General features: G+C 48.4%; 2 protein-coding genes across 2 annotated transcripts in view; one reads left to right on the forward strand and one right to left on the reverse strand.

Annotated features, from left to right (window-relative positions):
- Positions 1-8,955, forward strand: part of MEAK7 (MTOR associated protein, eak-7 homolog) — a 17,080-nt gene extending 8,125 nt beyond the window's left edge. Inside the window, exons 5-8 of the mRNA XM_063111722.1 lie at positions 845-1,273; positions 5,511-5,629; positions 6,527-6,706; positions 7,220-8,955. Of these exons, the coding sequence (XP_062967792.1) occupies positions 845-1,273; positions 5,511-5,629; positions 6,527-6,706; positions 7,220-7,336 (845 nt within the window). The 3' untranslated portion in view covers positions 7,337-8,955. The remainder of the gene's footprint in view (positions 1-844; positions 1,274-5,510; positions 5,630-6,526; positions 6,707-7,219) is intronic.
- Positions 8,956-15,224: 6,269 nt separating this feature from the next.
- ATP2C2 (ATPase secretory pathway Ca2+ transporting 2) lies at positions 15,225-57,618 on the reverse strand. The gene is made up of 23 exons (XM_063110312.1): positions 57,565-57,618; positions 56,487-56,522; positions 52,991-53,099; positions 46,970-47,119; positions 46,813-46,881; positions 46,391-46,466; positions 41,973-42,039; positions 33,556-33,680; positions 33,316-33,413; positions 32,344-32,445; positions 31,210-31,299; positions 28,481-28,582; positions 25,983-26,139; positions 23,423-23,593; positions 22,582-22,679; positions 22,440-22,490; positions 21,122-21,288; positions 19,441-19,509; positions 19,229-19,345; positions 17,670-17,817; positions 16,910-17,008; positions 16,579-16,720; positions 15,225-15,567 (listed from the first exon to the last, which is right to left on the reverse strand). Exons 1-23 carry the CDS (start codon positions 57,582-57,584, stop codon positions 15,449-15,451), a joined length of 2,382 nt encoding a protein of 793 aa, XP_062966382.1. The 5' UTR covers positions 57,585-57,618; the 3' UTR covers positions 15,225-15,448.
- Between the last annotated feature and the right edge of the window lie 13,630 nt (positions 57,619-71,248).

Below are 71,248 nucleotides of genomic sequence, written 5' to 3' on the forward strand. Positions count from 1 at the left end.
AACCAAGTGGGGTAGGTTCTAGCATTACCTCCATTTTACACATGAGGAAACTGAGTCACAAAGGGAAGACCTTGCCAAGGTCATGGAGGTAGTGGGCCAAGGGTTGGAGCTGGGCTGCGTGAGTCGCAGGTGTGCGCTCCTGCAGTGTTACCGCATCACCTCCACGCTTGGGAGGAAAGAGAGGGAAAGCGGGACCACAGATGTCACTTGAAAATGAAAATAATTTATAACTAATGACACCCATTCTCCCCAGATCAACTGGGGGGGGGGGGTGGCAGCAATAAGTTACCAAGCGCCACCCTGACTTGCCTGGAGAACACACTTCTAAGGACTTTCTAGATGACTTTGTCAGGGCAGAAGCCCCCAGAGTGGCAGCTTTGGTGTAGCTCTCTCTGGGACTGATTGCTGAGCAGTTTTGGGGCCGGGCTGTCTCCCGGGCTTCTGAAATGCAGCTTGGAGAGGAGAGAAAGGATAAGTGTTGATGTTGAATTCTTCAGATCAGCGCTGGCCAACAGAAATAAAGCAAGCCCCATGTGGAGTTTTTAACTTTTCTAGTAGCCACATTAAAATAGTAAAAAGAAACAAGTGAAATTAATTATAAGAATATGTCCAAAGTTAAATTTTAACATGTAATCAATGTAAAAAAATTATTGAGATATTTTACATTTTTTTTAATACCAGGTCTTTCAAACCAGGTGCATATTTTACTTAACAGCATATCTCAACACAGATGAGCCACATTGCAAGTGCTCAATGGCCATGGTTGGCTCGTGGCTCTTATACTGGCAAGTGCAGGTTTAGATGGTAGCTATAAGGTGACGATATTGACTGTCCCCTCCCCCAGGTGGCGAGAGGCTTCTGGGGCCTCAATGGCTGGACTGTGACTGTGACCGAGCCACGATCGAGGACTGGGTGTTCAGGTCCCCCCACGTGGCCACATTTCTGAGTGTGATCATCCATAAAGGTTTGCTTGTCCTGTGCTCGTCCCTTGACCTGGCCAGCCTGGTCCCAGAGCGCCAGGTGGACCAGGGGAGGGAGTTTGAGAGCCTCCTGGATGTCCTGTCGGTCATCTACCTGGACTCCCACCTGCCCAGGGAGTGGCAGCACCGCTGGCGTCTTCTCTTCTCATCCGAGCTCCATGGGCACAGCTTCTCCCAGCTCTGTGGACGCATCACCCATCGGGGGCCCTGCGTGGCCCTCCTTGAGGACCACGATGGCCATGTGTTCGGGGGGTTTGCCTCCAGCTCCTGGGAGGTCAAGCCTCAGTTTCAAGGTAGGACTCGGTGACCCAAACCCCCAGGGTAGCACAGCGCTGGTGAGACAGAGGACAGAGGAATTAGAAATGTCCTGTCATCTCCTCCAGGTGTTTTCTGGACATGATCAGGGTGATAGTCACATGTGATGCTGCTTTATGGAGGCTTAACACATCACGGATGTCTTTTTTGATCCTGGCAACAGGGAACAGTAGCAGACAGGCCTGGTCATGCCCAGCCTTTGGGTCAGGCCCAGCGTTATTAAGTGGCGCCAGGTGTACAGGTCATGGGAGAAGTTGGCTGTGGATGCCTTGGAGGGAACAGGAGGCGCCGCTGCTTCCAGATTGGACCTCTCCCCTACCATGAGCAGCTGCCCTCCTTCCTGACCCGCTCCATGCATGCTTGCTTTTCTGCCTTTGCCTTTCTTTTCTGCTGTAGTTTTCCTGTTTTGTGATTTCTCTGATAAAAATGGTCCTTTAAAAATGTTTACAAAGCTCATTTCCCGGGTGGTGGACTGCTCTCTGTACTCAGAGGTGAGCCTGCTGTCACCATGATTTGAATCGTCATGTTTTCCCTGGTGCATCCCCATGCTCTTAGTAGGGCTCCTCGGGGGCCAGTGGCTGTGACGTGGAGGGCTGTCACGGCTCTAACAGAGACCAGATGCGCCTCAGCTTCATGGCTGTGAGCTGAACAGAGCAGCCTGGCTGTTGGTGTTCTGGGGAGGGGTCCTCCCAGTGATCCCTTCCTTAGGCCGGCTCAGTGGAACGGGAGGATCCGGGGTCCTCCCATGATCCTGAGATGAGAGAGACAGGGGAGAAAGGCCTCGTGGCCCTGTGGGACACCAGCTCCCTGGATTCTGCATGCGGCCCTCCTGTCTCTCTCCTCCGTCTCTCTCTCTCTCACTGGACTTACCATTGCCACCTTCTGCCTGGCCTCTGCCGTCAGCCTCACCCTGGCAAATCTGACGTGCTGCTCACCTCCTGGGTGAGAGCAGACCCCCCTGCCCTCAGGGCAGTGCACCTTATGTCATGGTATGAGGGTCCGGGGCTCTGGCCTCACTACCCGCTCCTGTCCCTTTGTGCTCTGAGCTCAGTGTTACTGAACTACTTGCAGTTTCCAAAACAGGCCCAACTCTCTCATTGACGGGGCTTGGCACACACTGCTCTTTCTTCTCTCCCACCTGTCTGCACACTCAGCTCCTTGTTGGGACTTAGCCCAGGGTCACCTCCTCCAGGAAGCCTCCTTAACCATGCAAAGGCCGTGTACTTCCATGTGTCCTCTGTCTGACCACATGTCACTGGAATTGCTGCTCTCTTCCCTCCAGTAGGCAGAGCTTCTGGAGGCCAGGGGGGAACTGTCCGGTGGAGAGCTGCCATTCCTGGAGGGCTTTTAGCAGAGGCTGGGTGGCCATTTGCCTTGGATGGTTGGAAGAAATCATTAGGTGAAGGGTTGGGTACCTCTATTCCTGAGATCCTCTTGTTTCTAGGATTTGATTTATTTCTAGGTTTCAGAATGTTCCAGATCTTTAAAACAGTTGCTGCTCCCAAGGCCTTCCCCACTGTGATGGGGGTCCCCAAGACTACCCACACATCAGTGATTCACTAGAAGGACTCATGAACTCAGCATATAGTTGCCCTCATAGCTATGATTTATTATGATTTGTTAGCTATGATTTATTATTATTAGGAAAAGGACGCAGAGTCAGCCCAGGGAAAAGGTGCGTGGGTGAAGTCCAGGGAAACCAGGCACAAGCATCCATGGGTCTTCTCGCAGTGGAGTCACAGACGATGCACTTAATTCCTCCAGCAATGAGCTGTGACAACACATGTGAGATATTCTCTACCAGGGAAGCCCACGAGAGACTCAGTGCCCAGGGTTTTTATTAGAGGCTGGTCAGAGAGGCCCCTCTGAGTTATGTACCAGAATTTCTGACTCCCAGGAGGAAAGTGGGTGCTCGGCACAAGCCATGCCTTTTTGCACAGTGTAGATGTAGTGAGCTGTTCTAACCAGCTAGAGAGTGGTGGGAACCTCCCAAATCCAAGTTCCCAGACACCAGCCAAGAGCCGACCTTGCAAGCAGCCTTTCAGGGATACTGGCCCCAAGTCTGCTGCATGAGCTCTTTTCTGCACCCCCATGTCTCCCTGCCACAGTGTCACCAGAATGGGGCACCTTCCCCTGACAGCCTGGCCTCGAGGCTGTGGGGAAATTACCGGTAGCCCTGTCTCGCTGTGCAGCTGGAGGCTCTCTCTGCTTTGGGATATGAAAAAATCCTAAGAATTATTATAGGTAAAACTTCTACTTCCTCCAGCTCCTTTAATATTAACTTCAAGTTGACTCTGCTGAGTCTTCATGTTTTATTAACAAGCAGATTTAATCTTCCTGAAGGATGGTGGAAAGGTACAATGCCCAAGCTTTCGAACTTGAGCTCCTTCTGTTCTGAGACATGAGGAGGAAATTCCAGCAGAGGGCAGCCTTGCACCATGGTGGCGCAGATCCCTGGGCTTTGGGTCAGGTTCAGAGTGTTCTGTCTGTCGGTCCTGGAGATGATAACTCTAAGCTCTGAGGCACTAAGCGATGTAACAGCCATGGGCATCACTTCACTTTTTCTTGTTTTCTGTGCTGTGGCTGAAAAGATCTGAGGCTTCAGATTGAGCAGTAGGATTTCAAGTCCCAGCACTGGCCCTTGGCCTGGTGCTTACCTCCCACAATGACATGAACTGCACTGTATGGGCAGACAGCTCGTCAGCTGTTTAGTGCTGGGTGGCGGTCACTGAATGGCTGGGTGTCGCTATTGTGAGAATTAGATAAGGAGCCCCCGCTGTTGGCTTGACATTTTTTTGCAGGTAACCTTGCCCCTGTATCCTAGCGAGTAATGTTTCCCCTCCATGGCCTTCCCCACTGAGAGCAGACACCAGGCTGACCAGAATGTGAGCGCATCACAGCTGAGGGGTTTGCTCTCTGTGTCTCTGTCACCTTGCTTGGCATCTGGGCCAGGATTGCACAGCACAGTGATGCTTCTCCAAAGGCCAGCGCAGGGGTGGGGTGCAGTAGGGTGCGTCCTGGCAGTTCTTGTCTAAACCTGCCCAAACCAATGAAGCAGACCAGGGACTCTTGTTGGGAGTAAAGCCCCTCCAGTGTGCAGTTCTAGTTGACCTTCTGGCCTAATCGCCCTTCTTCCCCCTCCTGACACTCACAAACCCTCCGGTGGGACTAGAGGGCCCCTGCTGTCCTTGCACAGGGTCTGTCTTCCATGAGTGGCTCTCATCCCAGCCAGCTCTGTCTCAGGATGTCCCTCCTGACCTGGGAGTCTGGCTGATGTGCCGCCTCCAGGAGCCTCCCCGACCCTGGCCACAGAGGCCCCCCCACCAGGCCTGTGAGGCCTGGAGGCCACGGGTGTGCTTCAGCTGTTCTCTGCAGAGCATCCTCCTTCCCCTGAGGCCCTCAGCCCTCGGATCCCCTTCACGTCTGTCCTCCATGTTCGTGCTCCCAGTCTGCTTCTCATGACTTCCTTCCCACCTAACAGAAGCCCCCCAAAAAGCTCCTCTGCAGGCCTCCAGGGCTTCTTTTGACAGTCACGTGACCTTCACGACATCAGTATTGAGGCGGGCAGACGCTGTGGGGAGCGCCTCTCCTGTGACTCCCTCACTGGGGCTCCCTGAGGGTGAGGCAGGGGCTCATCTCCACCCACCCCCAAGTGCTGAGTGTGCTTATGGAATGAGGGGCTCGGAGACTTGGGACGCTGCCCATTTCCAGAGTTTTGACCAGTAGTTTTCTTTTAGCGGCACGTGTGCCCAGCCCTCTTCCCTTCCCAGCAGTTCGTGCCCTGTGGCCAGCTCTGCACCCTCAGGTTTTCTCTCTCTTGCATGGTGCATTCTTTTAGGTGGGAACTGTCCCCTTCCTCATGAGTTAAAGGGAGACCTGCTCTTTCCAATTTTGATGTGCTTTTCCTGGCCAGAGCTAAAAGATGTCCCGAAACAGAGGTCAATTCCTTACCAGCTGTCATCCTAATCCCAAACCTCCAGCTCATCCACCCAGGCCCCTGGGCAGCTGTCAGGCTTGTCCTGCATGGGGTCTGGGACCTGTCCTGATCCCCAGGCTGCTGACTTCCAGGTGTCATGAATTCAGGGCATACCTGGAGATGGCAGGAAGGTCTTGCTGCGCTGCCGTCTCAGACAAAGCTCCCTCACGTTTCCTGCTGTCTTTGTGCCCAGCTCTGACATGGTGACCCTGTTTATTTTGCTCTCTGGCCACTTTCAGGGGATGACAGATGTTTCCTGTTCTCCATCTCCCCCAGCATGGCGGTGTACACGCACACAGGCTACAACGACCACTACATGTACTTGAACCATGGACAGCAGACGATCCCAAATGGACTGGTAAGGGCCTGGAGAGGATTCCGCGCTGGAGTAGGTCCTAATGCTCGGCCCCTCCACAATGGGGGAGCTGTGGGGCATCTAGCTGCATGCATGTGCCACGTCCAGTTCCTTCTGCCCCCTTCTCAGTGCTGGGAGCAGCGGCAGCTAGGACAGGATTTCCCTTAGGGAAGGACGAAGCCTCCCTGTGGCTTTTCAATGGTGCGCATGCATGCGGTGAATGCAGCCCACTTTCCTGCCTCTCAGGTGATCTGTTTGTGGCCTTTGTGGCTTGAGATGGTGTTGGTGCCAGACCTGTCCCTAGGCATCACTGCCTGCCTCACACCTGGCATGGGGGGTGGGGGGTGGGCAGCAATGTGGCGGGCGGCGAGAGAAGGTTGTCAGGGAATGAGGTTGAGAAGCTGTCCCGTTCTCATCGGCCACCAGCTTAGAGCTAAGCAGTGAGACCATGTGCTGGAAAGAACGAGGGTTTGAGTTGCCCTGAGCTCAGTTTCCTTTCTGTGTATGGATGAGGGTCCCTGCCTGGAAGCGGGTGGGGGCACGAGGCCCAGACCCAGGGGTTTGCAGCATCAGCTTCTGTGCTCAACTCTCTGTTTCCACAGTCAGGTGTCTGCACCCGGTGGTCTGTGTTTTATTTTATTCTCTGCTGTCACTTGTGCTTGTGGCCAGCACAGCCTCTTGAGAAAGCTGGGGGTGTGCACTGGGGACATCAGGGACTGTTCTAGCAACTTGGAACTGGACAAGTGAGTTGCAGCATCTGCATTTCACAGTCAAGGAGGAAAGGAAATCGCACTCACCACTCATCTGCCCCTGCCTTGGGCGGACAAGGGGCAGCCTGGCATGTGGGATGTTGTGGGCTGGGAGCGGCTATGATGCCAACCTCTGCTGCCTCCTTCGCAGGGCATGGGAGGCCAGTACGAGTACTTTGGGCTCTGGGTGGATGTCGATTTTGGGAAAGGACACAGCAAAGCCAAGCCCACGTGCACCACGTACAACAGTCCGCAGCTGTCCGCCCAGGAGAACTTCCAGTTTGACAGGATGGAGGTGTGGGCGGTCGGGGACGTCCCCGAGGCGCAGCTGGTGAGTGGAACGTGGCTTCTGTGACCTGGTGGGGACCTTGAGTGCAGAGGCCTCTCTCTGTTTACTTGGCTTTACCCCTCTTACTCCTCTGGTTGGAGAGAGTTTATTCCAGATTTGTTTCTGGCAGCTGCTGCTGGCCTTGGGGGATACGGGTAGGTGCACAGCTGGAAGTCTTGTCTGGGATTCATGGTGGTTGAGAAGAATGGCCCTGGGAAGCGGGGACCCGCCCAAGCTGTGAACTTGGCCGAGGTGGGGGACCCTTGGCTCTCCCTGTCTGTCTGCAGGGGGAGCAGGGGCTGGGCTTCCTTCCAGTTCCTGGGTTCTGGGTCTGTGAGTCATCTTTGGGCCTCCCACAACACCCCATAAGCTCCCAGTGGTTGAATCCCAGGGTGGGAGGGGCCTCAGAGGGGACTGGAGCCCACCCTGTTTTCTGCTTGTTCTTGGTTATTGGGAGCCACTCATCTCTCTGTGCATGCCATCGATCACACCTATCCTTCTGCGGTTCTCCCCAAGGCCAAGAGCAGCAAGAGCATCCTCGACACGGACCCCGAGGCCCAGGCCCTGCTGGAAATCAGTGGGCGAACTCGCCACAGCCAAGGGCTCCGGGAAATCCCAGATGACAATGAGTAAAGAGCCCCCTGAAGTGAGGAGGAGTTCCCCGACCTGCGGGTCTTCCTGGGCTGTAACACGCACCCCCTGGACAGATGCGTAGTCTGTGGACCCTCAGTCCTGGGAAGAGCGTGAGGTCCTTGACCCTCTCCCCTCCCACATTGGCTGAACTTTAATACAGAGCTGCACGGATCACGTCCACGTGGTCCTGCACGTGCTTAACCACGACACAGAGCTGGTGCCAAGAAAAATGCCTCTCCTGCCATATATTGATTGGTGGGTATATCTCTCAGAAATCTTATGTGTCCAATTAGACACTTAATCTTATACTTGGTTCATTTCATATCAATGAAATCCAAAGACGCTGAGACATTTGAAACCTCTGTAGGAGTTAGTGTTTGTTTGGAATGTGAGCTCTTGCCATGGAGGAGGGGGTTCCACCCCGAGGGTCACTTGGCCTCTGCTCTGGCCATCCCGGTTAGAAAGCATGCCTTGAGGGTCCATTTTGACTGGTAAAGCACAGAGGATGAGAATCTTGATGCTTTTGGGGAACAGGTTCCAATGGTGTGGAATTTCTTGTATGTATTAAAAATATTAATGGGGGGAATAGCCAAAGACTTTGAAGTTAACATGGTCTCACAGTGGTATGGATCCTCAATAGGTGTTTGTAATTACGGTTCAGCATGTAGCTTTCTCAGCTTTTAAAAAATGAACCTTTGCTATGAACAAACAGGAAAATTGGGAGATCTATGTACAGAGAAGCAAGGCTGTGCTGACTTAAATGTGGGGCATGTCCAGGGGCCGTAAGTCTGGGAGCTTGGTTGGTATAAATGTATGGTCCATCCCATAAATCAGTGGTGAATTCCAACCCAGTGCTGGCCTGAGTTCTAGACCCCTGGGCACCAACATGATTGGTATTGCCACTTGCCCAGGGCTGCTTCTGAAGGGAATAATGGGGAATTCGACAGTGTAGACTCACTTTGAACAAACTCCAGTGATCCTGAAATAGCGAAGGTTACTTAGGGTTGGGCCTCCGAGCAGAGCTGTGCTCTCCCCATCTGAGACAGGCCTGAAAAACTAACACACTGTGAGTCACCAGTTGACACACCATTGAGAATTCCCCTCTTAAAGGAGCAGTGAGCTCGTCTCTAAGATACATACCTCTTCCTTTTGTCTTTGCTGTAGATGTTGACCTTTTGCATATCTGATGAAAATGCAGCCATTTATTATATACTTTGCCTTGAGTACAAGCCATGGTAAATTGAGCTATTTGCATTATGCGGGTTCTGCATTTTCTACCAGAAGGCTCAGCAAACCTTCTACTTGGCAATATTCCTGACTAAGGCAGAAGGCCTCATAAATTAGCCTGCAAAAGAAAAGTGCATGCTCAGACAGTATGTGGAGGGGCAGGAGTGTGACACAGGACAGAATTTAGTTGTGATTGATTCTCCTTATAAGAAGCCAGTTTTTAATAGCTTCTGAGTACATTATGTGATCTTCCTGATGGGATAGCAGGTACAGAATATTAGGATCCTCAAATATCCCTACTATCAATCCAAAGAATTAGGTTCCCAATTGTCACTTTGTTTTAGAATGTTTTTTGTAAAAATGCAATTAAATACCTCACTAATAAAAGGTCTATCAGTGTCTGTACCTTGAGTTCCATGTGTTGCTGCCTCTGTTTGTGGCTGTCAGAGGAGGTTATGCATTCTACCTAGTGCTCGCTCCTATGAGGGGATCTGTTTCCCAAGAAGCTTTGCCTTACACAACGCAAGGAGGGCGCCTGGTCCAGGCACTTGGTAACCTGGGAGTAGGGGTGGACGGTGGCAACAGCCGTGGATATCTTTTGGTGTGAGATTCTGCTTCTTAGCATGTGAACCTTTTGTCAGAAACCTCTCAGCACGCAGACCTTTTGCTCTAAGCACACAAACCTGTTCAGGGTGTCAGCCGACGCCTTGGACCTGACAGACTGCTTTACCTGAGTCTGAGAAACTTGTGACGATAGCTTTAGCAAACGGGGAGTGTGTTCTTTTGTGAAACTGTAATAAGAATTTGGCTGGTAGGGACTAGAGAGGTCTCCCTCCAAGTGAAGACTGATCAGGGCCCTGGAAATGTGGGAAGGAAGAGGTAAAAAAAAATTACAGTCCATGTTGCAGACATGATGATTGTTATTTTCCCCCACCATATTTTATTTTAGAAATTAACATGTGTCCGTGGTAAAAAAAGATTGAAATACAAGAGGCTATGACTTGAAAGGAGCCATCTCCTGCACCTCTGTAGCTGTTTTCCCTCCCACGAGGCAACACTGCTGAAGATAAAACCACTCGGGTCTCCCTCCAGGGGTGACTCATCGCACATGGAAGCATAGCTGTATTACACACTAGTGTGTCCCTCACTTTTTGTGTGGGGATTGTGCCATGCCCATCTATCTCCATCTCACTCTGTTCCTGGGCTGCGTGACGTCCCCTGATACGGTGCTCCATTGAGCCTAGCCTTCAGTGTCCCTAGCGGGGGAGGAGCTTGTTGTCTGCAGCTGATCATTGCTGTAGAGAACGGCCTTTACATGTGTCTCAGTGTGATTATGTCTGCAGGATGAACTCTTAGAAGCTGAATTGTTGAATTGAAAGGTATATGATTTTAAGCTTATTTAGATATTGAAAAATTAATAAACCTCTCAAGCACAATTTATACTCCTAATATGCCAGAGTGACTGCCATGTTTTCAGCAACACTATATTAAAATTTAGTTTCTGCCATCAAGTCATGTGTTGGTGCATATTCAGGCCCATTAGATTTGCAGTGGCAATGATGTCTTGTTAAATTCCCCTTTGCTTCACTTAATGCTTTTGGCCTTGATTTTAATCTTGTCTGACGTTAATAGTGCCACCCCTGTTGTGTGTGGTTTGCATTTGCCTGGTATATTTTTGCTAAATTTTGGGGTTTTTTTCTTATCAACTTTATGTTGAAATAATTTTAGATTCGCATAGAAGCTGCAAAAATAGTAGAGTCCCTGTGTACCCATCACCCAGCTTCCCCCAATGAAAACATCTCACAGAATCATACCACAATTAATAAAACCAGGAAATTGACCTTGGTACGATACTACTAACTAAACAGCAGACCTTATTTGAATTTCACCAGTTTTCTACATAGTACCTGATTTTAGACAAACCTAAGGTTAAGGGCAAAGTCTGCTCGAGACTTCTGACATCAACTACAAGTTTGGGGGCTTCCCAAAACCACCTTCAGGTTTGATAGTTCATTAATAAGACCCACAGAACTCATGGAAAACTTTGGTACTGATGGTCATGTTCGTCACAGGGGAAGGATACAGAGCAGAAGCAGCCAGGAGCAGAATCCGGGGGGACTCTAGAGGCAGAGCTTTGCTCTTCCTCTCCCTGAGTCCTTCTAGTGAGTCACTGAGCCTGATGGTGGTCTTGAGGACCCTCAACACAAGTTCCACGAAATTTTATGACATGTATCAGTTCATGTCACCACCACCACAACAGGATACAGAAATAGTCTGTCATGCCCAAACATTCCCTGTGTTACCCCTTTGTAGTCACTTCCTCCTAATCTGTTCTCCATCACTATCATGTTGTCACTTTGAGAACATAATGTACATAAATGGAATCATAGTACGTAACCTTTTAAGACTGGCTTTTGTCTCTCAGCATAATATCCCTGAGACTCATCAAGCTATTCTGTGAGTGTCCCTTTTGCAGACAGCTAGTGTCCCACTGCATGGATATGTGACATTCTTTCGTTTCCATTTGTTTGTTCACCCACTTGACATTTGGGTTGTTTCTAGGATTTGGCTCTTACAAATAAAGCCACCGTGAATACTCTTGTACAGGTTTTTGTGGGAACCTAAGTCTTCTCTAGGAACAATACTTAGGAATCAGATGTCTGGGTCCTATGCTAAGTGTACAATTAACTTTGTAGGACACTGCCAGACTGTTCTCCAGAGTGGCTGTAGCAGTTATGTCCCCACCAGCAATATATTTGAGTTCCAGATGCTTGGTTTCCTTGCCAGCACTTAGTACTGTCAGTGTCTTTCTTTCACTTTAGCCATTTTAATAGGCGTGAATGGTACCTCATTGTGGTTTTAGGTTGCATTTCTTTACTGGCTAATGACACTGAACATATTTTCATGTGTTTATTTACCATCTGCATGTTTTCTTTGGTGAAGACTCCTGCCCATTTCTCAATTCTAAGTTTTGAGTTTAAAATATTCTGAATCCAAGTCTGTTGTTGGATATGTGATTTGAAAATACTTATCCAGTCTGTGGTTTATATTTTTATTCTCTTAATAGTGTCTTTCATGAGTAAAACATTAATTTTGATGAGATTAAGTTCATCAGTTTCTTTTATGGATAGTACTTTCAGTGTCTTGTGCAAGAACTCTGCCTAATCCCAGGTGTCAAGGATTTTCTAGAATCTTTTCTTCTGTGTTGGTCTATGGCCCATTTTCAGTTAATTTTTATAGAAGGTGTGAAGTTAGTTCAAGGGATTCTGTTTTAATTATGGGTGTTCACTTGTTCCAACACCATTTGTTGAAGGGACTGTCTTTTCTCCATTGAATTGCTTGCTCAGTTGGCCTGTGTGGGGGCTATTTCTGGACTCTATTCTGTTCCATTGGTCTGTGTGTCCACTGCTCTACCAATATTACACTGTCTTTATTATCGTAACTATACAGCATATCCAAAATTGGGAAGTATGTTTCTTCCAATTTTATTCCTCTTTTTCAAAATTGGTTTAGGTGTTTTAGTTTGTCTTTTCATATAAATTTTAGAACAAGTTTATCTAGGACTACAAAAAAAAAAAAAAATCCTGCTGGGATTTTGATAGTATTTATGTTAAACATATAGACCAATTTAGGGGAGAATTGATATCTTTACTATGTTGAGTCTTTCAATCCTTGAACACAGTATGTCTCTCTATTTATTTAGGTTTCCTTCAGTTTCTCTCATTGGCATTTTGTACTTTTCAGCACATAGATCCTATATATGTTTTGTTGGTTTATACCTAAATTTTTTTGGTTTTTTTGGTTATTGTAAATGGCATTCAATTTTTAATTTCAATTTCTGATTGTTTATTGCTACTATATAGAAATACAATTGATTTTTGACTGTTAACTTTGTATCTTGTGGCCTTACTAAACTCACTAGTTCTAGGAGGGTTTTTCTTCCTTTTTTTCTAAAAAGATTACTTGGGAACTCTGATGTAGATAATTATGTCATCTGTGAACAGGGTCAGTTTTGTTTTCTCCTTTCCAATCTCTTTTACAGTGACTTTTTTTTCCCTTGCCATATTGCACTGGCTGTGATTTCCAATACTATGCTGAATGGAAGTTGTGAGGTCAGATATCCTTGTACCACATCTTAAAGCATTCAGTCTTTCATTAAGTATGACATTATAGGGTTTTTTTTGTAGATACTCTTTATCAGGTTGAGGAAGTTTCCTTCTATTCCTAGTTTGCTGAGAGCTTTTCTTATAAATGGGAATTGAATTTTGTCAAATGCTTTTTCTGCATCAATATAACTATGTGGTTTTTCCTTCTTAAGACTATTAACATGGTGAGTTATATTAATTTTTGAATACTGAACCAGCCTTCCACTCTTGGGTTAACCCCACTTGGTCATGCTGTCTTGACTCTTTATATATGAGCAGATCTGGTTTACTAATATTTTGTCGATGATTTTTGTGTGTATGTTCACGAAGGATATTGTCCGTAGTACTGTTTTTGTCTAGTTTTGGTATCAGAGTAATGCTGGCCTCAAAATGAGTTGAGAAGTGTTCTTTCCATTTTATTTTCTGAAAGAGATTGTATGGAATTCTTATTTTTAAAAACGATTAGCATAACTCACAAGTGAAACCACCTGGAATTGGAGATTTTCTTTTCTGGAAGGGTTTTAGCCACAATTTCAGTATCCTCACTAGTTACAGGACTACTTAGATTATTTCATCTCCAATGAGTTTTGGTAGTTAGTGGTTTTCAAGAAATCTTAAAATTTCATTTAAATTATTGAATATAGGTGCATAAAGTTGTTCATAGTATCATTGCTTTATTATTACTGGAATATCTTGAGGGGTCTGTGGAGATATACTCTCCTTCATTTCTGACATTGGCAATTTGTCTTTTTTTTCTTTTGATAAACTTCTAGTAAGACTGACAACTATATTCGTCTTTTCAAAGAATTTTTGATTGATCTCTATTTGAGATTATTGATTTCTGCTATTTTTATTTTGGTGAATGTTTCTCTGCTGTTGATGGAGTGTTCTATGAATATAAATCAAACTAAGCTGCTTAATGGTGTTCAAGTCTACTATATCCTTGATGAAAAGGTCTTCATTTTAATATAATCCAATTTATCCATTACGCTTTGTTAGTATTTTGTATCTTGTTAAGTTTTATCCTATTTTTGTTCCCCAAAGCTTTATTGTTTTGTCATTTACATTTACGATCTATCTTGTTTGTATATTAAAGTGAGGGTTAAGAGTATTTTTTGTTGTGATTGCAAATATCAATCAACCCTGATTCTTTTTGATTATTTACGTATTTTTGAATGAGAAACATATTTCTTGTGCCAGCAATTTGCCAAAAGGAGAGCAGGGAGTGTCCCTGACTCAGGGAAGTCCTGTAGCAGGCTGTATGTGTGATATTGCAATTGACACAGGTTGGTGGTTTCTGGGCCAATGCCAGCCCCCTGGGTCTGCCACTTGCTGGGGTGGCACATGTGTGCATCTCCTGCCTTAAGCCCTGGTGTCATGGGTGGGGGTGCAGAGGGGCTCCTCCCCCAGGCTGTGAATCACACTTAGGAGGACTCTGCACTCTGCCTGGGAACTGCAGGGGTCCCCTCTGACCTTTCTCATCCTGGTCTGGCTCAGGTGTTACCACTCTAGGCAGCCTTTCTCACGGCAACTATGGCTGGGTATGATGGTCACTCTCGTGTGTCAACTTGGCCAGGCCATGGTGCCAACTGTTTGGTCAACACCAGTCTAGACGTTGTTGTGAGGTATTTTGTAGATGGGATTTACGTTTAAACCAGTAGACTTTGAGGGAAGCAGATTATCCTTCATAATGTGGATGGGCCTCATCTAATCAGTCGAAGGCTTTAAGAGAAAGGACCCAGGTCCCCTGAGAAGAAAGGAATCCTGCCTCTGGACTCAAGACTGTCACATCAGCTCTCCCTGGGTCTCCAGCCTGCCCTAAAGATGTTGGACTTGCCAGCCCCAACAGTCACGTGAGCCAGTTTCTTAAAACAAATCTCTCTCTCTCTCTCTCTCCATCCTGTTGGTTCTGTTTCTCTGGAAAATCTGACTAGTCTCTGGGGGGTTATTTCATGAGACATGGAGTCACATTCTGGTTCTCCCTGGTTTTGTCTGCTGCCAGCAGAATGCGGGCATGGAGACCTGTCCTGCCATGTTTTGAGTGGAAGGACAGATATGTTTTGAGAACAGTCTTGGGGGCAGTGGGAAATAAAGCCCATCCTCTATGGCCTGGTGGGCAGGCAGGCAGGATTGCTGTTCCTGGCTGTGGGGGCAAAGGCCACTCACTGTTGGTTTTCTCCAGAAGCCAGGGCCTTCATTAGGTCGTTCGGTGTGTGGTTGCTTCTCACCCTGTGTGTCCAAAATGGCATAAGGTTTCCAGCCTGGCCACTTGCAGGAAAAACACTAATCATTAGGCCCTGGCACAGCACTTTACAAAAATACCCAAAGCCCTCATTTTGTGATGAGGAAATAGGGTCTCAAGGGGAACAACGGGGGCAGAGAAGCGACCCTGCCACCTCCATCACCGGTGGGCCACATCGCCTCGAGCTATGGCATAAACACGTAATAGGCGTGGTTAATAAAAATCATTGTGATTTAATAAATAGTGGGACGTTTCTGTACCGGCTCCTCCCTGCATGTCCCGGAGCCCGGCGGGGGAGAGGGGTGAATGGACCCGGGCTGGGCCTCCAGAGCGCAGCCGCGAGGTTTCTGCAGGCTTCCCGAGAGGAAGCATCAAGTGGGTGACCTCATGCCACAGTGTTCTAAACATCTCCCTCTGAAGAGTGTACACCACAGCAAGGGGAAGGCCACAGTCACATAAGAATATAGATGTCTTAGGGAAAGGACACGGGTGGGTCCACTATTCATCATTGTGGTGCGTCTGGACCTCCTTGGCTCTGGAGCAGTATTTTTCACATAGTTTGAGGAACTCTGACAAAATGAACACTGATGAGGCCAATCCAGTTAAAAACAGCAAATCTGCCAATAGGTGAGAAGAGAAAAGAGTCAGCACACGCCGTGCCACGCAGGGACGATCCGTTACCCACAGGCTGCCCGTGCACTTGAGACTAGGTCAGCCAACTTGCTTCCAGCCGATGGAAACATCTGTCAAAAGAAATTTACTTTGGGGGGTTCATTTTCTTTTGTCTCCTCATACAGGACATTCACCAGCGACCCATGTGGACACTGCTTATTAGGTTACAGGGAAGAGCCCACTGTTCCATTTTGCCCGAGGGTTTTAAGTGTACTTATCTGCATGGCCGCAGACCTTACTGACCATCGTGTGACCCTCACGAGCCAGGCTGGCACCACAGCCCACCCTGTGTGCTGTCTCGGGGGGCCGCCTACCGGCCTCCCTCCCAGGAGGGACAGAGGAGCATGGGACAGGGGGGCCCTGCTCCCTCCCTGGAAGCTGCTGAGGTCACAGCTGCTCTGCTGGTGACCTCCTCTGTACAACCCACCTCCCATCTCTGCTGCTGCACCAGCCTGGGCAAGGACGCAGGGGAGTCCATGCCAGGGTATGGGCGCTTGGAGCCTTCAGAGAGCCCAGCGAGAACTACAAGATGTCCTGGCTCCCTGTCTTCAGGTAAGCAGGCGTCTGAGTCACACTGGCACCAAGGTCTAGTCCACTCTCCCCAGCGGGGGCACATCATGGCCCAAGCCCAGCCTGCTTTAACCCTGGGGCCCCACAGGCTGATTCTCCTCCTCCCTGCTTTGTGCTCTGAGCCCCAAGGCCTGCGAGGCCAATTCCCCTTCCACTCAGGCCCCTCCTGGGGTGCCTTTGTGTTCTCTGCGTTCACATTGCTCTCCTGCCTGCACCAACGCAGAGCAGATGCTCACACAGGAGCCTACTCCTCTGAGGATGGAAGGTGTTGGGATTCAGCACCTCGGGAAGCTCTGCAGCTAACTCCCCAGGTGGCCCGGGTGGCCCGGGCAGCCTACGATGGCCCTGGTCTTGGGTGACCTCTTGCTCCCATCCCCTCCACTTACCAAGCGCACCCAGGTTCTCCGTCATGAAGACCTTCTGCAGGGGCGGGATGTAAATGACGGCCAGCTGCCCCAGAATCGAGCCAAGGATCGAATAGAGGAACATGCGGTTACTGAGAAAGCCAATATCAAATATCAACTTGGTCTGCGGGGAGGAGAAGGTTACATGTTGGCTTGTAGACACCCACTGCTCAGGTAAAGGCAGCAGTGCCCACAACCGCCTGCGTGGAGCCAGAGTCCCTAAGTGACACAGGCAGTGACTGAGTGTTTCTGAGAACACCCTGTGGTTCTACGGGGAGCCTGAGAGGTGGCCCAGGGGTCAGCCCAGCCTCACCTGAGAGCGGCAGGTCAAAGCGTTGAAGAGATCAAAGAGTACAAAGCACGTGAAGGTCATCGTGGTGCTGCGTGGACTGCTCGCCTTGTCTTCAGGCATCTAGAACACAAAGGTGCAAGCGGGAGGGTTGGACGGGCAGGAGTTCTGCAACACGGGCCTCTGCAGGCCCACTGAGAGGAGTCGAGCAGGCAGCCTCCTGCGGTCTGGAGGTCGGATAGGAGCACACCAGAAGTGAGGCTCCCAAGCATACGCTCATCTGCCACCAGCAAGGACCCGGCTCTGGGAGGGGCCCCTCTACCAGGGGGCTCAGCTGCTGGAATGATGAGGCTTAAAATTCTGGATAGATCACCTGTTTAATTTCCTACCTAGGTCACTGTGTATCTCAGCACAGAGGCTCCCTGAACCTACAGGCCATGAGAAGTGACCCGCAAACAATCATCTCCAGATAAAAGATGGGAGTTTGATTTAGGAGATTTCAAATTGTTTCCTGGAGACAATAAAAGCAGTGTGTGTGGGGGGTCCTGTCCCATGTAGAAGGAAGTCTGAATTCTCTTCCTCTCCAGGTGTTCATGCCACCATCTCCTGCCTCGCTAAGTCATTCCCTAGCCCCCCGGCACTCTGCCTCACGCTCCCCAGTCCCTCCAAGGGCACCAAGTCCTGTCTGTGTTTGTCGTGAGCCCCATGGTCCAGTCCCCAGCATCTGCACCCACAGGTGCTCAGTGCATGTTCGCTGAACAAGCCAGCAAAGCACTTCATGTACCTCCTTCCAGAAGATGAACAGGGTCCCACTGATGATGATGGCCGCGGACATGAGGACTTTCAGGATGAGGGTTCTGCTGAGGATCGTGTCCTTGATGCTCCGTGGTGGCTGCCTGAGGACGTCTTTGTCAACTGGCTCTACCCCCAAGCTGCTCAGAACAAGACACAAGACACTTTGAAATAAACCGTAAGTAAAAAAGGACACTTGAAACAGAGATGCACTCAAGCCTCCCAGGCCATCCCTCCAGTCAGCATCGAAGGCACAGCCAGGACAGGCATCTGCTAAATGCTCCAAGTCGTCCCACGGGAGCCGGGGCTTTCCCATCCTTGCTGGAACGCCCGCCTGGCAGGAGCTCCAGTGTGAAGCCTGCCCTCTGTCCTCTCCTCAACCTCCCAGCCCCTTGGCTCCCCCATAGCCTGGACCTTGCAGGCAGTTATACCCTCCTCCCCAAGATAGTGAAGGAAGACCATCCAACAAGGCCAACCATAATGGGCTTGCGCCTTCTAAGACACCATGGTCTTTGACCCATGCTCAGTTCCTTAACTCAGGCAATTTCCATCACCACGTGGGGATCCCCTGCCCCCCAGGTCATGCCTGGCCTCATTCCAGCTGGTGAGGAGAAACAGGCTCCAGCGTCTGCCCTCTGCACAGCCCCTCACTGACTGAGGGAGACCCACATTCAGCCAACCTTGAAACAACAGGGTCAAGGCTAGACCAGCAGTGGAGGGGTGGTGGGGAGCAGCGTGGGCTGAGGCCCCTCATCCCTCACGGCCCCTGTCCCAGGAAGAGCTTGTAGAAGAGGGAACCCTCACGCTTGGCCTTGGGGGAACGGACTAGGACTCTTTCCCTAAGTAGCTGGTATTAGTGATGATTAATATAATAGTAGCAATAAATAAGCTATATTTGAAACAACACCTACTATTTGCTCAAACACAGGTGAGCATGCTTGGTCCTTCAGGTCTCCCCAACTCCAAAGCCCATTCTTTCCCCTGCATCACTATTCCTTCCTCATTCATTCACATAGACAAAAATTTCCTGAGCACCTACTGTGTGCCAAGCACCGTTCTAGAAGCTAGGAATAAAGCAGGAAACAAAACAAAACCCTGCCTCCATGAAGCTGACATTTTAAAAGGGAGATAGATTATAATCAGATGAGGAAATATATACATATGTTCCCCTCTAGGGAAAAATACAGCAGGTTGAGGAGATGAGTGGGAGGAGACTAATAGAGTAATCTGGGAGGACTTCTTGGAGGCAGTCACCTAATGAAGTGTGGAAACGAGACATGCACGTGGCCCAGGGCGAGTATTCCAGGAAGAGGGGGCAGAAGGTCCATCCTCAAGATTCTGCCTGCCCCGCTGCTGCTTCCTCTGCCTTCCACTCCCCGTGTTCCCCCCCAGGGCAGCACACTTTGGTTTTCTGCAAACTCCTTATAGTGATGCTGTTGGTTTGTCTCTGTAGCTCTACCCCCCTGTACAGAGTAGGGGTGCAGCCAGTGGGCCCTGGCAGAAGCCCTGCAGGTGGGAGGGAGATGCAGGGCTGCCAGCTGCCGGCCTCACCTCTGTGCCGGTGGCCCGTCCATGATGATGTTGATCCACAGGATCTGCATGGCATTGAGGGGGCTGGGCAGGTTGAGCATGGTGGACAGAGTGATGAGGCTCAAGGCCGAGATGCTCCTGAGGGCACAAGTGCAGATACGGCCTGTCAAGGGCGCTGGCCAGACTACGGACGCAGCACTTAGCCCTGCTGAGACACGCTGGCCTCTACTTACGTGCTCAGCTGAAAGCGGACAAAGTTTTTGATGTTATAAAAAATCCCCTTGCCTTCTTCCACTGCATTCCTGCAGGAGAGAAGAGACGTTTATTCATAGGCCCTGGCAGAAAGGCCCCGTGGCTGCCGGTCACTGAACAAAGTGGGGGTGACCAGCCTGGATGTGACATTGCACATGACCTCCATGCCGACATTCTTGGGGACACATTGGTGGGACACGATATTGCCCTAATAGGTGCCTGACAGCCATGGGAGGGCTGGTCTCCGAGCCATATTAGCCCTTCTGTGCAAAGCATATGCTTGATGCCTCCAATTTGGCTGTAAATTACTCTCTCGTCCCGAGCCCAGGGACCCCCTCCCCTTGCCCAGAGCTCCTGAAGTGCTTAATGCATCTCAGCTATTTACCAAAGAGACACAGTAAAATCAATTAAACCTGACACTTAGATCCTGAGGACAGCCACAAGGGAGGGAAGCGGGAGGCTGAAGAATGTCGTCTACTGGTATCTTTAGAAGACTCTCTGCAAAAGCCCTTTAAAACTTGACCTGGGGGTCACTAATTTAGGAGAAAACTGTCGAACACCACCCAATTTTTACTAAAAAATTTTGCAAAAGAACTAAAATTGTAGAGCTATATATTGACTGCAATTTTTTTTTTTAAAGATGACCAGTAAGGGGATCTTAACCCTTGACTTGGTGTTGTCAGCACCACGCTCTCCCAAGTGAGCTAACGGGCCATCCCTATATAGGGATCTGAACTCGTGGCCTTGGTGTTATCAGCACCACACTCTCCCAAGTGAGCCACGGGCCAGCCCTTATCACTGCATTTTTTAAAACTAAGGGCAACACATTTAGAATTCCTATGGTAAATTCATTATAAAGCAAAGGACTCCCTTGTGAAGTCCATAATCACACCAGACTTTAGTATTTGCTCTGATTTTTGACATCAGGCTCAAAAATTTTTTCTTCACCCCCAATTACTGTGATTCACTTATGAGTAAAATCTTAATTAGAACTAATTTTATTAAGAGGAACATACAGAAAAGTAAAACAGAATAAAACATAGGTGGTTTTTTTTTTATAATCCCAGAGCCTAGAGATCTCATCAGTGTGAATGATTTGGGCCACTACTGGCCAATCTCTTTTCAATGCAGGAGATGAATGTGTCAATACAGACGTGACGCTAGACAAGCCGAGTATCTTCATTTTCATCTTTTCTCAGCACTACCCTGTGAGATTTCTTTGTGCCACTAAAATATTCTTCCAAACATGATTCGTAACGGCCATACAGCATTCCTGTCTCTTGCTGTTGGCCATTCAGGCTCTAGGTTCTCCTTACATGTAGCGCTGCGGCCGCAGGCTGACCCCAGCTCTCCTCGAGGCAGCTGGGCGGGCCTGCCTGGCAGTAACTGAAGTGCAGGCTGCAGATTTGAGTTCAGTTGCAGGCTCCCTAACATCCACCCAGCTGCTGCTGCATGTAGCTAGTACCAGGGTTAAGAGGCTCTTGGTGTTTGGGGTGGAGGGGACACCTGCCACAGTGGCCAGTCTAGAGATCCAGCTTTCCCTGTGGCCTCCTGGGGACCCTCGGCAGGAGCCTCCTGTATCTCCACTGCAGCAGATCCCAGGGGGAAGCTGGTTACCACAGGCATTTTTACAACTAAAAAACTACCTAAAGAGCAGCTTACATGATGGCCGAGAAGTCATCATCCACCAGAATCATGTTGGCGGCCTCTTTACTGACATCTGTCCCCATCTGTCCCATGGCGATCCCTATGTCTGCAGACTTCAGGGCAACTGCGTCGTTCACCCCATCCCCCGTCATGGCCACGATCGCCCCTGACTCCTGTAAAGCCTGTGGAAAGAGGAGGCGGTGGAGTCCTGCTGCCTGAGGACCCTCTAGATCCTTCCCTCTGGTCCGGCACTGCTTTGGACACTGTGTAGCCAGCAGTGTGGACCCCTTTCTGGAGGGCACTGGAGTTAACTGGCCCGAGTCTGAACCCCAGCTCCACCTGCACTAGCTACTGGAACCATGCAAGCCCATGAACCTCTTGACCTCAGTCTCCTCCTCTGCAAAGTGGGATCAACAATCCCTGATTTACATGGCTATTGTGACAATGTCCAGCACTGTTGACAAAGGCTTGTAAAGGTTATCCATTCCCATTAATAAACAATAATCAACGTGTTCTCCAAAAACATGAGGTGCCCATTAAGTATTAAACTTTAACGACTAAACCGCATAGAGATTTATTTTGTTGAACTAAGAAAAATAAAACCTGAAAGAAAAAAGCACAACTACCAAAAGAGTTCAAGAGCAAATTTTCAAAGTACATACATGTAAGAAAACCAAACTCATTTCCTGGACTCTCTTTTTTTTGAGGCACGATCAGAAAATCATACCAGCTCTCTATTGGGCACTAGCTGCACAGGCCTGGCTTGCTTTAACCTTGTGAGTTACCTGAAGTCATTAAGACTGATCTTACAGATGAGGAAACTAAGACACCAAGTTAAATAACAAGAACAATGCTGAGGAGACCCAGCCAACAAGGGACAGCCTCTGGTTTCTTTCCTTGCGCTGTCCAATTCCAGCATTCTGATTTCGGTGTATGTGGCAAACGGTCCCCAGTTCTCCCCTCCTAGCAGGCCCCCAGGTTTTAGCCGGGCATGTGCCTGCCCAGCTAGAGATGATGTTCCCAGCATCCCCTGCAGCCACAGGACTATGTTCTGGCCAGCGGGCTGTGACCACAATGACACGGGCAGCTTCTGGGCCGCCCCCTCAGGGAGGGTGCTGCCTGCTGCCCCTGCTCGCTGGCCTCCCCACTGGCTGTGAAAAGGCAACCCCTGGGCAGCTGCCTTGGATGTGGAGGAGGAAGCCACAGTTTGAGCATGGCTGAGCCTCGTGCCAGCTTGGGCCCTGGACTGTCACCCAAGGGGCAAAGGAGGTCCCCGGGCCACCTCGTCAGGCCTGTCAGGGTGGCACAGGCTGTGCCTGCCTCGCCCGCATACCTTTATGATTTTGAGCTTGTGCTTTGGGCTGGTCCTGAAGAACACAGACACCTGGAAACAGGGAAGCCAAAAAGCAGAGAGTCAAAGAATTTGGAGCTGGTGACACAACCGCCCCCCAGCCAAGCCTCCAGGAGAACTCTACCTGCCCGACGCGGCCAGCCAGCTGGCCCGGCTCCGCACACTCCACCTCTTCCCCCGACATGGCGCTGAGTTTCCCGCTGCACAGGCTGATGCTTCTGCCTTTGGAGAGAATCAGCTCTGAGGGCTTGCTCCCCGGCCTGAGATGGTGGTCCCCCACCCCTCACTCCACATACAGCACATCACTCCCTGTCTTGGCCACAGAGAATAATCAGAACGAACCACGAAGGGTACCGTTTACTGAGTACCTACTACGTAACACGATCTCAATTCTGTCCATGGAATTAACTTACAACGAAGACCTTACTATCCCCACTTTAAAGATGAGTAAACAGAAAGAAAGGACTTCCCCAAGGACATACAGCTGGTAAGTGGTTAATACTGGAAGCTGTCATGGTTCTGTCTGATTCCAAAGCTTATGATCTTTTTACAGCACCAGGCTGCCTCACGGCACAGGGGTAAAAAACCAACGTGCGACAACCCTCCTGACAGCAATAATTACAGTAGTAGGAGGAGGACTGGTAGCCCTTTGCTGATGAAGAGACTGAGGGTCAGAGTGGTTCAATGATTTGCCAAGGGTACACAGCTAGTGGCAGAAGCCAGATTGAAACTGTACACTGGGCATGATGCTGCCTGTGAAGATGAGTGAGATCACGGTTGAAAAGCCCGGACACACAGTATGTCCTCAATATACATGAGGTCTTTTCCCCTTGTGGAGAACCTGCCAACAATTTAGAAACAAACACCATGGAAGGCAGAACGCTGGTCTGCAAATCTCAGTCTTTTCTAAGCACGTAGAGCTAGGCAGATCCTTTCTTCCTTACCCCTACCCTTTGCCCGCTTACCTATCGCCAAGGCCGTCTCCAGGGCATCTCCTGTTATCATCTTCACGGACACGCCTGACTCAGAGAGAACCAGTATCGCTTCCTTCACGCCAGCCCTCGGTGGGTCGATGATGCCCACGAGACCCAGAAATGTCAGCCTCCCCAGCTCAGGCCCAGAAGCCAGGGCCAGCACTGAGGAGAGACCAAGACCCAAGGAAGGATCATGGGGGGTCTAGGAGACTGTTTCTAGTCCCCAGTCAGACCCCATGGTGGCGCAGATCCTCCTCTGTCTGCCAGGGGCACGGGGGCCAAGTTCCTGGACTACAGAAGGAAGGCAGAGCTCTCTTGGGGGTCCTCAGGCATGTGCAGGTACAGCCCAAAGTAGAGAAGAATGTAGAAACAACCTGCCTAGCAGAAAGTACGACTTCTGTGCACCCATGGTTCAAAATCCTGACCCCCACCCAGCAAGAGAGGCCACCAGAGAAACCATAAGATGGGGAACGAGGGGATGCCTCTGTGGTACTTGCTCCTGGTGTGCTCTGTGCTCACTTGTCTGCACCTCCAGCAGACTGGGGGAGTGCTACCACAGCTTAAGAAAAGTTCATGGGAAAGCAACACCATTGAGAGGAGTCTAGCTTTTGGCTTGCCCTTGAACTTGACCCTCATGCAGTGGCACAGAAGCCAAGCCCAGCTCCTGTAGGCTGAGTGATGTGAGAGGGGGAGGTGTAAGAACTGACCTTACTTTGTCACCTTACTGACACCAGAGGGGGAGCCGTGACCACGAAGCCTCTAGAAGCACCTCCCTCCTGCACAGTCATAACATTGTGCCAGTTGTGCTGGTGCCACGTGCCAGTTGTGCTGGTGCCACATGCTAAGTGTGCTGGCTTCTTATGCCAATCATGCTGGCTCCATGTGCTAATCGTGCTGGCTCCGTGTGCCAGTCCTGCTGGCACTCTTCCTTCCCTTCCCCGGTGCTCCCCTCCCCACCCTGCCCCTGGGTTCTACAAACCCACAGTGCCCCCCACTTGTGGGAAGCATCTGCAAACACTCTATCCCCGGGGGGCCTCGCTCTGCCTCTGTGCTTCTGTCGTCTGACTCTCCATACCACTGCATGGGGCTTCTCATCTCTCTCTGGGTGTGTGTTGGGGGTGGGAGTGTCTCAAAGCTCAGACCACTCTAGGGGCTGCAGCCAGTTAGGGGCTTCTCTAGGTCACTCAGGCGCTGCTCTGTGCCTCGCACACAGTGGGCACTCAGTTCACACTCCCTGGTGACAAACAACATTCCCTCTGATTCCTGCCCCAGCTGTGGGCAAGGGCAGAGGTGCAGGCCTGCTCTAACGCCAGGCCTGAAGATGTACTTTTTCAGGCTACGGTTTGGAGACAAGTCCATTTATAAATATGAGAGAACCTGCATGTGTACTGTTGGTGACAGTAGTCTTGCCCCACCTTTATGACTGACCAGCCCTCGTGATGTTCTCCCCTGAGGCCCTGCATGTCATTAATGCCGCTAAGTGGACGTCTGGGCTGAGGCCCTGGTGCCACCATGGATGGACTAGCTGTGGGACCTGTGCCAGTTCCTCAACCTTTTGGAGCCTCAAAGCGGCTGGTGGGGGTCCTGGGCGGGCACTTAATATGGCACCTGGCACATAGGCGAGGCCCAAGCGCCAGGAGTAAATTTAGAGGCCAGTAGCACGTAGGAGATTTATTTACTAATTTGTCCACTCTTGAGTGACACTGTTTCAAGGTTAGGAGATGCACAGCATGACCAGAACATGCAGCTACTTAACAGCTTGATCGTATCATTCGTACCAGCAGCAGTGACACCCACTTACATGCCAGGTTCTCATCTAAGGCCTTCTCACGTCACCTGCACTCCCCACAGCAACCCCAGAGTAACTGCCTTCATGTCCTCCTTTTACAGAGGAGGAAACCGAGGCACAGTGTTTACCCATGTGCCTATTGTGGACCTAGTGTTGCACAAACCATTTTGGGGGACATTGAGACGTGTGAAGCACTTGCTTTGGGGACACTGCCTCACTGAGGAAGAGGCAGAGATGCCCAGTGCCGGATGCGCTCTGGTCTGCAGGCTGGCCAGCAGTGACAGGTGCTGTCCCCTGAAGGGAAAACCAAGGCAACTGGAACCTACAGGGCAAGCCCAATGCCTCTCACCTCCTCCTGAAGGAATATAAGTGTCCTGGTGAGTTTTTAAACGCTTCCTTTAGAAACGGACATGGTGACAAATGACACCACAGGAAATGTGAGAGTTAATGTGCAGCCCACCAGGGAAGGCGGTGGCTCTGGTGCAGAAAATTGGAAATGGCCGAGTAAGGAAATGTCTTCCTTGATTTAGGAGAGCTTTGGGTTTTCCTGACAAGAGACAGTAAACAAAAAGACCTATCTGGAAAATCAGTGTTTGTGGTATGTCCCGTTCTCCTGTCTTAGAAAACTCAGCAGAGGAGGGCCCACCTCTTCTCAGACCTGTGAGCCACATCTGGATTAACATCGGGCCACTGGGATGGGGCACTCCAAAAGCCCACGTCACATGCAAACTTAACGTTCTGGGCAGGGGCCCCAGCACTGACCCCGCAGACCAAGAGACCCCATCCTCTTCTCCTCCTGCAGCCAGAAGGCCTTCTGTTGGGGCGTCAGCGGCAGGGCGATGCCCCCGTTATTGTACATGGTGCAGTAACAAATCACCTGTTCAAAGGCCCCCTTCATGAAGTAAACATCTTCCTGATCCTTGGAAAAGACAAAAGGGAAAAATAAACTGTCACTGGACGCCTCTGTCTGTAGTGACCATCACCTCATTCTGCACAAGGGTACGAAGACACGCACAGGAGTTATTCATTGCGGACTGCTGCTGTTCATGGATACAGGACAGTTAAGCGAGTTGAGTTTGTACAACGGGATACTATACTACACAGGCCATAAAGAGAATGAGGTCCACCTTTAACCTGTACCATCTCCATTCTACATTAAGTTCCCCTGTTAATGTCACTCACAGCATCCTGGTTGTTTCACTAATCGGAGGTATCCCAGGTGCTGCACCTGTAGGTGTGTGGCTGCCTGCAGAACGTCTGTCTCAGTTAGACTGTTGCCTCCCGCAGGAAGGTATGCACCATGTCTATTTCTTTCCTCTTGCACCTGGCTCATGAGAATGAGCCCAAATGAATAGCTGATCATTCTTCCTGTGTGTTTGTTAAAATCTATCTTAACAATTATGCAGACCACACGTGTCGTGTGGGCAGGCTCTGGGTCTGTTTAATTCATGCTGTATCCCCAGCATAGGTGCAATGCCTGCCCTGCTCATGGTGGGTGCATAGAAAATACGGTGAATGTGCTTATATTCACCGACACAGGTAGCTAAGACAAAACATTAAGGGAAAATTTTATAGGAAAAAAAGCAAGTTACAAACACTATGTACAGTGTGACCTCGTTTTGAAAACTGCCACCCCAGGTGTAGCTACGTGCACAGGTAGAATCTAGGATGCTCTAACCCAGACTCTAAAGGGGAGTTATCTCGGGTTTGTAGAGAGCGAGGAAGGGCAGAAGTATAAAGAGCTTTCATTTTTAAAGTCATATTTTTACCTCTTTCAATGAGAATATATTACTACTACCTCAGGGAAAAAAGATTTGAAGGTATAAGAAAAATTTTAAATCCGCAACCCCTTTTAAGCACCCCAAATTTACACATCTATCTATGCATGGCCAGGGCTGGGATGAGCTGGCTAAGCTGCCCACAGCCCTGAATGGGAGATGAGAAGTCTCTGCCTAGGCACAGACACGACAAATTCCAGAAAGAGCAGGAGAGAAGGGGAGGGCGGGAGGAACAGGTAGATGCCACAGAACTTTTTTAGAAATAGCTTTGCATTAAAGAAATCTGAAAAGGCACAGAAAACTCAAAAGGAAAACAGAAGAAACAAATCAGCGGTAATCCCCATCCAGGGGCAGCCATGAACAGTTTGGTTTATGATCCTCTAGGCACTTACGACATGCATATACACACGTGTGTCTGTGCATACACGTGTACGTGTGAGCTCGCTGTCCTCACCGCTTGGGGCAGATGCTGCCATGTGCCTCCCAGATGCCCCTACAGTAATGAAGGATTTTGTTCCCCCCATTAAATGAGCTAATACATGTAAAGAATTGAGCGTAGGGATGTAAAGAGAGGACGCACAAGTTAGCTGTGGGGGTCCACATTACCAGTAGGGGCTCACGGTTGCTCAGTGGTAATTACTCAGTAATTATGTTATAGGCCAGTGAGTCTCACCCTTGAGCCTACAGCAGAATCCCCAGAAAACACAGGCTGCTGTGTCTGATAAAATAAAAATATCTGCTCTGACCAGGTCAGCTAGGTTATAGTGACTTGGGAGATCTGGAATATCAATAGTCATGTCCCATGTCCTGGAAAACATTACCATAAGACCATTTTAACTTAGAAGCAGATGTACCGGCACCAGAAAAGTAATAAAATAACCTAGAATGCTTTTTGTAACCCTTACCTTAGATCATTGCATGTAGGATCTAACCTAGTAACAATCCCAGATCTATATACATCATGTACAACCCATAGAAACACTGATGTAATGAGTACGGAGGCTGGCCTCTTCTCTCCTCTTCAATTCTCCCCCTTTCTTGTGATTATAAAATGCTAAGCTCTGCTGGTCTCCTTCACAGAGTGCATTTCTCAGGGTGACCTGACCTATGCATTTCCCAACTTGCAATTGTCATCTTGGCTCAATAAATCCTGTGCTTTATATGTTTAGCCTCAGTTTCTTTTAGGTCAACAGGTCCTATCCCTGGACTTTCCGACTCAGAAGGTCTGGGGTGGAACCTGAGAATCTGCATTTCTAACAAATTCCCAGGTGATGCGGAAGCTGTTGGTCCACGGATCCCACTTTGAGAACTGCTGTTTTAGATGAAAAGCCCAGAAGAGAGCCCAAGAGCATTAGTGATTGCTACTGATTATAATTTCATGTATTTGGAACCTCATAGAAGTAGCTAGAAACTTTAAATTCGTCTTTGCATTTTGCTTTATTTGGTTGGGAGAGGGTGGGCTGGGCAGACAGGTGATCTCACCTCATTCTTCGGGCTGCATTTTACTGCCATCCACTTCTGCTCTGAGCTGAATGGAATCTCTTTTGTCCTCACGTATGAATCTTTAATATCACTTAAGTCCATCTAGGATAATAAAATGGGACATTTTTAGTGAGTCATCATCTGAAGCCAATCTCTACGCAAAGCTCAGTCCATTTAAATGATTCATTATTCAAACCATCTCCAGCAGATGAGAAATCCAAGCATTTTAGCTCATAGAGAAAGGTCATTGTCTTTAAATATCCCACCCAGGAAAAAAAAGTCTCTTTTGTCTTATCCTAGGGGCAGAACCAATGGCCTTTGCAGCGGCTTCTACCTGAAACCTGCTTGGAAACAAAAACCCGTGGGTTTCTGCTGGGAGGAATGTTTTAGACTTGAAGGTAAAGCAATTTCCCAAAAAGAAACCCTGAGTTAGTGAGTTGGCCCTCCTGTCCATGGCCTGGAGTCCCACCAGCCTTGAGGCTTATTTGCTCTTTGACAGATTTTGGGCCAGTTACTTGACAGACCAGCTAAGAACCTCAGTTTCCCCAACTGTAAACTAGTCCTAAGCCATGCATCCCTTCGCTCCCCAGGGGTGAAAATGGGTGGGGGGGGGGCAGAAAAATGACTCCCTTAAAGCACAGTATGCAACAGCACGCAATCAGATACTCAGACTATCTGTGGTGTTAAAATTTCTTGGGGGATGGGATGACTAGGGAAAAAATGTCTAAAATGTCTTAGAGGGGTGTAATAGGTTGAACTGTGTTCCTCCAAACCTATGCTGAAATCCTAACCCTGGAACCTGCAAATGTGACCTTATTTGGACATAGGGTCTTTGCAGATATCATCAAGTTCACCTGAGGTCATTAGGGTGGGCCTCATCCAGCACAGCTGGCTGTAAGAACAAGATGCCACGTGAAGGCAGACACACAGGGAGACCACCAAGTGACATGGAGGCAGACTGGAGAGATGCAGCAACATGCCAAGGGGCACCTGGGACCGCCTGTGACAGCCAGAGCCTGGCCCTGCCTACCCCTCGATTTTGACTTCTGGCTCACAGGACTGCAGTTCAGTAAGTTTCTGTTGTTTGAATCCACCCAGTTGGTGGTGCTTTATTTCGGCAAACCTCAGAAACTAACACAGGCAACAGTGGAAAAAAAGGCAGAGAACCCCTGGCCTCACTTTTAGTGCCGTCCAGCATAGACGAGGTAAACACAAGGTGCTCCGCACAGGTTGGTATACAGGAAGCGCTTTACCCACACCAGCCATTATTCACAGTGTTTTGTGCTTAACAGTAAACTCTAGCATCCTAAGCCAGGCCCCTTCAAAGAGGAAAATCCTAACATGTAATGGAAAGAAGGTTCTGGAACCCATGTCCTCTCTAGGCTGCATGGGGGGGTGGTGGTGGCAGGAACGGAGTGGGGACTGGACGTCAGGGCGTCCCTCCTCCTGGACAGTCAGGCCAAGCTGTCCCTTCCCCTCTGGCAGTGGGGTTTGCTGAGTGGGTTAATCAGCACTATTTTAAGGGGGAAATTAGTTCCGCCCAGTATTGCTGACTTTACAGAGAACTTTCTCCTGGGGTCGGAAAGAAAAGGATACAGTGTCATAACTTCGTCACGTTCTCGTGCTGGGAAACCCACCTCATTTGCCCTTATGGGGACTTGTTAAAGAGTCGGTAACCCTTCTCCCCACCCACCCGCCCAGCACTGGCTTCCAGAAGGCAGAGGGGGTGGAGGTCCAGGTCCTGTGCTGGAGGGAGAGACAGGTGAACAGAGGGACATGGGATGGTGCAGAGAGCCCAGGATGAGTGCCAGCGAGAGCACAGACAGACAGAAGCGGGCACAGGTCAGGGGGATGGCACAGGGCAGGGGACAGGCTGGGAGGTAGTGAGGGGTCAGATCACGTGGGACAAGTGCAATTTGTGCTTTAATCAAGCTGAGTTGGGTTTTATCTTGACCTTGATGGAGAGGAATCTGATCAGACCCATGCCAGAGATAAATCACCTGGGCAGCAGGCAGTGTGGACAGTGCACCGGGGCAGGGGGGAGCCATGGCTCTGGCTGTAGAGGGGTCAGGCCAGGCTGGTCACGGGAGTGGATGCAGGTGCTGACAGGGACACCTTTGGTCCCGCCTCTTAACCTCGCCTACCACGCTCGTCTTCTCACTTTCTGTGTCCTCTCTCTCCTTCCTCCCTTCCCTGGAGCCTGCATTCCCGGCCCGTGTTTCTCTGCCTGTCCTTCTGTGAATCTGTCCCCGAAGCACAGACAGAGCGTAGCAGGCCCACCCACCGACCCCTGTGCCCCCTCCACTCCTGTGAGCTCAGGGTCTCTTGGCTGAGCCCTGGAACCGATCGCGTGTGTTAAAAGGAACAAGACCCTCCTGCCCGGGGCCTCGGTGAGAATAGGAAGTGCGTTGGAGACCCAGAACTGAGTCTTGTTCCTCTGGCTGTCTCCCCAACTTTGACCTGTGAGGGGTCTCAACCAGGGGTGGCTCAGAGGATTCTTGTGAAATCGCTGGTAGAGAGATTAGAGACCTGCAGGACTTTCCAAAGCCACGGAGAGCCCCCTCCTCCACCGTCTCCACCGTCAGCAGACTGCCTGAGGATGTTCAGGCCGTTTTCTCCTGTTATCACAAGCTCCCCCCTCCTCACTGGCTCAGGCAGGAGCTCGAACACTATCACGGATCCAGCTCTAGTGGGAGAATTCCCAGCTGAGACCACCCAGGGCTTCCTACCTTCATTGCCAGGGCGATCAAGGCACCCTCCGTGGGCTGTCCCGACACACTGTTGTTTCTGATGATCGCGTTGTTGGCGACACAGCCCGCCTGAAAGGGAGTTTTTTCCAAATATCTGTAGTTAGTCCTGGGAGCCACATCCTTCAGAGCTCTGGGCCCAGGCAGGTGGGAAATGTAGACACTGCAGGCTTGACCCAGATTTAGAGCTGGGGCTCAGGAGTGAAGGGGACAAGACTTTTAAAAATAAATCAGCATCCTGACTCCTCAAAAGAAACACTGTGCTCAGTGCTGGTTGCCACAAGGCTATCACAAGGGGGTATGGCGGGAAGGCAGGTAGCCTGGTGGTTAGACTGGGGTGACAGGGGGTGACTGCTAAGAGGATGGGGTTTCCATTTGGGGCGACAAAGTGTTCTACAATTAGGTAGTGGTGATGGCTACACAACTTTGTGAATGTACTAAAGCTGCTGAATTGCATGCTTAAAAAAGGGCAAATTCTGGGTATAAGACATGTCTCAGTTGATAGATAAATCTTTAGAAAATGGAAAATAGCAACAAATGAACAAAAACAGTGTGGTGACTCCAGCTCCCCGCTTCCTGGCTGGGTGAGCTTGGGCTCTCCTGTCACTTCTTGGAGCCCCCGTTTCTGAACCTGCAGAACTGAGCTCAGGTCTCTGTGACACTAAGGTGGCACCATGGAGTGGGGAACTGCGGGGCGGGTGCTCACTGACCACGGGGAAGGAGGCAGCTCAGCTGGGACTCATGAGACGCCCGCTGTGGGGGAGAAGCGAGCAGATGGGAGAGGCTGAGCACAGCGAGGTGAGAGGTGCTCACAGCAGCAGTGGGCCGTGTCCACCACGCTATTTCCCAATGTTCATCGGGCACCTCCCTGTGCAGGTGCCTCTTCAGAGCCTTCCCAGCAGGTGGCGGTGAATCCAAAGGATTCTAGCTCTCCTTTGCCCTCTGATGTTTTCATCTGTTTTGGGCCATCTTCCCAAGCCTGTGACAGCCTAAGCCTTGGGTGGCCCAGTTGTCTCCAAGAACCAGTTGGTCTAACAGATGTCTCTCTTTTCAGAGAGAATCCCTGGAAGCCCGGTTTTAAATGTATATTTCCGCTGCAGTGCTCTGGACACTTACCTCCACTAATTTCCCCACTGAGACGTTGGAAAATCCCTTAATTACTTCCTTTGATGGTAAAAGACACACAGTTCCATTGCCGTTATACCCAACTCCACTGACCTGCAGAGCAAAGCAAAAGAAAGGGTGTCACCAGAGTCAAAAATATTCTCCTCTGGTTGGCCCACAATTCCTGGGGATCCATCCCAAAGACATAATCTTAAACACAGACAAGGCTTTAAGCATGAATATATTCCCTGCAAGATTGTTCATTAATCAGAATACCTCACGGACCAAAAAAGTACCATGCTTTAGTAAACTGCATCGACTTTATTCAGTAGGATATTCTGCAGCCACTACAAGTTATGGTTAAGAAAACTCAGTCATAGCACAGACGAGTGCTTATATTCTAGAATGAAGGTGGGAAGATGTTTTCTTCCAGAGCCAGGTAGCAAATATTTTCACTTTTGCAGCCCATACAAGCTCTGCCGCAGAGATTCAACTGTGCCACCAGCAACACGGGAACAGGTGGGTGTGGCAGTCTGCCAAGAAGACTGTGCCAGGAAAACTTTAAAATATAACCACTGGACCCTGGCGAAAATTTGCTGAATCCTTGCCCTGGAAAGTTTTGTGGAAAAAAAATAAGGGCACAAAATCGCATATTGAGAGGGCTCACAACTGTGGCAAACGAATGGGAGAGAGATTGAGCAATGGACTAACTGCGATTACTTTATTATGGGAGGTAATGGATAATTGTTGTCTAGCTTTTAAATTTTGTACTGTGCTTATTGTTAGTAAACAATAAAAAAAAATAAAGGAGACTGCCTTAAATCAGTCATGTCTCTTACTGTTGTTTGTAGCAAGGAGATTGTACAATAACCCCAATTTCTTTCTTATTGTGTTCTGGAAGACACCATGTGCTTTCTCTAGGAAGGTGAGGGCCTAGCAGGGCACACCTTTGTCTCAAGACTTGTAAATTCGTTTGGGACTTACCTTGGCATGGAGCCCATCAGACGTTACAAGCTGGGTCACTGTCATTTCGTTGGCGGTCAGAGTCCCTGTCTTATCAGAACAGATGACATTGCAGCAACCTGGTACAATAAAGCATCAGTTTATAGAAAGAGGGGGTCATCACCAACTCTTAGGCTTGTAAAACACCTAGGTCAAATGACCATGACACCCAAACCTCTGTTCAATCCAATTTGTAAGAATTACATCAGTGGAGTCCCTCACCTAAAGTCTCCACGATCGGTAACTTCTTCACAATGACCCGCTTCTTGGACATCCGCAGCACTCCCAGGACCAGTGTAACTGTGACAACGATGGGCAGACCCTCTGGAATGGCTGCCACAGCCAGGCTGGATGGAGAGGTCAAACAGGTCACCTTTAACACTCACTTAAGGACAATGTGAACCCAACTGGGATTGGCAATGCTTTCGCCTAGTGAAGCTTGTCTTTGGTGTCCCCAAAGTCTACGGTCTATTCTCCATTCCTAATCCCATGGTGCACCTGTCTCCTTCTTCAGCATTCACTGCCCTGAGCAGTCCCCCTGCAAACCCTGTTCCTGGGAAGGGACCCACTCCTATCAGCCATCCACACCGTAGTGTAAATGAGTTTGTTAGTTGTCTTGCCTCTTTATATGCTTTTGCATATAAATTATTCTCATTTGTTGGAGATAAAAGTCTTTGGGCCCCATGAAAGGAATTTTCAGAATCAGATAATAAGTGGGAAGTAGAATTTTTTGGTTCAAAGGGTTCTCTTAGGTCCCTTAAATTTCATTTTTCTTTAGTCTAGTAGTTTAGATACTTCCTGTAAGGAAGTCAGACAAGAAAATTAATTAAAGTTGAAGGAGATAAAATGGCACAGCTATGCCTTTGCTTATGGAGTCGACCTATTTTGGGGTGTCTGCTTGCTTCTTTATTACCCCTGCACCTCTTTCTTACCATGTAACCACCCCCCTGCAGCTATGATTGATTGGGTTAGAAGAGGCCACGTGACCCATGCTGAGCCGGCAAGATTCTCCCTTGGGAATGTGAATTGGGATTGAGGCACACAGATGCTCCTTGCTATGGGTGTGCCAACAGGTGATGGGATGTTAAGAGGGGACTCTTTCTGCCTTAGTTTTGGCTGAGGCTCCACAGCATTGGGGCCAACTGACTCCACACTCTGCACTCCTCCAGTGGTAGACTGGCATGATGCCTGGCATCTGCTTTGCAATAGTCAGGAGTGGGGCACAGACAAAGCAAGACTGGATGGGAGCTGATCGCTGTTGAAGCCAGGTAGGAGCTATGCAGGTACTAATCTCTTGACTTCTATATATGCTTGAAAGTTTCCTTCAAAACGTTTAGCAACAAATGTGAAAAGAAACCATGACAACCCAAATGTCCATCAGTAGACGAATGGATGAATCAAATGCGGTCTGTCCATACAATGGCATACTGTTCAGCCATAAAAAGGAATGAAATACTGACGCACGCTAGAATGTGACTGAACCTTGAAAACATGCTAAGTGAAAGAGCCAGACACAAAGGCCACATATTGTATGATTCCATTCATATGAAATGTCCAGAACAGGGAAATCCATGGAGATAGTAGATTAGTGACTGCTGAGGGTTGGGAGTGGATGAGTTGGGGAGTGGGGGGTGACAGCTAAAGGGCACAGGGTTTCTCTTTGAGGTGATAAAAATGTTCTAAAACTGGCTGTGCTGATGGTTGCATATATTTGTGAATATACTAAAAACATTAAATTGTATACTTTGAATGAGTGAATTATATGGTATGGGAATTATATCTCAATAAAGCCATTTAAGAAAAAAAAAAGAAGAAGAAGAAAAGCAACCTGGGCTGGTGACTTGGGGAGAGGAAGAGAGATGTCGAGCCGGTAGGGGGAGGTGAGCAGACCCTCTCCACAACCCGAGGGGGTGGGAATGCTGTGCCTTACATGAAGTTTTAAGTATTTTCATCGCATGAAACCACTCATTATAATTTCTAGAAAGAGACTATTTGGGGGACTAGAAGTGACCAGGGAATTTGTTATCTGAGAACAACCAGAAAAATCACAGAAGAAGAGGGCCGACCTCTTGCCAAAACAGAGCCCACTTACAGCCACTGATGGGGACCCTGGAGAAGCCCCACAAGATGCTTCCATTGAAACAGGGCTCACCTGTGCCAGGTCCTGGGGGCCAAGCCACTTAGTAAGTAAGTGAAGCGGGCAGTGAGATTGGTGCTGAGGTGGGGAGCCCACAGCCAGGCCCTCCCTGCCCAAGGCACAGGGCTGCCACTGAGCCATCAGGGATGACAGCAATGGCCAGTGGTGCCAAACCTTCCCCACTTCCCAAGAGAAACTGGAAACCCAGCATCTCTTTAATGCACAGTCCCATTTTTCAGATGTTGGCAACAAATCCCAGTTTTTTAAAAAAACGACGCATTTCAAACAAAACCTATTTTCTGGCTACATCTCACCCACAGGTGGACTGATTTCTGTGCATGAGAACATCCAGCAGAGTGCTGTAGGTATCCAGTAAATATGTGCTGAACCAACACATGTAAATGAGAAAATACACATGAGTGTCTACACCCAGGCAGGCCGAGCACAGAGGGAGCACTGTACCTGGGTTGGTTAATAGAAACCCAGGCTGGGGGCGCTCCTTCGACCAAAATCACACATGGCTACCACGAAGTTCATTGGATCAAGGACACCACTGATTGTGAAGGGCACTATTATTTTGTGTTCCACTAAGAAAAAAAAATACATTGCCAATTAATGTGACATGGTGCTTTCTTACCCCATTGCTCATAAAAAGCAGTCTGATCTCAGAGGAGTTGACACGTGAAAAAGAGTGTGTATCTTAGAATCAAAAATATCATACATGAATGATGACCTCTCACCCAGAGACAATGGAACATTTAAAGACAAGTTATATAAACCCAGATTACTGAATTTGATCAAGGGGCTGTGCCTGGTTTCTTTGGTGACAACAAAAGGGCTTCCTTGGTTTTATGGCACAGGCTGACAAGATTAGCTAAACAAACATCAAAGGAGGGTCATGATGGTGACTTCCACCCCATACAGCATGGGGAGGGCATTTCTGCACATACCTAGCCATGCTCATAGTGATAAAAAATTAATCCACAACTAGTAAAGATCAGAATGAACCAGGAAAAGAAAATGCCTTGGATCATTCTGGATGTCACTCAAGGCACATGGAATTAGGATAAGTTTTATGAAGAACAATTCTTTCATTTTACTTATTTTGGAAAATCTCCTCCCTGGCTGTTCTGCCATTTCTATTTTCTGATTCAGTGGTTTCAGGTGACTTTAATCTGCCACTAAAAATGGAAAAACTTCACCCTTTCATAATCACAGGTAAAGTGCAAGTTCACCATGGATCAAATGGGATGAGCAAGTTGAACTGGAACTGGTAGCACTAGCATGACCAAGAGCCCAGGGGGTGGGGGTGGGGGGCGGGGAAGGGACACTGAAACCTTTTTTTGTTTGTATCCTGGAAATACGTAAATAGTCTTTTCTGGTTCACAGAACTTTGCATGGTTTATAAGATGAGAATGGAGCGCATCCTTATCTCGGGGAGGCTTTTAAGCATTCTGGCTTCTGAGAGCTCCACTTGCTCTGGGATCCTCCCCCAGGCTGACTTTTCCCTCCCAGCCAGGACACACGCTGCTGAAGGCTCAGTCACCCGAGTGGCAGGTGTCTCCTCCTCCTTCCTGTTTCTGCTCTTGTCAGGCCTGGATTGGGGGTAGCATCTAATAACAGCCTCACTACTTAGAGTGTGCTCCCTGGACCGGCCACATCAGCACCCCTGGGAGCTTGTTAGAAATGCAGAGTCTCAGGCCCCACGCAGACCCCTTGAGTCAGGAGACTGATAATCTGTGCTTAACAAGCTCTCCCAGGAACCCTCCTATTCTTACACTCAAGTTTGAGGCCCCTGCTGGACAGTGATGTCCTCCAGATTGTTGCTGTATTGCCTTGGACTCTGCCACTCACAGCATAACTCAGTTGTGGCTCCCACCTGCCACCTCCTTCAACCTGCTTATCAAGGGTGGCCAACACTTTTCATCTCTCTGCTCTCACAGCACAGTAGGGATGGCCTGGCGTGGCACGTTGAAGAGCGTTCTGATGGCGTGGTTAGGGGTGGGAGCAAAGGGGCCTCACGTTTCTCTGGGATCTGGCTCTAACCAAATCCATCATCGTGGTGACCAGGCACGGTCTCCTCCTGGTGTTCCCTGGACATACCAGGCTTGTGCCCACCCAAAGGCCTTTGCCTATGCCCCCCCCTACCTGCAGCACCCTTCCTGCTCTTCTCTTACCTGGCTCCTTCTCATCTCTCAGCTCTCTGAGCTGAAGACTCCTAAGAAAAATCTTCCCTGGCCACCTGGGCAGGTCACATCCCTCTTACCTCCTTTTTAATCTCTCTCAGCAGTTGTTTCCTTCGTAGCACTGCTGATAGTTGTAATTATTTTCATTAACATGCATATAAATTGATTATATTTACTTTCTCCACCAGCCTGAGAACTCCACGAGGGTGGAGACTGTATCAGCACTTAGATAATGTAAATAGGCAGTCAACAGATGCAGCAATGATCCAGCAATGTCACTGCTGGGTATGTACCCAGAGGAATGGAGATCATCATGTCAAAAGGATACCTGCACTCCCATGTTCATCACAGCGCTGTTTACAATAACCAAGACATGGAACCAACCTAAATGTCCATCCACGGATGATTGGATAAGGAAACTGTGGTGCAATGGAATATTACTCAGCCATAAAAAAGAATGAAAACCTGCCATTTGCAGCAGCATGGATGAGTCTGGAGAAAATTATGTTAAGTGAAATAAGCCAGACAAGGAAAGAAAAATACCATATGTCCTCACTCATAACTGGGTGCTAAGAAAGGAAGAAAGAAAAAACCTAAATGATTCCTTGAACTTTCGGAATAACAGAGATGGGGGTGAGATGGAGAGGGGGGTTGGGGAGGGATAGGCTGGGTAAAGGGCATAAAGAAAAATCGCGATTTGTAATAATAATATGCTTATAATAAAAATTAAAAAAACCAAAAAACCAGATGAACAACAAATATTTGTGAGGCAAACAACTGAGCCAATGACCAGTGGTGGCCGAGGTGGGGGACCAAGGACGGCACAAGCGGGAGAATTCAGACTTGCTGGGAGGCAGCAGGACACCGGGAGCCTGGCTTTGGACCGGACACAGGGCAGTTCAAGTCTAGCTCTTCCATCCCTGATTCTGTAACCACAAGACTGTGTCCGTCTAACCCTGTGTCCTGGTGTGTAAAATGGAGACCAGCCTTTCCCTATGAGCTATGGAAGGACTGACTGCAATCAGATGGCCCCCTCCCACACCCACCCCTTGCTGCAGCATCAACAGACCCTAGTCTCTCTCCCTCCAATTTCTTGAAGATTCTAGAATTGACTCTATGAGCACTCTCTCCACCTGCATCATACTCTTAGTGACTTCAACATCTGCTAGATGGTCCTTCCCATGCCCTGGCTCCTACCTCCTCAGCCTTGTCCCCCCAATAAGCTTGACCTCCAGCCACCCACCTCCCTCAGCAACCACAGCCTGCTGATGTGAGCTGAATTCTGTCCTCCCCAAACGATATGTCCACGTCTAACCCCTGGTATGGGTGAATGTGACCTTCTTTGAAAATAGGGTCTTTGCAGATGTAATCAAGTCATTAGGCTGCCCACCCTAGTCCAACGTGGCTGGTGTACTTATAGGAGAGGAGAAGAGATGCAGAGACAGATGGAGGGAGAAGACCATGTGACAGGCAGAGATCGGGGTGATGTATCCACACACCAAGGAACACCCAGGAATGCCGGCAACGCCAGAAGCTGGGAGCATGGGACAGATTCTCCCTGAGCCTTTCGAAAGAGCACAGCGACACCTTGATCTCGGGCTTCTGGCCCCCAGAAATGAGAGAGAATAAATTTCTGCTGTTGTGGTACCCTCAGTTTGTGGTACTTTGTTACGTGGCCCACGACACTACAAACCCAGTCACATTCCAGGTCTCAGCATGAGCATTAGCTGAGCCCCTCCGTGACCTGGATCTCAGGTTCCCGCTTCTGCCCACCACCTCCTATCCTTCCAGCTCTTTCTCTCTAGCCCTTGAATCCCACAATCCTTTAACTCCACCGAGACCCACAGTTCTTTGAAGGTGGGAACAGTAACTGTCCTGCTCACGACTGTCCCCAGTACTGACACTGTGTGCTGATCATGAAAGGGACTTAGTGAAAATGATACAATTAGATCACATGGTCAAAGCCATACATGCCGACACAGAAGCATAAACGGCCACTGAAGGCTCTTTGAAGACGGGTTCTTTCTTCTTTTATATCCCTCACAGCATCCGGTTCAGGATATAAAGTCAGAAAGCCCCAATTGACTTGAGTCATGACCATCCTACAATCAGAAGGGCACCCTGGGCTTTATCATCTAGAGCTTAACAAGCCCTTTCTCACAGCCACTAGCAAGACACATGGTGCACCCAGCATATTTTCAGAGAAAAAGACCTGAAACCCAGCAGGACTGTCTGTACAGGACAATGCCTAGATTTTCATGATTCCAAATATTTTTTTGGGAAAAGTCCAAAACCTGGCATTAATCCACTTATTTATAGATTATTTATAGCTAAAACCTAAAGACAATAAACTATTCGTGCAGCTGTTTTCTCTTTCTTTTTATATTTCTATTCTGAGAACTATTTTTTAAAGCTATTCTGATGTGGTTTGAATGTCTGCGTGTCTCATTGTATGGACTTTATTTTTTGCCTTGGAATTAAGCTGAGATGGGGTTTTCCAAATGTCTGTCATTTACATTTTGCTTTTACAACTTTTCTCACCCCTGTGTGCCTGTGTTATCATTGTGTAATGTTCTTTAAACCAATTCCTCTTTTTTTATGTTAAGTTTTTCCCTATGTCCCCAGGATTTTGTCACTCTGAGTGACAAAGTGTCTAAAACCAGACATGCTCTTTTTAAATTTCCATTCATTCAAAAAACAGTTATCAAATGCTTTCGTAATATGACACGTCTGTCCACATGTTGTTTGCTGCCTGACCCTCAATTAACGCATACAGCATGGTGTGATTAAAAAAATAAGGCATTTGGAATTTTAAAAGACCCACATTTGAATCTATTCTATTACTAATTATCAGGTAACTGTGTACATTCACTTACACATAGGCAAGCTTGACTCGGAGATGAGTATGCCTGACACTATGTATCACACTGTGTACCACAGCAAGCACACCAACCCTTAAGGCAAGTTTCTCTTGCCCACACTGGTCAGCTCCAGGAAAGCAGCCTCCCTGAAACCTCCGTGTCCCAGCACACACTGGGATACCTCAATCCACTGTGAGTGTGTGGATTTATTGTAAGCATCGTTACAACACAGGTGCTTGTAAACAATTTGCTTTTTATACATAAATGAGAAAGACTCTAAGGATCCTTTTAATAATAGCACTTTTAGTTCCCTGCTCTATGCTTTCTTTTTTCTTCTTTATTGAGATATAGTTCACATATCATAAAATCCACCCCTTTAAAGTACGTAATTCAGTGGGTTTTAGTATATTCAGAGTTGTGCAACCATCATCACAATCAATTTTAGAACATTTTCATCACCTTCAAAAGAAAACTCACACATACATATATATACTCACACACACATATATTTCTAGCAGACATTAAAATAATTTTCCGTGTAACACCTAAAACCGTCTTGCAGCATGAGCAGCTTGTGGGTCACCTTCTGAAAACCACCAGAAGATGTGACGCTAGAAATGTGTTGCCTTCTCTGTGTCCTAGATGGGCCACCAGCCACCCTCCTGCTGGGACATACCCAGTTAGTGACAATCACTGGCACTCTGCTCCCCTTGCCTTGGCAAGTAGCCATGGAAAAGCTACTGGCAATGTCACCCCACTGCACTGAGCTGGGCTCCCCTTTTCTCTGCATTACCCACCAGGACCTAGGAGGTTGAAACTACTTATCAGAATCACCATGTGGAAGAGGGGCAGGTCCCCTCAGCTTAACATTAAGTGCCCTGACTCCCAGGCATCACTTGTGTGGCCTTGGGCTACATGTCCACGGTCCTCTCTTATTGCCTCCTCTGTAAAATGAGCACTTGGATTGAGTTCTATACCAGTAACCAGAGCACCCATTCGCTATGCATGCGTATTGTTGTAGGCTCTCACGTGGACTAAATAATTTAATCTCACAACGACCCTAGAAGAGGGGCTATTATCATTCCCATTTTACAGAGGAGGAAACCGAGGCACAGAGAACCAAGACACTTGCCCAGGGTCACACAGCTAGGAAGTGGCACAGGCAGAATTTAAACTTAGGCAGACTGGTTCTGGGGTCCAGGCTCTTAGCCGGAAAGACCCAAACTCACGGGCAGAGAGTGACCAGAAAGGGAACTTCAAATCACATACTTTCATTAATTTGCAAGCACTCACAGGCACCCCTGCCTGTTGGACAACACGCTATTGGGGTGGGGAGGACACGGCTTCCTTATGCCTTTTCTACTCTGCAGTCTCCCCACTTTCTCTCGCTGCAGGGAAGGGCTCAGAGCCCATCCAACCCACTGACAAGGCGAGGGACAGCCACCATGCCCTTACCTGACCCCAATCGTGAACATACTGAGGAGCTGCTTTCCTTGCAACCAGCCAACCAGCATGATTAGACCTGGGGAAGAGACAAAAACAGCCTATCTGTGTGCACACAAGTTGTTCTCTGATGTCTGAAGGCATCTTAAACTCATTTTCTTAAAGAGTTTACAGGAGGACATACACAGGGGAATGATTAATAACCTCAAGGACTTTCAATGACTTTCTTTTTTCTTTTTTTTTTTTTTTTTTAAGGAAGATACTTTTATCACTTCAAAAAAAAAATTTTACAGGAAAAGTTCAAGTTAAGTTCAAGTGAAAGAAACAAACAAATAAGCAGTTTATTTGGGGCTGTTTACACATGTTTACATATCATTCCAAAAGTTCCCCCTTTGCTGTGTGGATCCAGAAGCTCCCCCTGGGGTGTTCAGCATGGCAGGTGACAGCTGCTCCTGTGATGGGCAGAGGGGCCACTGTTTCTTATTTTACCCTGCCGTGTTCATAATTAAATAGATTCCCTCTCACTTTCTTCTTTAGCAATCATTCGCCAAACATTTACTAAACACCAGGCACTGAGCTAGGCACAGGAGACATGAGACAGTCACAGATGGACCCTCAAGGCAGAAGTGGCCTGAGCCGTCCTGGGACCCATGAAAGTTCACAAGATCTCTGGCAATGGGAAAAGAGCTGGAGCTGCCAGGTGCGGCCTCCGTTTCCTCATCTGTAACATGGGATAACGATCATGCTTCCCTTGAGGAGCTGTTCTAGAGTGTAAGATGTGACCATCTATTTGAAGTGCTCAGTGCAGGTTGGGACCCACAGTTCATGCCCAACAGTTGACTGCTGTGGCCACCATTATCAAAAGCAGTGAGAAAGGGTATGGGAAGGGGTGGTTACCTATTGGTGCCCTTGGAAGACTTGCTAAGGAATGCCAGCTTTGTTTTGCAGGGAATGAGGAAACTGACCATGTTTTATCTGGGTGTAGTGGTATGTGTACGTGTATGTGTGTGGGAGGGAAGGGGTGTCACAAGATCTGTTAGTTTTGTTTTTGATATACTATGATTAGCTACAGAACTCAGTTGTCAACTGAAATCTTAGCTGAAACCCGAATGAACTCAGATGAAATTGATTAGATGGGGGAACACTACTAGAAACAGAAGCAGCAGTGAGCCCAGCGCCCTGCCCACCAGGGGCTTAGCCCACCCCATGGCTCACAAGAGTCAGTCGTGCTCATCTCTCCCCAAACCTACGTTGGCAGCTTGACGTTGGCCATGCTGAGAGTATTTATACCACGAGAATCGGCAAAAACTGCTTCCCCCTAGAAAGTATCTACCAGCATGCCACCACTGCCCTGCCTCTCCCCTGTGGGCCCTCTGGGGATCCACGGGACCCAATTTCAAAACTCCCACTCTGCTAGAGCAGTTCTTGAAATGTTAAAAGGAAAAAGTCTGAGCAGTATCATAGCCCTTGCCATGGACATGTCGATTTAACTAAGTTCTAATTTAACTTAAGGAATGAATAAAGGCTTGTATAAGGCAACAACCTCATGGGACCTCAGCCTCAGAACTTTTTATTTTTAAACAAATTTCATCCTGCAGAAAGGCCTGTTAACACTGTCTACTTTGACAATATGCCTTGAAGCACGTTACTTGGTATTTGTCCTTGGGGCTACTGTGGTAGAGAGACCAGTGCTCATTGTTAAAGCACAACTTCCTTCTGGCAACCCCAGTCATCTAGAGCAGGTGCTGGAAACTTGTTCTGTGTGGGGCCAGCTAGTAAACAGCCCAGCTTTGTGGGGCATGTGGTCTCTGTTGCAGCTCAGCTTTGCCCTTGTAGCTTGAAGGTGGCCATAGACACGTCAATGGCAGGCCTGTGCTCCAATAATGGGTTATTAACGTACGCTGAAAGATGAATTTCATGTAATTTTCACATCATAAAATGCTATTCTTCTTTTGATTTTTAAAAAATCATTTAAAAATGTAAGAAATATTCTTTGTTTGCCAGCCACATGAAAACAGGCAGCAGACCAAATTTGGGCTGGGAACCATAGTTTCCATCCCCTGCTCTAGAATGTGAAAGATGCCTCTGGGCAGGGAGGGCCCTCAGTGTGTTCCTTTCTGCCAGAGATGACTGATCTACACGCAAGGATGGCAAGTGAATAGCCATGCATAGACACTTCCCTCCAGTGTCCTAGGCAGACATCACTAGCCCATCACAGTCCTCTTTGCACTGAGCCTGGGCATGGCCTCAAGATCCTCTCGTGGCACAGAACTCCACCAGCTGTGTCAGATTCAGTGGGTTAAGATAAAACCTATTTCCATCACTGTCCCAGAACCACATAGGGGAGAGAGGAGAGACGAGAGTATAGGGCTATCATAAAACAGTAAACCTAGTGGTTTAGCAGGCTCTGGGCAGTAATTACAAAGCTGGGGGTTGGGAAAGAGAGTAGAAATTGGAGTGTTGGGAAGAGGTGGCCAGGGAGGACAGGGTGAGTGGGACTGTCACCAGGATGATAGAATCAAGAGCCCTGGGTTCCAGCTCCTGGGTACATCCCATGTTCATCAAGCTCAGGCTGTGCTGTGTTCAGGATTTCGTAATGAGAGGATGAGTAATGCACAGAATGCAGCTACCTGCCCGGCCCCTTCATGTATTTTCTCTAATCTTCACAAATACCCCACAAGACAGGAGAATAGGATGGCTTTGGGGTCAGAGATCTGGGTTTATAATCCTCCTCCTCCTCCTCCTCCATGAATCAGCTGTGTAACAGTGGGCAAGCTGCTTACCCTCTCCGAGCCTCAGATTTTCCAGCCATAAAATGGGACAACATTTACCCTGAAGGGCTGTACTGAGGACTAGATGAAATAATGTAATAGAGGCTTAGCACATCTGACACAGAATAAGTGTTCAATCACGTATGGACACCATGACAACCACCCCTCTAGATCAGATAGTGCCTGGGGCACTTCATATGTGTTAACTCCTGGCATGCTCACAAACAACCTTGTGAGACAGGCAGTGGGATTATGCCTCCTCTTGTAGACAAGAACAGCACAGCTCAGAGAGGTTATGTAACTTGCCCAGGGAGGCAGAGCTAGAAGTGGCAGAACCAGGCCTGCAGCCCAGGACATGTGGCTGCAGAGCACATCCTCTAACACTTTGCTCAATTCACCACCTCTCACAAGCTGTAAAGGGGGGGGGTACCTTCCATGCTCTGATACTGTTTCCTCCACCTGGAATTCCCATTCCCTTCTTCTTTTCACTTGGCAAACTCCTATTCATCCTGCAAGACTCAGTTTAATATCACTTCCTCCTTGGAGCCCTCCTAGCTCTTCCAAACAAGAGTAACTGCTGCCTTCACCTTTCATATTGTTCAGCTGTCTCTCTCCTGTTAGACTGGGGCCCATCTAAGGGCAGAAACTGTTTGACTCATCTTGGTGGCCCCAGAACCTAGCACAGGTTCAGCATGTCATAGGACACTCACTAAATGAATTAACGCATCTATGTGGCCAGATGCACAACAAAATTGCAGCTAGGAGGAACAGCTCTTTCTCCCAAGAACTTTCTCTGGCTCTGAAGTGTCAGCCAGACTCACCAGGACTTCCCCACATCATTGCATGTACTATGGGCAATGGTTTATTGGTTTGCTCCTTTATTAAATCATTCACTCAACAAATGTTTATTGAGAAGCTAATACGGGTGAGGTACTGGGTGATCATGAAAGCTGAGAATGAAGGCACAGAATCAAGGCCAGAGCTGGAAATAGCAGGAAGGAGCAGGTGAAGGGATCAGGACAGCCCCTTGAAGATGTTAAGGCTTAAGACCTAAATTTAGGTGTGCAGCATTATGTTAATGCTGTCTGGTGTGTTGCCAAAGGCTGGGAAGCACCAGCCCAGGAACTTGCTTAGAAGCATAAAAATATGGCTGGGTGCATGTCTAAACTACACTTCTCAGACTCCTCTGCAGGTGGGTAGGCGATGTGACTCCATTCTAGCCAACAGAAAAGGGCAAAAGCTATGATTCTACTTTCTGGTGCATGCCTTAATAACTTCCCCCACAAGCCTCCGTGTTCTCTTTCTGCACCTGCTAGGTGAGTAGAATTATGGCCTCCAAGGACACAGAGGAAGGCAGAGGAACAACACAGCAGAGGCCTGGGCCCAGGTCAGCAGCTGAGGTGAGTTATCCAGGAACACGCCCCTGGACTGTGGTGTCAGCGAGAAACAGACTTTCACTACGTTAAGCCATTAAAATGCAGGATCTGCGTGTTACAGCAGCCAGCCTGGCCTAGTGCAGAAACCTCTCGCTGCTGTTGGAGGGTCTCTGATCCCTATCCCCAGGCCTCACGCAGGTGAGTGGCAAGATGTTTGGGAAACAGCTGCCCCAGGACGGCTCCCTCTGTCTCCAGAACATAGCACAGAAGCCGCTTCACTCACCGATGATGCCAAATGAGAACAGTGTCAGCTGCTTCCCCAGACTGTCCATGCTTTTCTGTAGAGGAGTTTTAGGCGTCTGGAAGGGTGGGAAAAATGGATTTGTTTGACAAGGTCCCAGCAGCGTGCCCCAGCCTCAGCCTGGCTTTCTTCACAGTGTGTTCGCCTTGATCTGACTGCCAGCCACACAGGGGTGCACATCTACATGAACTCATTGACTTCCACACCTAAGATCTGTGTAGGTTACTGCCAGAAAGTTACATGTTGATGAAAATGCTAACCGATGTTTTGAAATAAAGATGTGTAAAAAGCATGCTCACATTAACCACCTCCTCCTCATTCCGAAGGGGAGGCAGGGCTGGTCTCACTCACCTAGAATAATCTCAAACCCCAGCTCACAAAACCGAAGTGCCACGGCCCCTTACCTCCTCAGCCTGCATCATCTTAAACACTTCTCCGAACTGAGACCTTTCCCCTGTTCCAATCACGACTCCCTGTATTGGAGAGAGAAAGCATAAAATCTGAGGGCTGGAGGCCTGTAGGTGATGGGAGGCCACAGCCCCAGGAGCCCCCTGGACTTACCTGCCCCTTCCCGTACTGCACCAGGGTCCCCATGAAGACAATATTGCTCAGGGTGGTGAGGTCCCCCCCGCCACTCAAGGGGCTGTCCGTCTTACTGCACGGCTCGGCTTCTCCGGTGAAACTGGATTCATCCACCAGGAGGTCTGTGACCTAGCAGAGCAGATAGAAAAAAGTCATAGAACACCCTCCCCCCTTCCTCCCCGAAAATTGGTCTTAAAAGCACAGAATGTATCCAGCACCTTAATGGACGTCAAATAGGGAACACATCAAACTTAAGAAATGAATATCAGAATCATGACCTTGGATGACTCCAGGAGTCAGGAAAGCTTTGAACGTGCGGTCCTTCTTGAAAAACACAAGTCTCATATCTTCTGTTAGTTGTATTTGAAATGTTAATATAACTTAAAAAACTAAAGCAATGGTTATTTTAGAATATGCTTTTATAAGCACCTGTGTTCTGCCCTAACACTCAGCCTGCCCGCCTTGGAGATTTCCGTACAATCCCATATAATAACTGGGCCAGGTTATTCAGTGACAATCTAAGGTTAACACCAGAAACACACACAGGAACACCAACCCCCCCACATGCCCCAGGAAGGAGAAGGGAGATGCTAACATTTATGGACACTTGCTATATGCCAGGCCCTGGGCTGGGCTCTTTCCGAGCCTTATCTCTTGGTCCTTGCACACCCTCCTGCACAGAAGATTCTATTTTCTCCATTTTACATATGGGGAAATGGAGGCATAGAGATTAAGTCACTTGCTCAAGTTTCCACAGCTGGTTAGTGGCAGAACAGAGATGTGAACCGAGGCTCTCATTCCAGAAACTGCGCTCTCAGCATCTTCCAAAATTGCCTCTCGAGCACAGACCCAGCACGATCACTCAGAAGGTGAGGCTCCTATGGCCAGAACAGTGCCAGATACCACTGAGGACGGAGAAGGAGTTTAGGGTGGGCCCTGTCCCTCAGGACCTTGTCATCAAGTGTATAAGATCGATTTAGATAGAGAAGTCATCTTCCACAAACCCACAAGGGCACAACAGATCAGCATTTCTCAAACAGGGGTCTGTGAGTTCTCTATAATTTAAAACTTTTAAAACTCAATAACAATCTCCCAAAAATATGTGCACTGCCATGGGACCTCAGCCCCCAAGGATGACAGGGGCCCCCACTTGCCTGGGTAACGCCCATCTCCCCCCTTCCTCCTTGATGGACCCCCGTGGTCTTGGGAGCGGTGATGAGTCCAGCTGCATGCCCACGTGCCCACATGCCCTCCCTGGTGACTCACAGTGTCCCTCATGTTCGGGATAATGGGGTGTAAGGAGAAGTCACGAGCAATCCTGGGGAAGGTCTTTGGAGGCAGCTTGAGGGATATTCTACAAAATACCTCGCCAGTACTCCTCAAAACTGTCAAAGTCATCAGAAATAAGGAAAGTCAGAATCTGTCACGGCTAAGAAGAGCCTAAACAAACATGACAACTAAATGTCATGTGGGATCATGGAGCAGAAAAAGGACATTAGGGAAAAACTATGAAAATCTGAAGAAAACACAGACTTTTGTTAAACATTAACATATGGACATTGGTTCATTAATTGTAACAAACGCACCAGAGTAAGGCACGACATTAACAGTAGAGGAAATGGGTGCGGGGTTATGGGGACTCTCTGTACTACCTTCTCAATTTTTCTGTAAATCGAAAACTTTTCTAAAAAATAAAGCAACATTTTTTTTTTTTTTTAATGAGGAAAGGAAGCGAGAGAAGAGACAAAGATGTCTCTGCAGAGGACAGCTAGCCAGAGACACAGGAAGGACGGAGGGAGCTCAGAGACAAGAGGGCACAGGTGGGAAAGGGTGCTGGATGGAGTGGAACCGAGGTGGGGTGTGTGTCCATCTGTCTGTCCATGTCTCACTATGGGCCAGGCATTCCTCTGGGTGCTGAGAATGTAGTAGCAGGCAAATCCCCACCCTCGTGGAGATGGCAACCGACATGCAAACAGTAAACACTGGAACGAATACCAGGGTGCACAGGGTAGGGAGGGAAGGCCAGGAGGAGGGGACAGTGAGCAGAGATCTCGGGGACAGGAAGGGCTAAATCACGCATGGTGGAGAGAGGGTTCCAGGTGGCAGAAACCGCCCTCCCACATGGTGGCCCCCTGCCTGGACATGTCTCATAGGCACTAGAAAGCAGCAACTCAGCTCGCTTGTAGGTCAGGGCCAGGCATGTAGCTTGGGCCTCCTCTGCCTAGAACAGCTGATTCATGTCCATTCAACCTTTGAGGTCAACTTGAAAGCTGCTGTCTCCAGGAAGCCCTCCCTGACTGCACCAGGCCTGGCAAGTCTTTCCCATTTGGGAAATGCAGAATTCCTCTCATAGCTCCCCCAGCAGTCATTGAGTTGTGAGTAGATTTAGGTTTGGCACTTTAGGCTATAAACCCACAAGCACAGGGACCAAATCTGTTTTCCGCATGGTATCCTCAGCACCCAGCACAGTACCAGGCACATAACAGGCACTCAAGAAATATTTGTAGAATGGATGAGTGATGGAGATGGGGGTGCCTACGGGTGTCCTGAGGCAGGAAGGGAGGGGAGACTGGCTCAGAGAAGGGCCTTGAATGTGGTCCACCCCCCAAGGATGTCCGCATCCTAATCCTCAGAACTTGGGAATGTGTTATCTGACAGGGCAAAAGAGACTTTGCAGAAGTGATTAAGTTAAAGACCTTGAGATGGGGAGATTATCCTGGATTATCTGGGTGAGTCCAGTGGAATCACAGGGTCCTCATAAGGGGGAGGTGGGAGGGTCAGAGAGATGTCTGAGAGTCAGGGACATGTGATAGTAGGAGCAGCAGGTGGAGTGACATGGCCATGAGCAACACTGCAGGTGACCTCTCAAAGCTGGAAAAGGCAAGGCAAGGGATCCTCCCTTGGAGCCTCCAGAGGCCCTGCCGACACTGTTGATTTTGACCTCCAGAACTGTAAGATCATACCTGTGTGTTAAGCCACTAAGCGGTCATTTGTTACAGCAGCCACGGGAAACTGATACACTAAGGAAACCCAGGAGACACAGAGAGCCAGAAAAAGTCAGAAGAGCTAGCCACAGGGAAAGAGAACCAGCTGTGATGGAGGACGTGCGCTCCGGGGCCAGGCTGCCCGGGTTCAGATCCCCCTGCCATGTGACCTCAGGTGGCTGCCCAACTTCTCCAGGCTGCTGCATCCTTGTTGTAAAACAAGGAAAAATAAGAGTGCTGTTTTCTTGCCAGGCCTGGTGCAGTTGGGAGATGACATGTGGCAGTTTTTACATATGAGCGGTGAGCACGGACTTGATAGATATGAAAAGTCTTTGGAAAGTTCATTGAGAGATTTGTATTTTCTTTTAATTCTATTTTCCCATGACCTTTTGAAGTGCCCTCATGTATATAGAAAAACATCAGTTCCCTTCATCTGAAGTAAACTGAGGGAGGCAGACGTTCAGGTGGAGTTTCCAGGCCAAGGATGAGCAGAGCTGGGGTGTGGGGGGCTGGTGGATGGGCGGAGCTTCTAGTGAACTTCCAGGGCACAATTTTGGCTGAGGGGCAAGGGGGGATTAGGGCAGGACGTGGGTGCGGCTCCCTTCCTGCTTAGGTGCACGGACTCCTCCTATCTCCCCACGCAGGGCTCCCAGCCTTTGCTCTGACCTCCAAGACGGAGCGTTACTTGGAATCCTGACAACTCCGATTTTGCCTTTTTATTTTAGAAATGGTACAAGAAAAAAAGAATGAACAATGACCTGCCTCCCTGGATGTACCAGGTCAGCCTTTGACTGAGGACTTTGCTATTGTTTTAACTCTGGGAAAGAGAAAATAATGTTTCATGACCGATCCTCACACACTATGCAAAAAAGGTTTTAAAATGTTTATAAAGCACTCCCAGGGTTCAGAGCTTAGTAGCTCATAAAGGATTTTCCACTGTGAGCAAACAAAGCTACTGATTGTTCCATAGAGTTGAAAAATACAGAGAGGGAAGTCTGTAGTGTGCTCATGGCTGGTGGCCTTGAGGAAAACCTCCTCAGTAGGAATACACAGGGTACAACTAGGAGAGAGACAGTTCACGTAGTAACAGAGTGATTTGGCTGCTTTTTTGTTATTGGATTTTTTGAGGCTGTCTGGTATAGGGAACTGAACCCTTGACATTAGTGTTACAAGGCTGTGCTCTAACCGACTGAGGTAACTGGAGTCATGTGGGGTTTAAAAACATGTTTCAAAGAACTGCTGCAGAGACCCATAATGATAAAAAATAAAATCAATTACTAATGCCTGCTGACTGTCACCTCACGTCAGGCATGTGCTAAGTGTGCTATAGGACATTGCTTGTTTCCTCTTCACCACAGGCCCATGGAGTGGAAACCAACCCTTTCAGAGATGGGGAAACTGAGGCTTAGAGAGGTGAATCCCTTCCTCAAGTCCATCGTTACTAGATGCAGGGGCAGCACTTGTGGCCTAGGGTTCGCTGACTCCCGGCACATGCTGCAGTAATGACAGCCACACCTTGCCTGACACTCAGCCACGCCAGGCACTGTGCTAGGCATGTTGCATCTATGAGGTTATGTAATCCTATGGACATTATCATCCCCCATTTTACAGATGAGAAAACTGAGGCACAGAGAGGTTAAGTAACTTGCTCAAAGTCACACAGCTTTGAATTATAGAGCCAGGGCTCAAATCGAGGCCAATGCCCAGCCCCAGGGCACTAACCATCTGTCTGCACTGCCTCTCTTTGCATCTGTAACTGCACTTGCAGTGAACACATGTCCTCCTTATTGGCTTCCCAGGATCTGGACCCCACTCCATGCCTGGCGTATTATGAGTGGGGCCCAGATCCACTCAACAGAGAAGTGGAAAACGTCAGACCTTCCTTACAGGTGGGGCTTGCCAGTTGACAGTGGTTCCTCTGATCAGATCTACACCCCCAGACTGGGAGTCGGGGTGCCAATGCTAGTGCCAAATACAGGAGAAGCGGGGACCATGAAGATTCCACTTCTGGTGCTACAAGGGCACCAGCATCAGCCATGGAGTGTGCCCTCCTTAATGTGGCATCCTGGGCACCCCTCACCTTTGCCCTGCCCTGCCTAGAGATGTGAAAGTCAGGGGCAGAGAGGTTGGACTGAGTGTCCACACATAAGATGGCCCTCTGGCCCTTGCCTCGATGTCACAGATTGGATGAGAAAGCTGTAAACACAGGTCTCAGAGGCTGGGCTCCAACGCTGCCCCTCTCCATGCCCTCCCTCAAAGCCAACCTTTGAACAGCATGTTGATCCTCTGGTTCCTAAGAACACGTCTGTAAATAAATCAGGCAGATAACCTACGCTTAATCCTTTATGACTAAAAGCTTTGAATAGTTCTTACACATTCTTGGAAGGATTCATAAAATAGATTTCTCCCATCGACAGATCATGCTGAACTTGATTTAACCTTTTCTCAAGAATCCGGGATAACTTCAAAGAGATTGTTCCATGAAGGTGAGACTGACAAATGTTGGGGGAGGAGACTGCCCCACCCCCGATGTCCCCAAACCACACGGCTGGAAAATCTTGTGCTGCTTTTTATGTTTTCGTTGGTTCTGTTTCCCTCCTCATTAAGCAGTCTGATATCACTTCTTTCTGACATCTGTGTGTCCTTTTCCAGAAGCAACTCCTACCTCATTCCCCAGCCCTACCTTACTTTAATTTGCTACTGCAGCCTGCTGTAAACTGGAAAATCACATAACCTAAATTCATTAGGCTTATACTTAAAATGAGAATAAGTAAGTTAGGAAATGTGGCTTGAGGGACTTTATGCTTATAATTAGCTTGCTTGCTAACTTCCTGGCTGGTTTGCATGCATGCATGTGCATGTATGTGTGTGCATGTGTATGTATGCCAGTATGTGTACATGTATGTGTGCACACGTGTATATGTACATGTACGTGTGTGAGAGAGAGGAAGAGAAAACGCACGGCTGTAATAAGCTTGATGTCTGCACATCCATCAACAAGGGTTGGGAGCCTCACCTCCGTAAGTCGGATGTCCGCAGGGATCCGGTCTCCGATGGAGAGAGACACGATGTCTCCAGGTACCAGTTCTCGTGCGAGCAGGTGCTGGAGTTTTCCTTCTCTTATGCTGCATTGGAAATGGTGAAAGCAAAGGCACACACTCACACCCCGTCTGCATGCACCTTGACACATACAGCAAAGATCATAGAAAAGCACTTTCTCTTTCAATTACGTACATCCCTGTGTCTCTATGGTTTTGTTTATTTTTTAACTCACATATCCTAAAAGACATTTGGGCAAGTGTGCAGCTTCTGTGCAGCCCTGAACCTCACCTGAAAAACAGGGCTACTACAATTTACCTGCCTGGAAACAAGGCTGGGCCATGTGCCCTCTAGAAGCTTCTGCAGGTCTAGGCCAGCGATTCTAAAGCCTCCTAATGGTGCCACAGTGAGCAGTGCTTCTGTCTTCAGAGAACACACCACTCTGGGTGCAGAACCCATCTCCGGAAGTCAGGGATGGTGGAGCCGTGTCACAGCTAGGAGGAGTATCTTAGGTGCCTGAGAAGTCCACGACCTCCTTTTACACAGGGCCATGACCACCAGCCTTTAGACCGTGGATGTGCCTCCGTGCACAGGCTCCGACTGCAATCCCACCCCCCCACTTGTCCATCCAGCTGGACTCTCCCCCCTGGCCCCCTTCAATTCGTCCTATGCATAGCAGCCAGGGAGCTCTTAAAACACAAAAATCAGACTGCAACTCTCTCCTGCTCCAAATCCTTCAATGGCTTTCCCATGACCCTGGAATCAAATGCAAAGGCCCTACTAAGGCCTTCCCAGCCCGGGCCTGCAGCCTGCTGCTCCCCTCTCATTCCATCCAGCCCTTGAACACACCCAGCTCTCCCTGGCCTCAGAGTCTTTGTAGACCTTGAATGCTAAAGCAGACATTCCCTTCTTCTTTGTTAACGCTGGCCTGTAAGACATGAGTAGATGTTTGCAGGGGGCTCGTGGGAAAGGCTTCTTTGGTCTGTAAACACACACATACACAGTCCCCTCTTCTGTGGGACCTTTGCATGTTTGGCTGTGATGCCTGGAGCTATGGCAGCCATCCTGGGATCACAAGGATAGCCAGCCAGAGAACAAAGCCAAGAAGCTCAAGATGGCAGAGTAAGGAGCCAAAGGAACCAGGCTGTTGGTGCTGTCTTCAGTTAGCAAACCCCACTGCTCCCTGCCTCCGACCCCTCGCTATGCAACAAGACGACTTCCTTGTGGTTTGTGTGAGTGAGTTTTACGTTCCGCACAGCCAGGAGCGCCTACCGGACCTGCACCTGCCTAGCCCTCAGCTCCTCCCATGCCGGTCCCCATTCCTCAGGCTCAGCTAAAGTGTCAGCTCCTCCTTGAACGTCAGATCAGGGCACCTGGTCACCAGCTATTTAGAGTTGTCCCCATTTCCTCCACCAGTCACTATTACCTCTCTGTGGGTTTTTTCGTTTGTTGTTTTGATTTTCGTCTGGCTTTGCGTTTTGGTGGGGGAGTTAGGCTCTAATGTGAATGCCACATTTCTAAATCATCTCGTCTCTTCGCTAGCTTATTACCTGCCCACTCTGGGAGGAACGCGAGGCCTCCGGAGGCCCTCGGAGGCCCAAGCCTTCCTATGTGTTCCATTGGTGTAGCCTCGGCACCGCTCCCTCAGCACACAGTAGGTGCTCAATAAATATTTGATGACTGCACAGAGGATGGAGATAACATAGGAAGATGCCACTTGGCAGTGCTGCCCTCGGTTTGCAAAATGGGTCCTGGAGGTTCAGATGGGGGTTTCTTTCAACTCTACGGGGCTGCCTGCCACCACTGCTTTTGAAAATAAAATTGCCTTTTAGAAGTGACTTCTGGGGACAACAATAATGAATACTATTCACCTGAAAGGCCAAGCCTTGACATTTAAACTTAAGATGGGATCAAACCTCATGAATTATTTATATGTCCGATTGCTTGCATGATTCCATCACACATCTGGGTTTCTGACAGCCTTGTTCACCCAAAACATCCGGAAGCCCAAACATTTTTACTGCCCCCAATGGCCCTTCTAGAATTGACATGCCCTCCCTCCTGCTTCCTTGTCATTCTTTTTTGTCCCTCTTCTGTCACTCATCATGCTCTGCCTTGTATCACACACATGCTCTTTGAGTGCAGATTCCTCAAGGGGTGGGACTGGACCGCACTGGAGCTTTCTACTCTCAGCGCTGTGGCTCAGCCGTGCAGCACATGCCCAAGATATGCTAAGGTCCTTCCCCCAGGATTATTCCTCAGAAAATAGAGACAAATATGTGTAAGTCCTTCCAAGCCACCTCAGAGCATGAGATACTTTCAATTACTTTATTTGGAGCAGCAGTGTATATTGGGGAGAGACACATTAGCCTGAAATGACCTTAACCAATGTTAGTAGGTGTGAGAGAGAAGATATTGGCCTTTTTGGAAATCATTTCAGTTTTTAGATGGAGAGTAAACTCAGGGACTACTGGTATACTAAAAATTAAACTTAGAAAAAGCCATCTTTCTTTACTAATGGCAGCTGTCCCTAAAAGAAGGGTCCTCAAAAACATTCCAAGCCTGAGCTGTCCAATATGGTAGCCACTAGGCCCGTTTGCATATTTATATTCAAATTAATTAAGACTAAATAAAATTAAAAATTCAATTCCTCAGTCCCCCTAGTCACATTTGAAGTCCTTGGTAGCCACATGTGACTAGTGATGCTGTACTGGACAGGGAAAATTATAGAATATTTCCGGAAGGTTTGATTGCACAGTGCTGTACTAAGCAGAAATACCATTGAGGTACTGGCGGACATGTTCGTCTTTTCTTTTTCCTTTTTAAACATTTTTTTGTAGGAGCAAAGAGACTGTTGGGACTGCTGAGCAAATGCCCAGAGTTCATTCTCTCGCCTGCCCCACCATACAACTAGTGCTCTGATGCTTTGGGTTCTTAAAGTCTTGGTTCTTAACCTCTTCTGAGTCTACCCTTTGAAAATCCAATGAAACCTCTGAACCCTCCCCCAAGAAAAAATGCACACAGTTTTGCATACTATTTCATAGCCCACTCCCGCCATCCATGGCCCCTAAGCTAGGTAACCTGATTTAGGCACTGATGATAGAGTCAAGGCCCAGAGAGGCTGAGTGACATATCCAAAGACACACAGCAGTCTGTTAGTAGGGCAGAGACCAGGTCTCATAACTCCCAGTAGGACGTGGTTCTCCTTTATTATGCTACAAAGGATACCACCTTTGCTGAACATTTGCCAAACTCACTAACCCCCTGGCTCCTCCAATGAACCAAAAAGTCCCAGGGATGCTCCGACTTACCAGTTACATTCTGGAGGAACCAGCTTGGTAAGCTCTTCCAGAGACTTTTCCGACCTGTACTCCTGGCAGGAAGCACATCAGACATGCTGTTCAGAGGTGGGAGCTCCATAAAGCTCCCACCATGCTCAGGTCACCCTGACCGAGACCTCAGGTAATACATACCTGGATGAAGGCGACGGTGACCACAATGAGCACAGCCTGCAAAGCAAATGGGGTGGAGAGTGGTGTTAGCACCAGAACAATGTCAGAGAGGATGAAGCAATATAGGTGCACTGTGCAGACACTTAGAAAACAGATGAGCCAAAAGAGCAGAAAAGCACCTCAAATTCTGTTACCCAGAGATGCACGTTTTGGGGTGCCCGTCTAGATTTTTCTACATAGACGCACTTATAACAAGGCATCACATAATACAGTCTTTCATTAACAGGGTGTAAACATCACTCCACATTGGTACATGTGGATCCAACCCCAGCCTTTTAAACAGAAGCAGCGAGTTCCATTGTGTGTATCTGTTTCTGTATTTTAAAAGAATAACTTGTATAGAAGGAAAGGAGTAAGAGTGACCGCCATCAGAAGGCGTTCAGTAGAAGCCAGACATAAAAGGCTGCATGGTGTGTGATTCTATCTCTATGACATTTATAGAACAGGTAGACCCCTAGAGGCAGAAAGCAGATTGGTGGTCATCAGCGGCTGGGGAGACGGGCACTGAGAAGTGACTATTTACTGGTAACAGAGTTTCCTTTGGGGGTAATGAAATGTTTGGGAACGAGACAAGAGATGACAGCTGCACAGTATCATGAATGTACTAAATGCCACTAAATTGTTCACTTTAAAATGGTCAATTTTTTATTATGTGAATTTCACCTAAATAAATTTTTTTTAAAATTAGGTGCTCAGTGGTTATACCTGGGTAATGGATTAAGGACGACTAATCTCTATAGCGTAAATATGCATGGCCCAGGATCAAGCCTTTCCATTCCAGAGGTCACAGGAAAGGAATTTACTGCAATGTCATTTCCAACAGCAAAGAACTAGAAGCAGCTTAGGTGTCTGCCCAGAGAGCAACAGTCGGATAAACCAGGACACCTTGATATTGGGGGTTAAGGAGGACACATGTTGCTTTCCTTTCTTTCCACTGTATTTTCTATTTTTTTTTGCTACAGCAAACTCTTTTTTCTTTGCATAACAACAAGCAGAAGCCCGGCCAGCCCCGTCTGGGAGCCAGGTGCCTCTCACTCACCATGGCGATGCTGACAGCATCCTCGTACTCCTTGGTGATGACGCTCACCAAGGCAGAGCCCAGCAACAGCAGGATCAGGGGGTTCTTAAACTGAAAGATCAAACATAGGGCAGGTCAACACCTCAGTGACCAAGGCTAGGGGAGGGAGACTACCCCATCCAATGGTCCTCCTCTGCCTGAAATTCCACCATTCCTGACCTTCCTGGGGCCATTTTGATGCTGTCTCCATCAAGACACTGCCCTGGCCCTGATTTAGAGTTCCTGGTCTCACCTTACCAGATCTGCATGATGCTCCAGGCGAGGACCTCTGGTGGGATGCCAGCCCTGGTCCAACATGGCCCAGGAGTCCTCTCTCACCACACCAGCCCCCAAATCCTGTGTATCTCAATCACCCAAATTTGGACACCAACCTGTACCTATAATAGCCTCTGGGGATTCCAGTGAAGTCCCTCCTGAGAACAAGTGTTCTCAAGAAAAATACCCCAAAGCATTTTTACTTTATTGTTTTATGTACCTGTTCCTTCATGTCATAGAGACATTTTATGATAGCTCATGTTACAGAGAATTGGAAGGAAGCACAAACACGTAAAAACAGGACTGGAGAGAACAGACCAAAGATCAGGATCAGGGAGGGGAGTTAAAACATCAACAAGTGAATCATAATTGTTTAAAACAGGGCTGCATGGTGGGCTCTGAGCTTCCCAACAGCCAAGGCAAAAATGGAAATGTGATCAAATGCTAGATTCATGCTCTTCATGAAAAGAAGCACATCAGTGCCATGCCACTGTGAGGCATGAAAGATTTTAACACCCTTCCCACCCCCAGAAACTGCCACGCTTTATGTCCTCTGAATGAGGAACAGGACACTTTGTGATCAGCTCACCAGTAGCCCTGAGTTTGCCATAGCAACTGTTTTTGAGATAGGAGGTGCTCAGTTTCCCTGGGCTTGGGTTTCAGGCCACTCCCCCAGGTCTCAAACCACTCCCCTAGGACTCAAGCCCCTCCTCTGAGTCCCCAGCTACTGTTGCTAGTCGTACCTATTTTCAGCACCAGCATGTAGAGATTGAGACCGCAGTAGGCAGACTTATGTAATTCCAGTGGCTGAGCATGCTCAGTACAAAGGAGTTTGTCCTTGAGTGACCTTCCACTGGGGGTGCTAGAGAGCACAGAATATATTTCAAGAGAGTGACTCATTACCACCTTTATTAATTCCTGCCCAGTGGCTGGCACACAGTAGGGACTCAAGAAACAGTAGCCATGAAAACAAGGCTGATTATAGAAAGCACTCAATACACACTAGTGGAATGGAAGAATTGTGGCCACTTGAGTTCCAGAAAATGGCTTATGTATCAGAGCTCTTGATCCAATAGCTGGGAAGTTTTCCCATCCATTCTTGCCAGGGCCAGCCAGGGGTGGGATGGGGAGCCTTCGTGCCTTCAGGAAGAACCGCACCTCCATGCCTGCCTGCCTGCTGAGACCCAGGGAGGCCTGCAGAAGAGCTTCCCACAGAAACTTCAGACCTGCATCAGCATTCCCGAGACAGACCTCACTGAACTAAGCTTCAGGCTTCTCCAGGGTGATGTCTTCAATGTGCAAATAAACTGTCTGCTAGTTCTGTGGACCTCCATAAGCCATTCCATAGGCATGAATTCACAGATTAGAAAAAAAGAGCTTAGAATAAAATCCCAGGGACACACTGTCCCAAAGCAAAGGTGGGCTTTGTTCAGATTCTGATACTAGTAAACCAACTGTAAAAAACCATCTTTGAGGTGTGTGAGGAAAATTGACTATGGGCTGGGAATTAGATGATATTATGACATGTTAACGATGTTAATGTGATAATAGTATTCTTATAGTAAAGAGAAAGAAAAATGTACTCTATCAGTGGAGGCATATTCCAAAATATAATTGGTAAAATGATGCACTGTCTAGAATTTGTTTTAAAATACTACAGAGAAAAAAGTGAGGGATTAAAAAAATGTGACAAAATATGTTGATAACATGGAAGCAAAGCGAGGGGTATGTGGAAGTCATGATATTCTTCTCTCTGCTTTTATATATTTTTGAGATTTTCCCTAAAAAAAAGGTTTTGATCTGAGAGGAAGCCCCAGTTTTGGTTCTGGAGCACCTGTGACTGTTGGCGGTGGGTGGATGGGGGCAGCTGGCGGGGGGAGGGGCTGCTGAGAGCCTTGGGCTGGACTTGCAGTCATCTGGCAGAGAACAGCCAAGGCCAGGCACTACCGGGCGTGCACCGGCCCTTTCCTTGAAAGTCCAGGGGAAGATAAAATGCTGAAGAGGGAAGTGTGAGCTCATGAAAGCCTGATACAGGGAGGATATAAGTTTCCTGCGGCTGCTGTCATAAAGTTTGGGTGACTCAAACAACAGAAATGTCTTCTCCCACAGCTCCAGGGGACAGAAGTCTGAAATCAAGTGTCAGAAGGGCTGTGTTCTCTGTGAATGTTCTTGGGAAAAATCTTTCTTTGCCTTTTCTGGCTGGGTTGCCAGGAATCCTTGGTGTTCCTTGGCTTGTAAACACATCGCTCCACTCCCTACCTCTGACGCACAGGGCATTCTCTCTGCGTGTGTCTGCCTCTCTATATGGGCTTCTTATAAGGATCTAAGGCCACCCTGATCCAGTATACACTCAACTAATCACATCTGCAAAGACTCTATTCTTAAAGTCATAAATAATAAATTTCAGAATTCAAATAAATTCTGAGGTTCTGGGCAGACATGAATTTTGGGGGGACATCATTCAACCTAGAACAGGGAAGAAAAAGCCCCTCAGTTCAGAGAGTCATGAATAAGATTTCACTTCAGCCCTGAGCTCATCACAGATTCCCCATTCAGCTGGACAAAAGTGACAGGGGCAGGGGTGGTGGGAGGAGCACGACACGCACCGAATACCCATCACACGCAGGCTCCAGGCACCTGGGTTCTCCAGCCACCTCTGAAGCTGGGTGATCCTCAGAGGCACCAGGCTGGCTCCACCTCAGGGCCTTTGCACCTCCCCTCCCGCAGTGAATTCACCCACATCCTCACCCAGCTCCTTTCCTCACTCTGTTCTGGTCTTTGCTTAGATGTCACCTCCTCAGAGAGCCAGCCACATGGCCTCCCCTGACCACCCTGTCAAAGCCGCCGCCCCACTGAGGCATCTTCACTTCTTCTCCTTACCCCTTCAGCCCCACCACACCCACCAGTGCTGCATTACATGTGGGGCTGTCCATCTGTCTGTCTCTGCACTTACACAGGGGCTCCCTGAAAGCAGAACTTGGTTTGGCCGCTATTCTATGCACAGTGTCTAGGACAGGCCGGCACGCGGAAGGCATTCATTCAGAATGAATGAATGAATGAACAGATGAATGAACAGATGAACCAGCAAACACCCACCTTTTAGCTGGCAAAATCCGAGGCTTGGATGAAACTCTTGCTCAATGTGGTATAGGAGAGGTGAGATCAGCACCGGATCTGCCCCACCCAGGTGCACCTTGTCTGCCCAGGTTACTTCCTTAATGTCACCCGGCTCCCAGCTGTCACCTCTCCTGGCCCTGGCTGAGCAGCTCCCTCCCTCTCTGCAGGCTGTTCACACCCTCCTCAGGCTCTCTGGGAGCCGCTGATCTGTTTCTGGACAAGAGACACTGCTGGCCATGGATTCAGGGTTAGCTCAAAGGCTCCACAATCCCAACTGGGACCACTCTGAGAGCTGGAACCTGGTGCTGGTCTCCAGCCAGGCCTCAACTGAGTCTCACCTTGAACTCCAATTCCTGTCCCATAGGCTTGCCCCTCTCCGGAGGCTGGACCCGACCAATTCTGCATGCTGACCCCAGCTGCCAGCAGCTTCTCTCCTGCAGCCTACCCAGTCTCTCCCCTTTTGAGATTGTCCCAAGCACCTGTCCTGTCCCATCCAACATGAGTGAGTCCCCGTGAGACACAGCAAACAGGTGACAGATCCAGTGGGAAGAACCCAGCACATGCCACTTGCACTGCTCTGACCACGGATACCCAGATCCCTCCTGGCTCATGGGGTCCCCTTCTAAGTCCCATACATAAAAGGAGACAGGCAGAAAGAGGACTGTTGAAACCTTACTATGCACGGAACTAGTGATACACCAGACATGTTTATTATAATAAACAGGAACAATAAAAACAACCTGCATTTACTGAGCACTTACTATGTGCCATGCCCTTTGCCCAGGGCTTTACCTGCCTCGTCTTGCTGGCCTTTTCTAACCCCATGACACAGGCGCTGCTACATATTACTGCTTGAAAAAGGAGTAACTCGAGACTCTGAAAAAAACTGATTTTCCCAAGGATTTACATTTAGGCCAGTCCAACTCCAAAACCCGTGCTCTTAACTGCTGCGCTCTAACTAGGGCCAACTGGTAGTCACTTGGGTGGTGGGTGGAAGAGAGGCCACCCGTTACTAAGCACTCGCTATGTGCCAAGCATTCTTCTCAGGTAGTCCTCCCAACAGTAGGTATTCACTGTCCTGTTTTCTAGACAGGAAAAACTAAGGCTCAAGGGGGTTTAATGACTTGTTCAAAGTCACACAGCTGGAAAATGAGATTTGATCCAGAATTTCTGATTTTCATTCACGTTCCCCTCATGATTCCAGGTGCTCTGTCTTGGGTCATGCTAAGGTAGAATTCATAATGGGAGAAGGGCCAGCTTGTGAGATGGTGAGTTCCCTGCCACTAGAGAAGACAGGAGAATCACAACATCTGGCACATTGCAGGAGCTCGACGAACATAAGGAATTAATAAGTGAGTGCAGACAGAATTTCTGTACTCTTGAAGGGCAGGAAAACCTGGCCCTCAGGAGCTCCCTTCCAGTCCTACAGGGATTCCCACAGATGCATCCCTGAAGTGACAGGTACAAGATGAATGAGCAGGTCCTGTGCTCTCAGGACATTGAAGAGATTTCATTTCTCGGAAGGCCCTGCCTGGAGGCTGCAAGAGAACCCTTGGTGTGAAGGAAGACGTTCAGCGTGGGATTTGCCAGGGCAGAGGTGGGAAGGAGGACACTAGGGGAGACCGGGGAGCAGGTCCCAGTGGAAGGGCAGCCAGGGCGAGTGGCCGAGCCCCAGCTGCAGAGGGAGAGTGGCCCCCCACAGCCCAGGTCTCAGCCTCCTTCCCTGAACTGCAACTTCCAGGAGCCTCCACTGCCTCTTCCCGACACTGGGCTTCCAGGAAGCTTCTGAGCTGGCCAGAGCTCCCTGTGCACCCAGAAGCTTTTTCTGGTGCCAAAATGTGCCAGTGAATTTCATCTGCACAGCACTGAGCACTCAGCAACAAGCTGGGTGGGGACCGCGAGGACCATGGAGACTGAGGATGCTGCATGGAGGACTGTCATAGGTCCCTGAGTGATCAATCGGGAAAGCTTTACACAGGGAGCCCATGTGAAGCAGTGAAGCCTGGGGCAGCCCAGGAGCCAGAGAAGGGGAGGGGTGCCAGGGATGGGCCAAGGGGTGTGAGAGGCGGGGGGCGGGGGTCCCAGGTGACCTGAATGCCCTCAGGTATCTGAAAAATCCTGCCTGTTAACTGGGCCTTTCTCAACTGGTGCTGGGTGGGTGGTGGGGGTGTTGATTTCTAGACTGGAACTGGCTGCCACGTCCACTTCAGTGTTTTCTTTCCTCTTCCTGATGACTTCCAGGCATTTCACTGTGCCCATACATTCAGACATGTGCCAGCGCTGATGGCAGCGGCTAACTTCACAGCATCGCTGCTTACTGCCGCCTGACTTTTGGTTTGGGTTGCCAGATAAAATACAGGATGCTCAGTTAAATGTGAATTTCAGATAAACAAGGAACATTATTTTTAGTATAAGTATGTCCATTCCAATCTTTGGGATATATTTATACTAAAAAAGCAACTCTTGTTTATATATCTGAAATTCAATTTTTTTTTTTTTTGGTGGCTGCCTGGTACAAGTATCAAACCCTAGACCTTGGTGTTAACAGCACCATGCTCTAACCAGCTGAGCTAACCTTGAAATAGCCAGCCTTGAAATTCAAATTTAACAGAGCATCCCATATTTTTACTTGCTAAATTTGGCAACTCTACATACCCTGGGGAAGTGTTTCAACCCCTGTGTACTTCACCCTTCTCACCCGCAAAATGGAGATTAGTAGGAGGATTAAGTAAATTAGTGCTTACTTATTTATCTATTCATTTAGCATGGTGCTTGGCACATGGTAAATTCTCTATGAATGAAATCACTTTTACTCATGACCTGGCTGCCTGGGTAGTTATTTCGTCACGGTACTTACTCCTGTGGCGAAAAGCAGCCTAAAAGAGGACAGTGAGCCTTCTTATCTTTATAGTGCACTCACCCCACGCCCCAGGTGGGACAGGTCCAAGGACAGCCTCAATCAATATTTAAAGAATGAATGACTGCTCTGCCCTCCCTGGCTTATTCTTGTTATTGCAAAGAATGACACCTGTGGTCCTACCTGATCCAGGTATTTCTTCCACACCGGTTCTGTGTTATCAGCCACAAGCTCATTCCAGCCATGGACCAGCCTGCGCTGTGCCACTGAGAACTCCGACAGCCCATTCTGTAAGTCCACCTGGAAGGAGATGGTCAAGCACAAGCTCACAGGTGGGCCCAGCAAGGACTGAGGAGCCTGAGTCACAGACTCCCACATTAGAAGCAGCCGCTTCTGAGATGGATGAGGAAGAAGGGCTTGTCCACAAAGGAGAGGGGACTTGTTCAAAGACCCAGGGCAGATGGGGCAGAGAGAGAAGAAACATGCACAGTCTTTTTCAATTACCACTACTGCCCAATAATTACAGGAGAAAAGATGACTCAGAGCCTAAATTTCGACAAATTGAATTATAGTATGGAATTCAAGAAATGCAGAAATGCATGTTTTCTTTTAAAAAAATAGGCTTTGGAAATATAAAATGGTGCAGCTGCTGGAATGGAAAACAGTACAGCAGTGTCTCAAAAAATTAAAAATAGAATTACCATAGGATCCAGCAATTCCACTTTTGGGTACATACCCAAAAGAATTGAAAGCAGGTCTCGAGGGGATGTTGGCACACACATGTTCATAGCAGCACTGCTCACAACAGCCAAAAGGTGGAAGCAACCCACGTGTGCCTCGATGGGTGGATGGGCAAACACAATGTGGTGTATGCATACACGGAATATTATTCAGCCTTGAAAATGAATGAGGGCCTGGCCCATTAGCTCAGTTGCTTAGAGTGTGGTGTTATAACACCAAAGTCAAGGGTTCAGATCCCTGTACTGGCCAGTCGCCAAAAAAAAAAAGGAATAAAATTCTGACACATGCTACAAGTACATGGATGAACCTTGAGGATATAAGCTAAAGGAAAGAAGCTAGTCACAAAATGACAAATTCTGTATGATTCCACTTGCATGAAGTCCCTAGAGTAGTCAGATCCAGAGAGACAGAAAGTAGAATGGTGATTGCCAGGGGCTGGAGGGACACGGGACAGGGAGTGACTGTTCAGTGGGTACAGAGTTTGAGTTTTGCAAAGCGAAAAGAGCTCTGGGGATGGGTAATAGTGAAGGTTGGACAGCAATGTGAATGTGCTCAATACTACTAAATGTATGCTTAGAAATGGGTGATGACAAATTTTATGTTGTGTATTTTACCACAATCGAAAATATTTTAGAAACAGGAAAAAATAGGCCTGTCTTAAGAAACAATAGTAGCTAGAACTACTGTACTGTGCATACATTGTGTCAGATGCTACTTCAAGCTCTCTACATAACTGACTCATTAAATAGAGCTAATTCAAGAGTAAATAATAATGTAAGGGAACTTTGTTGTCCTGGTCATGGCAGAGGTATCCTTGTTTTTAAAAAGTCACCAACAGGAAAGCTGTACTCAGTAGTGGTAAAGGTGACAGGGAAAGATGAGTTCATTTCTAGATTTTTTTTTTTTTTTGAATAGGGAAAGAAAATCAAGCTTATTTTCTAGGTAGAGAAAATGTCTAGGCAGGGAAAAAATATCTCCTTCCCCTCTCCAAGTATGAATAAGCAGGACTTGAATTTAGACAGACTTTTGGATTATTCTCTAGAAAAGACTGGCCTGAAACATCAATCTCCTACTTCCTTGAATTTGTGGCATGCTCCCTTTTGCTGGATTTTTATCTGCTTTTCCAAAGTGTGGTGGCTTATGAGCGCACACACACACATATCATTACATTTGCTCTGTTTTCTAAGTAAAGAAAATTAAAAACATAAATCAAACAATGTCCTTCAGCCTCAGAGAGAAGCTTCATGGGATGGGGATGTTTTTGTCTTGCACTGGCCAGGAGTTCAAATTTAGTTGAGAAATTTGTGAGCATTTGGTTTCAGGAACTGGCTTCTCTATGGATTATAAAAGACGAAGGGTGGGAATAGGGGATGGCTGACCGGTTGAGCTTTGATGACAGAACACCTGGATCGCCCCTGGGCTGTGCTACTTTCTAGTGCTGGCCTGTGTGATGTGATAATTGTGTCAGTTACTTCATCCCCTATGCCTCCGTGTCTTCTGCAAATGAGAGGATTAAGAGAAACACTGTACGTGACATGTTTGGAAGGATGCCTGTCCTCCAGTAAGGGCCTGACGAAGGTTAGCTCAATTGACAATAGTGTTGGTGATATTCTACCTGGAAATAGAAACCGTTCAACATAAATAGCATTTCCCAATAACGATAATAAAAATGTATTATAACAGAATTTTAAAGCAGTTTTCAGGGTGTTGTTTTTCATCTAAAAACCTTATTACAATGAGCATCAGAGGCAAATTCAATTCTTACACAAAATGCTTTGGCCAAATCCTCTTTGTGGCATTTGCAGGCTTCCCTGGGTGGCAGAGCTATCACCGACTTCTCTTTGTTGATGGCTTTCAGCTCACATTGTTCATCAATCTGTGAAAAAAGCAGGATTATTGTTAAGCAAATTGAAGTTTTTACTGATGCATGTTTTAATAGTATAAGATATATACAGGAAATGGGCATAAGTGTCCAGCTCAGATGTTCACAGACTGACCTGTATAACCAGCCTCCAGATCAAGAAACAGATATCGACGGCCCCAGAATCTCCCTTCTGCTACCTACCTACCTGAAGGATAACTGGTATCATGATTTCTATCACTACAGATTAGTTTTGCTGGGGTTTGGAGTTTATAGAAATGGTGATATGCAAAATATACTCTTGTCTGATTACTTTCACTCAACATTGTTGGTGAGATTCATGCCTGATGTTGCATGTAGCACTGGTTTGCTAATTTCCATGGGTGCTCAGTATTCCACTGTATGAGTATATGTCAATTTATTTATCCTGTACGGTTGCTTCCAGTCGTTGGCTATTTCTGATGCATCTGTTTTCAAGCAAACTTAACAGAATTGGAACTCACAAAACTGACAGAGCAATGCAACAATTTATGTATTTAGAACCCTGAACGTTGAACTTCTGGAATTCTCAATCAAGTATACATATTTTAGAGACTGCCACCTGTTGATGATAGGTGGTATGGCAGCCTGGTTCTAGGAGACATTTAAAATAAATGTGTGTGGGGGTGGGTGGGATGGGGACAGAAAGTTCTAGAGTCTGAGTATTCTGTGTTGAGATCCACAGGCCTGGGAAGAAGCCATATGAGATACCTGGAGGCTTTGGGAGGCTAAGATCACACAGAGGAGAACTCAGAATCAGGGAAGTGCTAGGTATTTTTGCAAGATTATTCCTGGTATTCTGATACCCAGGACATGATAATCATCTTTTCCTTTTCCTGCAGGTTATTGGGAACTGCGGAGGGGAAGAGGAGGGGTATTGCCTAACACTTCCTTTAGTTGAAGCAGAGGTGGCAATCCCCCTTTTCCTTCTTGCCAGCCACCCCCAACCCCAGATGATCTCCCAAATGCCTCATTTCCTTAGAAAAGCTCTGCCACCCACACACGTTTCCTGGGGTTGCATCTCGCTGTGCCCACCGACGGGCAGCACAGCAGCAATTACGCAGCTCTCTCAACAGTCTCGTCCAACCCCATCCATCGTGAGCATTCCCTCAGTCAGCGTTCATTCTTCGTGGATGTACTTTAAAGGAAAATGTGCATTACACAATAGGACAGATTTTTTTTCCCATTCTCAATATCTGGTTCTGTTGTACCAAAGAGCGTGCTCAGTTCTTGATCACACCATGGCTGGAGGCAGCCCTCGGGCATCAGCGCTGGCCCCTGGCTGTTCCTGGTCTTGCCATTTCTTTCTGGCTACGACGGCACCCAATTCACTTTTCATACAGCATCTCAAGTGACCCCGAAACATATAAATGCAAACATATCTCTCTCTCTTTCTCTCTCTCTCTCTCTCTCACACACACACACACACACACACACACACACACACACCCCATGCTGGAAAACACCTGAATAGATTCCAGTTGCTCTCAGGATAAAAGCCCTGTCTTCAAGACGGCTGCAGCAGACCCCACCTCACGCCTACCCTCTGTCCCCCTAAACAGAATCTTGGTTTTGCTTGGGCAGCAGGATACTTAGCTAAAAATCTATTTTCTAGGCCCATGAGGCACAACTTTGCCCACTGGCTTCTGGTGGGTAGAAGCCAGGGATGCTGCTAAACTTCCCACAACGTCCCCTTATCCCCCAAACTAAGAATGGTCTGGTACAAATGCCAACAGCACTGAGGGTAAGAAACCCCATTTAAAGATGGATGGATTGTTCTGTTTTGGTGTCTTCCCACATCAGGTTAGTTCACCTGCTACCCTGTAAGTACCCAGATCTTCATGGCACCCGCACGACTGCCAGCAGGTGGTCCTTGCTTACATGCCTTTATCTGCACACAAGGCAGCCACCCTGGCAGTAGTTAAGGACCGGTGTCTGGCACACAGGGGCTGCTCAACAGGTGTCTGTCAATCGGAGCTCAGGACGTCATCAGGAACGCACAGACAGTCAGCTCATGGGAAGAACGGCTGGATACACCCTCTCAGCACAGGAGCCTCAGTTTACCCTCACTGTCAGCATTGCCCAGGAGCCAGCACAGTGTCATGAAATTCACATAACACAAAATTAACTATTTTAAAGTGTACAACTCAGCACATATTAGTGCCTTTAACTAATTCCAAAACACTTCCCTTACCCCAAAAGGAAACCCCGTATCCATGAGGCAGGCTTCCCCCCGCCCCTGGCAACCACTCATCTGCTTTCGCCTCTAGAGATTTAACTACCCTGGGCATCTCATGTAAATGGGATCATATGACATGTGTCCTTGTGTGTCTGAGCACCTCTGCTGTGACCCCTGAGGTATTGTCGCCTGCAGCAAACAGACCCACGCTGGCATGTCATGGTGACTGGGGCCTTCCTGCGCTCCAAGGAAGCAGAACTTAAGGACTTCCTGGAGTAGGCTCACCGAGCACACACGGCTCAGGGCTGACATTTAACCTAGTGGAGGCTTCCGAGGAAACCACAAAGGTCAAACACGGCCCTTGCTGAAAGACAGGTTGGCTGAAAGAGGATCCTCCCCAGGCCTGGCCCGGCCCACACCGCACTGCTCGGGGATTCAGCTCACCTCAAACACATGCTGAATTAGGCCCGGATGGTCTCTTCCCCATTAGCATTTCCTCAACATATTTGTCCAGAACCTACCCCGAGCCTCAGTTTCCTCCTCTGCAAAGTGGGGGTTATAACAGCAGCAACTCCCCAGGGCTGCCTCAGGATAAAGGAGATGATGGATGTGAAGACTGAATGCAGCACGAGGCACCAGGATGCATGAAGAAGGGCACATGAGCTGTGGGGTGTTGGGGACCAGGGACAAGGACGGCAGGGGTCCTCGTCCTCAGTGCTCAGAGAATAGCGGGGGCCCAGATAAGGCTGCAGGTTTAGCAAATAAAAATACAGGATGCCCAGTGACCTCTGAACTCCAAAAAACAAATAATTTTTCAGTATGATGTGTGCCATATATCACAGGGGACATGCATATACTGAAAAGTTATTCATCATTTATCTGAAATTCAAACACAACTGGGTGTGCCTTGTAAATCCGGCAGCAATAGCTACAAACAAGTCAGAGTTGCTCATGACCCACGTGGTAATGCCCAGCTGGCTTCACCTCACTTTACAGCAGACAGCTGGGCCCCAATCCAGATCGAGGGGATTCTGGAAAGGCATCAGGAACTGTGTCAGTGCTGGAATGAGTTCCCTTGGGGTGTGGGGAGGGGGCTCCTGGGCCAGGGAAGGATGGCGTGAGGGTGCAGGGAAGAGCAAGGAAATAGCCCTTGGGACTCCAAGGGCCCCTGATTAGGAGAGTACTCGGCCCTGGGGCTTGGAGGGAGAGACAAGGCAGAGAGAAAGCTAGCGTTGTCTAGTGACCCGTACAGCCCCAAGCCCTCGAGAATGTCACGATACAGGTGGATGCAACGATCGGGATCAATGCAATTGGAGAGGAACAATCGGGCGGGCTTTGTTAAGGACATGACATTTGAGACACACGGACAAACAAGCCCCACACAATGCAAATGCTTCCTCCTTTCTACGACTTCTGTGTCAGTCTTCCCCAGGCACGAAGCTGTGAATCATCTAGTTTTACCTTAGCCCGGTGGTTCTCAAAGGGAGGTCCTCAGGCCAGTGTCACCTGGAGCTTGCTGGCAATGCAGGCTCTCAGGCCCCATCCTGGGCCTAATCCATCAGGCTCTGGGGGGTGGGCCGACAACCTGTGTTTTAACAGGGTCTCCAGGGGATCTGATGCGTTCCAAAGTTGCCACTCCTTTCTTGTAAAGACACCTGCCATGGCCTATCCCCAGACCAACTGAGGAGTGGGGCCCAGACACCAAGATTTCTAAAAGCCACCAGGTGATTCTAACATGCATCCAGAGCTGAGCCAAGGACGCCTGGCTTGGGAGATGCACTCAGGGACCCACCCAATAGGGTCCTGCTCTTGAAGAGCTACCCTCTTGGAGGAGAGAAAAGGCTGTGACCAACGGGCCAAGCACCAGGTGCAAAGTGCCCAGTGCCCCAGGAGAGCTGTGGGGATCCAAAAAGAACGGATTCCTTCTGCTTCCTAGAGGAGGGTGTGTGTGTGGTGGGGGGTGGTTATGGGCAGGGGGGTTGAGGCCTCAAGACAGCAGGTGCCCCCAAGTCCTTCTAGAAGTTGGGCAGACAAGGAAGGGAGATGACCCAGTGAAGGGGTGGCCAAGAAGAGCAAACCAATTATAATGACAAGAAAACACCATGCTACGTCTGAACATTTGCACCCTCCAAAGCTTATGTGGAAGCTTGGTCCCCAGCATGGCAGTGTTGAAAGGCAGGGCCTCTGGGAGGTGATCAGCTTGCAGTGGCTGTGCCTTCAGGAATGAATTAGTCCACTCGTGGGTTGATGGGTTGATGGGTTAATAGCTTATCATGGAGGAGGCCAGTGACTTCATCAGAGAGCAGGTGATCACGTGAGCCCATCCACCCCCCCCCCTCGCCATGTGGTGCCCATGTCTGCAGGTAGACTCCACGAGAAGACGACCTTGGCATAGGCTCTATCGACCCTGGACTTCCCAGCCTCCAAAACTGTAAGGAATAAACTTATTTTCTTCATAAACTACCCAGTTCCAGGTATTCTGTTATAGGCAACAGAAAACAAACTAAAACACACCATCATAACCCTGGTTCACACAACACTACTGATATAATGGTTAATATTTTTGATACCAGACACTTTGCTGAGCACTTGACAT

This window comes from Cynocephalus volans, chromosome 10, assembly GCF_027409185.1.
Source record: "Cynocephalus volans isolate mCynVol1 chromosome 10, mCynVol1.pri, whole genome shotgun sequence".
Taxonomy (NCBI): Eukaryota; Metazoa; Chordata; class Mammalia; order Dermoptera; family Cynocephalidae; genus Cynocephalus; species Cynocephalus volans.

Coding starts and splice junctions, on each gene's coding strand:
- ATP2C2 (XM_063110312.1), bottom strand. CDS start 57,584: ATGCTGTCAGCATCGCCATG. Junction 46,882..46,969: donor TGCAGTACGGGAAGGGGCAG/GTAAGTCCAGGG, acceptor TCTCCAATACAG/GGAGTCGTGATTGGAACAGG. Junction 22,491..22,581: donor TGGCTGGCCGCGTCGGGCAG/GTAGAGTTCTCC, acceptor CCCTGTTTCCAG/GTGTCTGTGTTCTTCAGGAC.